Genomic DNA, 71,827 nt, shown 5'->3' with positions numbered 1-71,827 from the left:
AAAACAAAAAAAAGGTTTGGAGAAGAAAACATAAATCCGTCCCTCCTTCATCACAAGCGTGCAGGCACGTGTCCTCATAATTCCAGAGAGTGAGAGCAGTGGCACAAACTGGTGACACCATCAACCCTCGACTTGGGTGTCTTAAAGAGACACCACACCATTGTGACTGTTACATATTCCCCCCGGGTTAAACAAAGGCTGTCCCCAGCCGAACACAGCAAAGGTACAGTTCAGACTTAACCAGCCTCCATACATGGTCAGCAGGATAAGACGTTAAAACCAAAACAGGGAAATGTACAGTTCAAAATTGACAAACTGGCATACATGACAGTGTCCCACATGGTGAATGTCCATTTAAATAAATGTTAAAGAAAGAAAATAAACTTAGGATAGCCAGGACAATTACAGAACAAAATTCCCTCTTTTTCTTACATTGCGTTTCTTCCTTTTCCCCAAAAACTGTAACAGTAAGCATGAACATATTACCACAACATGAAAACATTGCCAACATGAATCGTAGAAAACTCAAACAACGGTCCTGTTACAACAGTAGACCACATGAAACACATCAAAAAGCAAACAAGGTCACTTTAGGTCAAATCTGTCAGTATGAAAAGGGTTGGTCCACCTATTGACTGACCAGTCAGCGGTGACTCTAGGAACTCGTCTTGGTCTGAGGTTATAAGAACCTCTAACAGCACACCCATCGTCAGCAGGAGCTGAACTGTTAACCTCTGTCTCCAGAGCAATGTCAGCAGTCTCTTGGAAAGAGTTCTGGTCCACAAAAAGCGGGACAGTGTCAGCATAGTCAAAGTCAGTCTCAGCAAAGGCGTTGCTAAAGACCGCGGGAGTGGTGTCAACAGCGTCACAGTCAATGCGGCCTGGGACTGAAAGAGCAGGAGGCAAGCTGCCGGGACACTGAGATCCAAATCTGCTGTAGCCTTTAGCTTTGCACGCTTGACAGATAAAGCTGAGGCCCAGGTGTAGAATGGTTGCAGGTTTGCAACATGAAAAACTCCAACTCTCTCCCCAGTGTCCACTGTGGTGAGACAGTAATTCACATCAGACATCCTCTTGGAGATGCGGTAGGGACCCGTGTAAAGGGGGGCCAACTTAGCAGAAAAGTTGGACGATGCATCTGATTTTGGGTGCGACTTTACTCTGACGAGGTCCCCAACTTCATAAGAGACTGTGCGACATCTCAGATCATAGTAGTGCTTTTGCCTTTTATGACTCTCTCCGAGCACCAAGCGAGCATGTTCATGAGCATCCCGAAGTAAAGCTCTCAGGTCATCTGAGTGGGACGTTTCAGGGTCGCTCAGTCCCTCCCCGGAAGGCTGAGTGACAAGGTCCAAGGGCGTGTCCAACTCTCGCCCATACAGCATCATGGACGGGCTCAGGCCTGTGCTCTCGTGAGGCGCAGTGCGCAGTGCAAAACAGATCTGGGGAAGATATTTGTCCCAAGAGGTGTGTTTATCCCCAACATAGGCTCGAATGGCCGTTTTCAAAGTGCGATTTACACGCTCAGTTGCATTCGTTTGAGGATGGTATGCAGTCGTTAGTCTGTGTTCAGTCCCAAGAGTCAACAAAACATGCTCAAAGAGTTCACTGACGAAAGGCATTCCCCTATCAGAAATAAGGTGGGAGGGAGAACCATGTCGGGCAAAAATGTCAGTAATGAACTTGTTCGCTGCAACTTGAGCAGTGGCTTCTCTCACAGCACTCACCTCGACCCATTTTGAGAAATAGTCCACAAAAACAAGGATATAAGCATTCCCTCTTTGTGTGCGGGGCAGTGGGCCAACATAGTCCACCCCTGCGTACTCCCATGGTCTTTGTGGCTGGATAGGGACCATAAGGCCTGCTGTTTTTCTTTGACTTGGCTTAGTGGCTTGACATGAACAACATGAGACCACATACTTTTTCACGTCAGAGTTCATGTGTGGCCAGAAGAATCTGAGACACAAGCGTGCCAGCGTTTTTGCAATGCCCAGATGTCCGGCTGTAGGATGATCGTGGTAATACTTGAGCAGATAACCACGGAGTGTAGTAGGAGCAAACAGTTTAAGCTGCTTGAGTGGGTGGAGACCACATTTCGTTTTTGGGTCGAGGAAATAGAGGAGACCATCATGTACAACATACTTTTCCAGATCTTGATTATCCTCCCCAGTTTGTTGGTCACTCTCCAGCTGATTGAGCAATGAGCCTGTGACTGGGTCCTCAAGCTGCAGTTGACGAATATGTGGGCGGTCTGAAACAATTACAGAAGGCAGAGCACGAAGGTCCATGCTCCCAATCACGGCATAGGGAGGGAGAAGATCAAGCTCTCACCTTGTCAGGATCAGGATGAATGCCAGCCGGCGTAACCCGATAACCAAGGAAGGTGAGTTCTTTTTCATTTGCTCAGCTTTAAAGAGAGGCCAGCGGACTGAAGCCTACCAAGGACCTCTTTTAAGTCAAGCAGGTGTTGCTCAAAGGTCGGTGATGCGACAACAATGTCATCTAGATACACCGCGCAGGACTTATAAATCAGGCCAGCTAGAACATTGTTCATAAGCCTCCGAAAAGTCGCAGGGGCGTTACACAGACCGAAAGGAAGGACTCTGAACTGAAACAGGCCACAGTGCGTGATAAAAGCAGTCTTTGGTTTAGCTTCTTCAGCAATGGGGACCTGCCAGTAACCTCGAGCGAGGTCTAGTGTTGTGAGAAACTTCCCCCTCGACAGAAAGTCCAGTGATTCATCCACCCGCGGGAGTGGGTAAGAATCCTTCACGGTCAGCTGATTCAGACCACGGAAGTCAACACAGAACCGTGGTTCGCGGGGGGGTTTGTTCACAATGACCACGGGGGCTGCCCATGGTCCTGATACAGGTTCGATGATGTTATCCTGTAGCATTTTTTCCACTTGCTCTTCTATGATTTGCTTTTTAGCTGGTGAGGTGCGGTATGGTGGCAAGTTAACAGGCTTTGCATCCCCAGTTACAATGACATGTTCTGCCAGAGAAGTGCGACCAAGGTGGCCATCAAACAGGTCACCAAAACTATTTAACAACTCCAACAGTTCTTCCCTCTCCTCAGAATCCAAGTTAGCTTCTCCAGCCTTATCATGGAGGGAGAGCTGCGGGGTGTTCTGCAGGGTCATAGTTCCACACTCAAGATCAGCTTCCACAAAGCCATTTTCACCGAGTTCATCAAGACATGGGGGGTTATCGTCCATAATTACAGTTCTTGTTGGGACATGTAATGTTAGTGAAATGCGAGTCATAAAGTCCATCCCAAGAACAAAGGGGGATGACAGGTCCTGCACTATCACCAACCACTGATAGACTCGCTTGCCCATAAATCCAATGGTTAACCAGGTTATTCCCAATGGACTGCAGTTAGTGCCATTGGCCAGTCTTATGGGCGGAGAATCCCACGGATTATTTAATGACTGATTTTGGTTTTTCTCAGACAACAGGTCTGCATTTACTGCTGAAAGAGATGCCCCTGTATCTAGTGTGGCATCCAGAGCTGCCCCATTAAAGTTCACTTTAACTCTGAGAGGGGTGTTCCACGATGCTTGCGAAGTTCCATCTTCAACGTGACTGAGCACTGGTGGCACACTTTGATCTGACAAAGGTGTTGAGGGCCGAGTTATTGGCTGGGGGGAGGGTTGCCCCTGTGAAACACTCTCTCCCCCCCCCCCCCCCCCCCCTGAAGTTTCCCTGCCTCCTGCCAGCTGCTCTCGTCTCCCTGACCCCGCCAGTTTCATCTGGATCCGCAGGCTGAGTTACTGGATGTTGGTCAGGAGACAGCATTTGAGGAAGCTCCGGAGCCATCCTGGGAGAGTGTCGAGCTCCCTGAAAATCAGTGGAACAGTTAGGGCACGTACGAGATGTAACACCAGGCATGGCACATTTGAAACAGCGGGGTCCTCCCTCAGCTCTGTTTTTCAGCTGAGCTCGGGAAGGCTGTGAAAGGCTGGTGCCAAGAACAGAATGCAGCTCGTGGGCACGCAGCACTAGATCAATTTCTGACCTTACAGACGTTCCATACAGTGCTACTCTGTACTTCTCCACTGCGTGTTTACAGATGAGCTCAATTTGCTCCAGTTCAGATGGTGGGTTCCTCAGTCTCCTAAATTCACTGAGCATATGGGCAACAAACGTTGGCAGAGGCTCTTCGGGGTGCTGGAAACGGTCCAGGATGCCTCTCAAAATCTGCTCCTGGTTGTCAGCAGGCAAGAAGACAGTTCTGAAAAGTTCACAAAACTTAGCCCATGTAGATACATGAGGAATGAGCACAACAAACCACTTTCTTGGTTCCTTAGCTAGGAAGTGTGGTAGCTCTCTGAGGATTTGGGCGTCTGTTAGGTCTAAGGAGGTTTTGTAAGCATTAACAGACTGTAGCCATTCTTCTGGGTGAAGACTGCCATCATTAGCGAACACATTGGGCTCCAATTTAGCTTGATGCAATGCCGCAGCAAGGACTCTGGTTGTATTAATTAGCTCCAGCGAATCTGACTGGGATTGGGACAAGGCCCTGGCGGGCTGCGTGGGGCCAGGTGCTGAGATAGATCGTTCCGTTTCCCTGGTTGGTAGGCCTGGCACATATGGAGTAGAGGAGGCCTGAGGAAAAGGGTGAGTCCACTGCTCCAAAATATTCCTCTGGAGGTCCAAAGAGTGATGAAGGCACTGCTGAAGCATATCAACCTCTGCTTGCAGACTTTGCACTTTATGCCCAAGGTCAGCAGTACTATGTCTGGCAGTAAGTCGGTTGGGGTGTAACATAAAGTCTATATCATCACACGTGTCAGTCAAGTCAGGATGAGTAGCCATAATACACACTTATCAAAAACCCAAATCTATATAAGGTAGCAGTTGTGCTGAAATCAACTTCAGTTCTGGTCACACAAAAATATACAAAACATGTGAATTCTGAAGTTTAGCTTCAAATGTTTTATCTGACTTTGAAACGTGGAGGTAGAAGGAGTAAACACCCCGGATCAAAAGCATTTAGGTGTAAAATACAGTAGATCCAAACTTATGAGTAACTGTGTATGAGTAACACCTTTTCAAGTCAAATGCACTTAAAACAGCATCTCAATAAGAACAGTTAAGTCAGTGAGAATCAATAGTAAATCAGTTTGAAATATAGACAGCGTTGTTTTTGTTTTGTTTATATATATATATATATATATATATATATAAACACCCAGCACGCCCATGCGGGCGGTTTATCCTTCAAGCTCGGGTCCTCTACCAGAGGCCTGGGAGCTTGAGGGTCCTGCGCAGTATCTTAGTTGTTCCCAGGACTGTGCTCTTCTGGACAGAGATCTCCGATGTTGTTCCCGGGATCTGCTGGAGCCACTCGCCTAGCTTGGGAGTCACCGCACCTAGTGCTCCGATTACCACGGGGACCACCGTTACCTTCACCCTCCACATCCTCTCGAGCTCTTCTCTGAGCCCTTGGTATTTCTCCAGCTTCTCGTGTTCCTTCTTCCTGATATTGCTGTCATTCGGAACCGCTACATCGATCACTACGGCCGTCTGCTTCTGTTTGTCTACCACCACTATGTCCGGTTGGTTAGCCACCACCATTTTGTCCGTCTGTATCTGGAAGTCCCACAGGATCTTAGCTCGGTCATTCTCCACCACCCTTGGGGGCATCTCCCATTTTGACCTCGGGACTTCCAGGTTATACTCGGCACAGATGTTCCTGTACACTATGCCGGCCACTTGGTTATGGCGTTCCATGTATGCCTTGCCTGCTAGCATCTTGCACCCTGCTGTTATGTGCTGGATTGTCTCTGGGGCATCTTTACACAGCCTGCACCTGGGGTCTTGCCTGGTGTGATAGACCCCAGCCTCTATGGATCTTGTACTCAGAGCTTGTTCTTGTGCTGCCATGATTAGTGCCTCTGTGCTGTCTTTCAGTCCAGCTTTGTCCAGCCACTGGTAGGATTTCTGGATATCAGCCACCTCCTCTATCTGCCGGTGGTACATACCGTGCAGGGGCCTGTCCTTCCATGATGGTTCCTCGTCTCCCTCCTCTTTCTTGGGTTTCTGCTGCCTGAGGTATTCACTGAGCACTCGGTCAGTTGGGGCCATCTTCCCAATGTATTCTTGGATGTTCCTTGTCTCATCCTGGACTGTGGTGCTGACACTCACCAGTCCCCGGCCCCCTTCCTTCCGCTTAGCGTACAGCCTCAGGGTGCTGGACTTGGGGTGAAACCCTCCATACATGGTAAGGAGCTTTCTTGTCTTTATGTCAGTGGCTTCTATCTCCTCCTTTGGCCAGCCTATTACCCCAGCAGGGTACCTGATCACGGGCAGGGCGTACGTGTTGATGGCCTGGATCTTGTTCTTACCATTCAGCTGACTCCTCAGGACTTGCCTGACCCTCTGCAGGTACTTGGTGGTTGCAGCCTTTCTAGCGGCCTCTTCATGGTTCCCATTTGCCTGCGGGATCCCCAGGTACTTGTAACTGTCCTCTATGTCTGCAATGTTGCCTTCTGGTAGTTCAATCCCCTCAGTTCTGACTACCTTCCCTCTCTTTGATACCATCCGACTACACTTCTCCAGTCCGAACGACATTCCAATGTCATTGCTGTATATCCTGGTAGTGTGAATCAGTGAATCGATGTCTCGTTCACTCTTGGCATACAGCTTGATGTCATCCATGAACAGGAGGTGGCTGACAACTGCTCCGTTCCGTAGTCGGTATCCGTAGCCAGTCTTGTTAATGATCTCACTGAGGGGGTTCAGGCCTATGCAGAACAGCAGAACAGCAGTGGGGACAGAGCATCTCCTTGGTAGATCCCGCACTTGATGGTGACTTGTGCTATGGGCTTGGAGTTGGCCTCTAGTGTTGTACGCCACATCCCCATATATATATATATATATATATATATATATATATATATATATATAAAAAACACCCAGCACGCCCCTGCGGGCGGTTTATCCTTCAAGCTCGGGTCCTCTACCAGAGGCCTGGGAGCTTGAGGGTCTTTCGCAGTATCTTAGCTGTTCCCAGGACTGCGCTCTTCTGGACAGAGATCTCCGATGTTGTTCCCGGGATCTGCTGGAGCCACTCGCCTAGCTTGGGAGTCACCGCACCTAGTGCTCCGATTACCACGGGGACCACCGTTACCTTCACCCTCCACATCCTCTCGAGCTCTTCTCTGAGCCCTTGGTATTTCTCCAGCTTCTCGTGTTCCTTCTTCCTGATATTGCTGTCATTTGGAACTGCTACATCGATCACTACGGCCGTCTTCTTCTGTTTGTCTACCACCACTATGTCCGGTTGGTTAGCCACCACCATTTTGTCCGTCTGTATCTGGAAGTCCCACAGGATCTTAGCTCGGTCATTCTCCACCACCCTTGGGGGCATCTCCCATTTTGACCTCGGGACTTCCAGGTTATACTCGGCACAGATGTTCCTGTACACTATGCCGGCCACTTGGTTATGGCGTTCCATGTATGCCTTGCCTGCTATATATATATATATATATATATATATATATATATATATATATACACTCACAACATCAGTACAGTGATTTTCCAGTCGACTCCAAACTTGTCCAGTCCTGACACGGCATAGAGGTTTGTCCCGTGGAAAAGTTCCCACTTGCAGAGACCGTGCGGATGAAGCAAAGTCTGCAGCGTGAGCTCGGCTGGTGAAGGGGAGAGAAAAACCCCGGTGCGCTTCACTCCGCATACATGCACTTCAGAAACTATGAAGAAGCGGCATCCGTCTCGTGTCCAAGTAGCGTGAATCCACGTTAATCCAAAAGTGTCGCAGTAAAGGCGTTCAGCAGATAACGATAATACATCCCGAAAACAGCGCTGCGGCGGCTTCGCTCGTTGCCGTGGAAACACACCTCCGTGATCCGGTGAATCTGTGATCTTCCCGACGTCCGCATCGAGGCCAGCCTGGTCTGTTTCCGCGAAGTATGGCAGACTACTACTAGATCTACTTTGCCGTGATGTACCTTTTAATGTATCAATCATCAGCTGCTCGAAGATACTGCATACTGAGGTCCAGGAGAAGATGTTCGGGCGCCATTTTGTAACGTTGGGTTGTGTTGCGTGGTTGAGAGGAGGCGGTAAAACACCTAGCAGGCTAGTCGGAAGAACACACACCCACGCTGGTATCGGTAATCCACGGTGGTTCTTTAATACGCCGTCTTCACTAACCACATAAAAGCCCGGCTGAACGGCTGCGGCTCAACAACATAACGCCCAGCGTCCATACAACCCAAGCGTTGCAAACAAAACAAAACAAAACAAAGGTTTGGAGAAGAGAACATAAATCCGTCCCTCGTTAAACACAAGCGTGCAGGCACGTGTCCTCATAATCCCAGAGAGAGAGAGCAGTGGCACAAACTGATGACACCATCAACCCTCGACTTGGGTGTCTTAAAGAGACACCACACCATTGTGACTGTTACAGTATCTTGGAATTTGTGTTCTGAGCGGGAGTTCATCCCTGGATGTGTGTAAATGTATGTGCATTCATGTGTGCTTGCGTGGAGATCTGAGGTTGGCTGGTAGGGTGGACCTCTGCGCATAATCACATGTGTGTGCAAACATTTCCACGTTTGGATTTCTTGGAATGTGGATAGGGTTAGGGGGTTAGGGTTAGGGGAAGGGGACTGAGCCTGCCACCTCTGTGAGGCAGGAAATGCACGGGCCATCCCTCCCGCAGGAAACCCACCCTGCTGGTTGTCACGATTACGGGAAAGCCTCTGCCTTTTTCCGTATCGGACGACGGTCCAATCAGCTGAGGCCATCCAGTCCTCAATCTTTGGACAATGTTTGCGTTTGTGTTGTTGTGTTGTATGTTTTGTATATTGTTGTAGTTCTTGTGATGTGGGTTCACCTTTGTTATCTAAATAATTATAACTCTTAAGTGAGCTTTTATGAGGCAAGATACAAATGAAGAAAATGAAAGGGAAAAAAAGGAAAAAGAACAAAGAAAAATTAAAACAAAAGCTTTATTTAATTAATTAAAAACGTTCAAAAAATAGTGTGCCGTACGCGCAACGTTTCGACCCCTCAAGGGTCTTCTTCAGGCGCTTGGCACACAAAAAAACTGCTGCGAAAATGTGGCTGTAATGCACAGTGCTGCAGCTGGTAAGAGATGTTCACTCGTCAATGCTTCAAATCCAAATGAACCCCTGGCTGACTCCACCTCCCTTTATACCCTTCTGTCTGTGAATGTTTTTTGTTTTGTCAATCCCTTTCCAATTCTCCTTTTGTAAAATTTGTATTAACCTTCTGTATGTGAACCTTTATAACCATTACCATTAAATATGAACTGTAAACATTGTACAATAAACTTTTTAATATTTAATATTTTTAACTGTATTTGTTTTTTGAAAAATGATGTCATGAAATAACTGTTTTTTAACTGTTTTACCATGCCATATTCCTTTTTTAACACTGATGTTTATGCCCTGTCCCATGAAACTGTTTTTTCAGAAAATATTATTTTGAATACACTGTTTTTAATGTTTTACATGATTCCACGGTTTATTAATCTAAATATAATTTTTTATCTCTGTGAAGGTTCTCAGTCATCCAGGTCATCGTAGTCAAAGGAGCTTGCAAAGAAAAGTGTCTGGACTTCTTTAAGTTACTTGAAGACGTTTCACCTCTCACCGAGAAGCTTCTTCAGTTCTAAGGTCAAATGGTGGAGAGTCCCAGATATAAACCTAGTGGGAGTTTCCCCCCACAGAGGGAATTTTTTTATCCAATAAAAAGAGGTTTCAATCAATTTTTGTAATGTAGAGAATATCCATGTCCAATTGTAATTTACTGTAAACATTAGGATGAGGGTTTTGTGTTATGGCCCCCAGGGTAAGATTAGAATTAGGATGGGGGAGGGGGTATGGTTAGGGTTAGGGGGTTTAGATGGGGGAGCTCAAGTTGGGAGGTTGGCCATGGAAGGTGGCCAAACTCCATGCACAGACCACACCTGTTCCCACCCCGGGCCCCCACGTCACTCATGGATTGCTCTCCAGGAGGGAAGTGTCCTCTCTTATCCCAAATAAAGGGGTTTGAAAGTTTGAAAGGCTTAGGGAACCCAGAGGTTAGGTTTAGGGCCGGAATGAAATCCCTGCATGGGGTTAAAAGAGGTTAAGGTTGGGGAAGGCTTCAGGGCCAGGAGTTTATAATGGGATGGCCATAAAAGGGTCTATACAAATAAAAAATGAAGAAACAAGGAGAAAATTAAAGAGAAGGGGAAAATTCCCTTAAATGGAGTTACAGCACCCTCTAGTGGGTTGTATTGGGGTTAAACTCTCACAAAATGGCATCTGAAGCCTCCCTCAAGCACAGGAGTACATAAAATCAGTCACTCAAATTGGTTTCATGGAGATGCTCCATTAAGATAAGATAAGATAAGATAAGATAACCTTTATTAGTCCCACACGTGGGAAATTTGTTTTGTCACAGCAGGAAGTGGACAGTGCAAAAGTTATGACGCAAAAATTAGAATACAATAAGAATAAATACAGTACACAGCTGTACAGAATAGAATAAAATAATATACTATATACAGTAGAATAAAATAGAATAAAAATATACAATAAGATAAAAATAGAATACGAATGCTATATACAACTGAGTAAAAATACAACGATGCCAGAAAAGATTATTGCACATTATCGCACATAACATGATCATTCCAATGATCCAACATGTGCTCTGCAGTCTTGTCCGTCCAGCGAAGATTGTCCGATTCTGTGCTGAACTTATCAGCAGGTAGAGCAGGTATGTGCTCCTTTAAACCTGCAATAAAATTGTTTATGTGTAATAATGTGTCTTGTTCTGTTGTGGGAAGGGCAGAAGAAAAGTTAATCACTGGAATATAAATGTCAGCTTGGGGGAATTTTTCTTGTGCCGACCTCAGCGTTCTTCTCAGCTCCCTTATTGGTACATTTTTATTAGGGGTGCAACGATACACAAAATTCACGGTTCGGTTCGGTTCGATACTTTGGTGTCACGGTTCGATATTTTTTCGATACAAAAAAATGTTCATGCATTTTTAATTTGTCATTTATTAAAATTATAAATATATATTTTAACTCAAAAGTACAGTTTTTAAATTTAACCCTAACCCTTGTGCGTGTTTTTTATTTTGACAGCGAATGCGCACCTGCGGACCACTTATGTGCAGCCCTGGTTATTTAGCTCGTCATATCGCAGCCACAGAAATTCTTTTGTCCATGAAACCATAAAGCTGCACTTTCTTTTTGCCTTATAGTCTGATTTGTCATAACTTCTCCGTTTTGTGGTAAGCTTTTCTTTGGCTGTCACTTCTTCACCCTGACCTGTCTTATTTGGCTCAGCAGAACTGAAATGCTTTTACACACTCACTCACATAAGCTCAGCGATTCTCTGCGCGATCAACCTCTCACATGTTTAAGCTTGCTGCGGGAGATTTCACTTGTCATGTTTGCATAGTAAGCTAACGATTAATAAGACGATGTCAGAGGAATTGGTGCACAAATTATCATCACTCACAGATCAGTGCTGTCGCTCTCTATACACAGTTCGCACGATTGCAAAGTGAAAGCAAAAAAACGAGCGCAAATTCAAACGCGATTTCAATATGTCACATATTGACAGTGGCTCACCGATGCCAATGACATAATTACCCAGCTACATTTCTGAAAGAATGCAAAAGCATTGACATATATTTTTCCTACAATAGCCCGACGGGCAGGGAAGAGATAGATTTTGGTAGCCCGACTGAAAAAATCGCTAGCTCCGGGACGTCGGGCTAGCGATATTGCAAGCCCTGTATCTGATTGAGGAATCACTCATCTTTGGAAAAGAGAGTTTATTACAGAGAAATGTCTCTTTCCAAAATAAAAGCTATACTATCCGCTTCTTCTGGGCTATATTCTCAGCAGCATAAGGAGAATCACATGCTAACAGCTGTCTAAATGACTCGGCTAAAGTTAGTAGCATGCTTGTTGTTTTTGTCTTTGCACTAGGATGATGTCGGCGTAAATGTGCAGTCATATTCGTTGTGTTCCCACTAGTGCTTTCAGGTTAATCTCGTTGAAATGACCTTAACGCCACAACACGGCAAATCTCCGTTAACGAGCTACCGCCGATCGCTCCGTGCATGGGGCTAGACGGCCAACACGTTAACGAGCTAACTGCGCTAACACACTAGTTCACACCAATGTAATTAAGCATTGCATGGCACATCCAACATACTGTTTTACTTTAGTCCATGACTCGCTTACCTTCAGGGTCATACGTCACATGAAAACCAAAATAATTCCAAACGCCAGATCTGAATGAGGGTGGGGGAGGTGCCCTGCGCTCTTCCTCCTGACTATGCTGTCTGTGTTGAGCGCTCAGTGGATCTGCGCTGGACAGTGCAGCCTAGGCGGAGTAGTCGAACACAGATTCACTGAGCGCTCAACACAGACAGCATCGTCAGAAGGAAAATTGATAAAATAAATTACAAATGTTGTATTGTTCGATACATATGCGTACCGAACCGAAAGCACTGTATCGAACGGTTCAATATCGATACGAATATTGTTGCACCCCTAATTTTTATCCCTCTGACACCTGTTATTCAGGCCGAAGGAGAGAACCAGCTTCTCCACCGATGTGTCACTGTCTGCTTTATCCACGAGGATCTCTGCACGGCCCCATTCTGTCAATTTGGACTCCCTCCGCAACATAAGGAGGAATCAAGCCCACATTGGTGTCTCCAGTGATCACCGATGCTTCCTTTGTGTGCAGTTTCCACTCTCTGAGCTTTTTCTTTGTGCTTGGATGTCTCGTCGGGGTGCATACCTGTTGTCCAACTGAAGCTGTGTTGGTCTTCTTGGGGGTGGATTCCCCCTGTATGAGGTCCATCGCCTCCATGTTCTGTTGTAGCTGAATGGCGGGAGAAGATTTCCCCTCAGAAGAAACCCCATGAAGTGCTGTAGGGATTCTCCTCACCCTCTGGTCTCTCGCTGCCACTTGATTGGGCCCTGGTTCCTGTAGATGCACAGGAGTGGCAGGTCTCAGATCGCCGTCTCTTCCCTCCTCTGTCTTACTGGAGAGTGACAGTTCACCTCCAATCGGGTCAGACGTCGTAGCAGTCGTAGTTTTGGGTGCGGTGTTAGCTGTGGGTGGAGCCTGAACTTGTGCTGTGACAGAAACGATCCGGCCAGTAGTGGCCTGCAGTGCTGCGGGTTGTGTGTCCAAAGAAGCTGATTGCGATGCTTCAATCAGGGGTGCAATCATGTCCAAATGTCTCACCTCTCCATGTACTTGTGGCTGATGATCTGGTTCATTGATGGCGTTGCTCCGCTCCGTCGATCCAATAGTTGCCTGCACGTCTGCCAGCTTCGCCACAATGACAGCCTCAGTTTGCTCCAAAGATTCAGGCTGAAGACGGCGGCCCAGATTCCTTTTGGCCCAGGATGCCGCTATCTCAAACGGGCCTCTCCAGTCCTGTTCAGGAAACTCAAAAAGAGTCTGCCTCCTCCATGCGTTCATTATAATGATCCCGAAGGATTATGATGGTTGTATGAGCCCAGTTCTTAGCATTGCCCTCAATTAGAATCTGCACTTCACTATTGGGGATAGCTTAATCACAGTCATTAGATTGTGAGCTATCTTGTTCAGAGAGGGAGGAGGAACGTCCCCCGAAACATTTTTTAAATGGTGCACTGTCTTAATGAGTTTATGAATGATGCGAACCTTTGCTGAGAAGTCAGGATCATCTGACTGTATTTTCTTCTGTGGAGGTTCGGCCCGGTCTGTTCGCAGTGGCGTGTCCAGTGGGGTGGCCTGGGGGGACTTATTGTTAGTCTTTTCAGTTGTTTCTGCGGGGCTCCACGGCAGCAGGAGGGAGGCGGGGCTCCACGGAGAGTGCAGCGGGAGGGGGGCGGGGTTCCACGGAGAGTGCAGCGGAGAGCAGTCCTGATAGTGGTGGCTGACTTGGCATTGAAGAATGCTGACATGACAATAAATGCCGTGCCATATCCCCACGCCGTATGATTGTCATGTTACAGACAGGGCAGTGAAAGTGTCCTGTCGTCCTACACTGCAGCCTGCACCGGCATATCATTTTGTCTGTAAGAGAGAAAAAAACCCCACATATAATTTAAATGTAGTTGTACAGAATGCAATCAGTTTATCTAACAATCAGATTGTACATATTAAGAAAAGCATCCAAGCCATGCTCAATAATGAAAGCAAAATGGTGTGGATCACAAGAGCTGTCAAGAAATGTGGTGAAGAAGAAATAAAAATATATTTAATAAAACACACTTTTTTCTAGCTGATGAATGCCCTGAACTGTACAATGTGAAAAGCAACTTTTGAGTCAACAGAGAGACTGCAGAAGTGCTGAAAAGAAGTGCATATTTATAACTTTAACTATGAGGTATATTTAATTCAACATACCTTTGAAAGGCAAAGCATTTTTAATGTGTCCATTTATCTGCTCCTCAATCTTTGCCCTGACAGTAGGTCTGAAAGTGGGGCACAGAGGGCAGTGAAAGAGTCTTCTGCAACACGTGGTGCATTCCTGCAATTCTGGCCTGGAGGCAGAATTCCAAATTGATATGTGCATCTAAAACAGAGAGAAACAGATAAACACCATATACACATTTAAGTTCAGGTTTTAGCAGAAATAACACGTTACAGTTAGCATGTAAGAGATTTGGGGAGAAAATTATTTTAAAAAAACAAACATAATTTACAAGGCACTTTAATTTGTGACATACGTATCTATTGACATATAACAGACAATTTAACAAAGGCTAACTCAAATCTGAGTAATAAAAAAGCAGAATAGAATGGAGAGTATTCCATCCATCCTTCCGCTTATCCTTTTCAGGGTCGCGGGGGCGCTGGAGCCTATCCCAGCTGTCATAGGGCGAGAGGCGGGGTGCACCCTGGACAGGTCGCCAGTCTGTCGCAGGGCTAACACACAGGGACAGACAACCATTTGCACATTCACACCTAGTTACAATTTGGATTATCCAATTAACCTATCCCCACAAGCTGCATGTCTTTGGACGGTGGGAGGAAGCCGGAGTACCCGGGGGGAACCCACGCAAACACGGGGAGAACATGCAAACTCCACACAGAAAGACCCTGGCCTGATGGTGGAATTGAACTCAGGACCTTCTTGCTGTGCAGCAACAGTGCTAACCACCGTGCCACCGTGCTGCCTGAATAGAGAGTATTAGTATTTATAAATATATAAATCGCTTTGTGACAAACTTTTCAATGTTGATGCAGGTGGAATGAAAGACAAAGTGTGATATGCACTGAATGGAACGATGTGCATTGATGTTACTGACAGCGAAAAGTAGTGGATTTGTTCGATAACAAGCAAAAAACAAATACGTTTGAAACTGACCACTAAATGCTAACCAGAGGTGTCAAAAGTCCACACATTCCTTACTAAAGTTCAGATACCTCTGTTTAAAAATACTCGACTAAAAGTAGAAGTATTCACTCAACTTTTTACTGAAGTGGAAGTAAGAAGTACAGTATTTTGTGTATTTTTTGTCTTGTAAGCCCTTAATCCTGTCACGGTTCTGGGTCCGTTGGACCCAGTATTTTGAGTTTATTATGTTTTGGTGTAATTTTGCATCAGGGATTGTTTTCTTGTTCTCTTGTTGTGTTAATGATGATGATGATTATGATGTTTATTATTAGAGTTTCATGTTTGTGTTTAGGATTTGTTCTTCGGTTGGGTCTGCTTAGTATATGTCTAGTTCCATGTGTCATTTTCTGTCTGTCTCTCAAATATCAAGTCTGTGTCTTAGTGTGATGGTTGCTTGTTCCTGTTTTATTGTGAAGGTCTGCGTCTTATGTTAGTGTGGGCAGCTTGGCTCCCCCGTCTCATTAACCCTGATCTCTCCCAGCTGTGTCTCCCTCCTGTTGCCCATTCGCTGATTACCACCCTGTGTATATTAGCCCTGTGTTTTCCTGTGCTCAGTGTCGCGTCGTACCCTCAGATTATGCCTGTGTGTTCCTGGTCTCCGGTTTCAGTGGTCACTTCACTTTTGGTTTTCATGTCAGCAATAAAGCTGAAGTTTTGAGTTTCACGTTTGTGTCTGAGTCCTGCGTTTGGATCCTCCTCTCCGCCTGCCCGCACACAGAGCCCTGACAAATCCAGCGCTCTCACTTTAACCAGGGCCAGTAAACAGACACATGTGTTTCTCTGCCAGGAAGGACGATTAAAAAAAACCCACACACACAATTTAAAAATGACTGTTGTTGTAACGCAAACAGAGTGCCAGATTGCCAGAATTATGAAATTACGGCAAATGTACATATGAAAGACTCTGTCCCAACCTTTACGATCCACTCCACTGTGTCCATGCAGGGTACGTATTTCCGGCTACTGTGGCAGTCGAAATATGGCGCTCCACAGTGGCTGTGTCCCAATTCAGGGTCTGCACGCTTGAAGTATGCATTTTAAGTGCGATTACATAGCTTAAATGGCACCCTAAAAATAAATTGGCTTAGGTCATTTTTAAGAAGTCAAAATAGCCTTTGGTTTCACATTCCAAGCAAAATATTCTCAGATATATGTGGAATTAATCTTTTACTTAGATGTGATTTTGACATAAAACTCCCCATACAGCTCTCTTCCTTTCACCAGCAAGTTGTATTATACTGGAAATTAATATACAAACATAACTATAGCCACACAACACTCCCCTATGGAACTGTCGCTACATAAACGTTGGAAACAAATCAATCTTTATAAAAAAAATGGTACGATAAGGGCATCTGGTCAGTGATGCATTTGTTAAATGATAGAGGTAAATTTTTATTAGAAGATTTCACCACCAATTATAATCTGCAAATAAATAACAACGAATTTCAAAAAATTACTAAGGCTATCCCTCAAAACATTCTATGTACAGCATATAATCTTTTACAAAACCCTGACTATAGATCCCCTGACCTCCCTGAACTCTTGGTAAATGGGCACAACATTACAGCTAACAGTCTAAAAAACTCCCAAATTAGGGAATTATTTACTAATATTTTTTCCCTTATAGATCCAATCCAAATTCCTTCTCACATCTGTTCTCCGGTGATCAAAAGAAAGAGATCGAAAAAATTACCTAAAACTTCCCATTCCACCCAAAGCTAAGGAGGTCCACTACAAAATCCTTTCTGGTATTTACCCTTTCAAAGAATTTCTCAGACGTCGCTTTGCTATTGATAATAATTCTTGCTCTTTTTGTGATGGGGATATTGAATCAACAGAATATTTGTTTTATAATTGTATATTCTGTAAAGCCCTGTGGAATGATGTGCACTACTGGCTCTTTCCAAAGATTACAAACTTACTTGAATTTTCTAAAAACGATATTATCTTTGGTTCTCTAAGAAAAGAAAAGAAGCTTGAAAATGTTCTAAATGTAATAATTATTATGGGCAAATTCTTCATTCACAAATGTCGTTTTCTGAAAACAAAGCCGTCCTTTTTTACTTTTCACAAAGAACTCTGCCTCTTCCTCTCATCTGTTAAATTTATGGACAAAAAACAAACTCTGGTTTTGAATCATATGATTATTGAACTAGATCTGCTAGAAAACCCCTAAGGTATAACGTCTTTTTTTTTGTTTTGTTTGTTTGTTTGCTTTGATTCTGTGTGGGGTTTGTTTTTATTTATTTATTTGTTTTTGTTTGTACTTCCTGTTCATTATCTATCTTCTATATGTTGGAATTCAGCCTGTTCTGATACTATTTCATGTTGGGAAAATAGAATTTTTGTAGAGATTGCCATAATTGTTGTGCATTTCTGTGCAAATGCAAATTTAAAAAAAAAAAGATCGACTTTGACAGCGAAAAAAGAAAGAAAACAAAACAATTCGATTACGTCACCGTCACGCGACGACGGCTGTCCCAATTCGAAGTGTACTCCAAATGCGCCATCGATTTCCCCAAATATCTTTTTTTCCCAAAACCTTTATTTAAACATCAGTACAATACAAAATGGAATTAAACAGTACCACAATAATGGTGTTGTGCTTACAAAAGAATTGTATACCATAGACAAACAGACACAGGAACAGTATTCAGAACCAACAATATAAATATGCTAGGGGGAAAGTAACTGATCAAGCCAAAGAATAAAGTGATTGAAAGAGCTTGATTTTTTCACAAACACCAATAGTTTTTATAGCTTTTGGGTTAGTGGAGTTCTTAATTGAGTTAAGATACTGTACAAGTTCAAAGGAGAATACATAAAAAGAGGGATGTCTTCCTAAACATTTGGACTTGTGAATATGAAATTTAGCCATTAAAATTAACAAGTTAATCATATATCTGTTATCAAAGTTGAATTGTCTTTGGTTTTTGTGCAGACCAAATAAAACATATTTCCAAAACAGTACAAATCCTTTAAATACATTTTCTGAGATAAAAACACATAAACTCTGCCAAAAATCTTGTACAAGGTTACGAAACCAAAAAAGATGTGTAGTAGATTCCTTGGAAGTTTTACAAAAGCTACAGCTTGTATCAATGTCTAATTTGAATTTGCTTTGAAGATAATCTTTAGAAGGATAAATTCTGTGCATTAATTTATAAGAAATATCTTTAATTTTGTTGGTAATTAAAAACTGATTAGGGAGTCTCTGTCACGGCTGCACAGCAGTCGTGTGGTGAATTGAGAAAAGGATCCAAGATGCAGGCACTGACTGGGGTGCGAGTGAATGTTTATTTGCAGAGGTGATAAGGTGACAAAAACAGGAGGAGCAGAGCGGGGAGTAAACCAACCTAAACTGGGGGAAACTAAAGAACTCAACTTAAACCAAACACGCACGGGAGGAGGAACAAAATACACAAAGAAAGATGGCAGAGAGATGCAGACTGAACACCGGGTTAGAATGATGCAGACGGACATGGCATTAAACAGACGATGCGACAGAGAGCACAGGAAAACACAGGGCTTAAATACACGGGGAGTAATCAGGGAATGGGCCACAGGAGGGAGACACAGCTGGGAGCAATTAGGCTAAAGAGACAGGGGAGAGGTAAAACTGAACACACTGACATGAGACATGAACTTTCAGAATAAAACAGGAAACTAACAGACACAGAGAACCAGACAGGACACTGAACTTGACAGGCAGACTCATGAGCAGACACAATAACACCATGGACAGACAGAGGGAACACAGAGAAGTGGGAGCAGGCAGGCAAAGAACAGAAACCTAACAAATGGCAAAATCACAACAGAATACACACTCGGAATGAACAAAAGCATAAGGAAACACAAAACACTGAGTCCTCAGACTCAGGACCATGACAGTCTCCAAACTTCGTTCCACATAACACCATCTGACAGCCGGTTCCAGAAAAAAATAACATATGGTAGCGTGGTTATGGTACTCTGAAATAAAGATCTGATCGATTTATTGTTGTTTTTAGATTGCTTAGAAAAGCAAATCTTGCCAACAAAAGTTTGTATGGGAGATGCCAACGGCCTGTGGAATGAAGTGATATTAGGTTGATTCTTAAACAGCATACAAACCCCTGATGGTATTGATCCAAATACTTTTGTATAATCATGACGATTTATAGCTAAATTGAAATGTAAACAAAATTCTTCATAGGAGAAAAGCGTACCATTCGAATCATATAATTGGTTGACTAAAACAATGTTATTCCTAAACCAATTATCTAAGAAGAGAGATTTTCTTTTAAATAAAACATCCTTGTTATTCCAGATATAATAACTGTGTGGACTAAAGTAGTGCTTGTAAATAGGAGTCCAAGCTAAAAAAGCTTGACGATGAAAAGCAGAGGTTTCTAAAGGGATTTTATCAATATCAAAATTACAAGTAAGGAAAAATTCAGTGCCACCTAACTGATTTCCCCAAATATCAAGCGTGGTCCGGTGCACGCTTCGTGGTCCCATATATCCCAAAATTCATAGCGCGGCGGTGCGTGTGGCTCATTTTGCCGCAAAATACGGCAGAAGGCAGAAGGGAGCGGCCGAAGAGTGAACTGTCAAAAGTAAGTACTGAATATGATGTCACTTATTTATGTGCGAATGTTGAATAATGAAGAACATTAAAACATTGCTGTTGGCCACATGTCGGCAAAGTTATGTGACATTAGTGACGTTTGTACTAACTTGGTTTTAAAGCCTTTACTTCAAAATATCCACCGTTCAATAGTTGACTTTAATCTTACAGAGAATCTTACAGAGAATCTGATGATTTATGGATAATTAAAGTCAGTCATATATCCACAAACACAACAAGCTGAAAGTCAGTGATGCTGCTCGGTTTGCAGTCCTGAACATCACGGTACAAGCAGGATTCACTGCACTGTTAATGTGAGCTGTGTTATATTGCTGCCTCTGTTCGGTGGTGTCGAGCCAAACGCACTTTAACGTGTTTGAACGAGCTGACGGTTCACTCGTTAAGCTGAAAGAAAGATGCTTTAATCACAGCAGTCAAAATCAAATTCAAATTCAAATTTTATTTGTCACGTACACAGTCATACACAGTACGATATGTAGTGAAATGCTTGGACAACTGCTCGTGACCTAAAGAAAACAAAAAAGGAAAAGGCTATGAATAAGATAGGAAATAAATATGAAAAATTAAAAAGGGTAAATTTAACTAGGAAGGAATAGAATATAAATTAAGGTTAAAAATGAAATAACTGTACAACACAAATTAGAATGAAGGGTAAATTTAACTGGGAAGAATAAGATAAAGATAAATATATAAATTAAAGTTGAAAATAAAATAACTGTACAACAAAATACACAATACACAATATAGAACTATATTAAGAATGTATGAAGAAATCTAAATCTAAATAAATATATACACAATAACAGCAGCTGTACAAGTATTAACCGGAAATGAAGAATATAGTGACCAGTGTTGTGCAAAACCAAAGTCCAGAAAGTCCAGTGTGTGTGTAAGAACTGTATGTGTGGGTCAGTACTGTGTGGTGGTGTGATTGAGAGACCGTATCGCCTGCGGGAAGAAGCTCCTCCTCAGTCTCTCTGTGTTGGTCTTCAGGGAGCGGAATCGCTTTCCTGACCTCAACAGAGAGAACAGTCTGTTGTTGGGATGGCTGAGGTCCTTCACGATCTTCCTGGCCTTAGTCCAGCACCGCCTGCTGTAGATTGAGTGCAGGTCAGGGAGCTTGGAGCGGATGGTGCGCTCAGCTGACCGCACAACCCTCTGTAGAGCTCGTCTGTCCTGCATGGTGCTGTTCCCGAACCAGGTTAAGATGTTTCCCGCCAGGATGCTCTCTATGGTGCACGAGTAAAAGTTCCTGAGCACCTTGGAGGGCAGTTGGAAGTCTCTCAAGCGTCTGAGGTGGTAGAGACGCTGTCGGGCCTTTTTCACCACGGTGTTGATGTGACAGGACCATGACAGGTCCTGCGTGATGTGAACTCCGAGGTATTTGAAGCTGTCCACTCTCTCCACTGGGCACTCGTTGATGACGGGGGTCTGGTAGTTCCTCTCCTGCTTAGTGCTGAAGTCCACTATCAGCTCCTTTGTCTTACTGACGTTTAGAAGGAGGTTGTTCCTCTGGCACCAGTTCTCCAGATTCCTAATCTCCTTCAGGTAGGCCGTCTCGTTGTTATCAGAGATCAGGCCCACCACGACGGTGTCGTCAGCAAACTTGATGATGGTGGTGGAGCTGGTAGTGGCCACACAGTCATATGTGTACAAAGAGTACAGCAGGGGGCTCAGAACACACCCCTGGGGGGCTCCAGTGCTGAGAGTGGTGGAGGCTGAGACATGTCCGCCCATCCTTACTGCCTGTGGTCTGCCAGTTAGGAAGTTGGAGATCCACTGACACATAGATGAGCTGAGTCCCAGATGCTCCAGCTTGGTGGTGAGTGTGGAGGGAATTATGGTGTTAAATGCAGAGCTGTAGTCTATGAAGAGCATTTTAACATAATTCCCCCTTCTAGTGTCCAAGTGAGTGAGTGATGTGTGGAGGAGATGAGAGATGGCATCGTCTGTGGAACGATTTGGACGGTAAGCGAACTGTAGTGGGTCCAGTGTGTCTGGTAGTGAAGAAATGATGAAGTCTCTGACCAGGCGTTCAAAGCACTTCATCACTACTGAGGTGAGGGCTACAGGGCGATAGTCATTGAGAGAAGCAGGGTGGGGTTTCTTCGGGACAGGAACAATGATGGACTCTTTGAAGCATGTGGGGATCACCGACTGAGATAAAGAGATGTTGAATATCTCAGTGAACACAGGAGCTAGCTGGTATGCGCAGTCTCTTAGGATACGACCTGGGATGCCGTCTGGTCCTGCTGCTTTCCTGGTGTTCACTCTCTTGAAGGCTCTCCTTACTTCATGCTCGGAGATGACGAGCACGTTTCCGGTGCTGGCAGTATCTTCCTGTCTGCAGCCGTTAGCGCCGCTAACACTAGCATTGTTGGAGACCTTAGCTGCAGCCTCGAAGCGAGCATAGAAAGTGTTCAGCTCGTCTGCCAGAGTCACGGCCGCGTTCGTCATACCGGTTGTTGGTGCTTTATAGTCCGTTATTGTCCTTAGTCCCCGCCACAGGCTCCTAGAGTCACTCTGTTGGAGTTGTGACTCTAGTTTCCTCCCGTAGCGCTGCTTCGCCTCTTTCACCGCCCTCCGCACGTTATATGACGCGGCTTTGTACGGGTCCATGTCCCCCGTCATGAGTCCCGTGTTGTAGGCAGCGGTGCGGGATCTCAGAGCGTCGCGGATGGTTTTATCCACCCACGGCTTCTGGTTGGGAAACGTTGTGATAGTCTTTGTCTCCACGGTATCATCCGCTAGTTTCCCGATGAATCCCACAACCGCTTCCGTAAACACGTTGACGTCATCGTCGGAGCTGTTTCTGAACATGCCCCAGTCTGCGTCATCGAGTGCGTCCTGTAACGCGGCCACCGATTGATCCGTCCAGCGCGCGACCTTCCTCTGAACCGGAACTTCCTGTTTCAGCCTTTGTTTGTATTTTGGGATGAGGAAGATGGCGGCGTGATCAGATTTGCCAAACGGGGGGCGGGATTGTGCCTTGTAGCCGTCCTTGACCGTAGTGTAGCAGTGGTCCAGTGTCCTTTCACCCCTGGTGGGGCAGGTGATGTGTTGATAAAAGTTCGGCGCTGCGCGTTTGAGGTTGGCGCTATTAAAGTCCCCCGTCACAATAAGCGCAGCGTCCCGGTGTTGTGTCTGGTGCTGTGTGAGTGCCTCATGCAGCTCGCATAAGGCGGTGACCGTGTCCGCTTGTGGTGGAATATAAACGGCACTTACAATGACCGATGTAAATTCCCGAGGTAGATAAAAAGGACGACACATGATGGACAGTAGTTCCAGATTTGGTGTGCAGGAGCGTGTGAGAGGAACAACGTTCGCACTGTTGCACCAGTTGTTGTTCACCATTAAACACACGCCGCCTCCCCTTGACTTCCCCGAGTCCCGTGTCCTGTCCATGCGGTGAACCGAGAAGAACTCGGCCGGCTGGATGGCGTGGTCCGGCACCGCTGGGTTCAGCCATGTCTCGGTGAAGCAGAGGAGATTGCAGTCCCGAATGTCTCTCTGGAACTTTATCCTGGCCCTGAGGTCGTCAAGCTTGTTCTCCAGTGACTGGACGTTGGCGAGCAGGATGCTAGGCAGAGGTGTGCGGTGTGCACGAGCTCTCAGCCTGTTCCTGACGCCGGCTCGCTTCCCTCTAGGCCGCCGCCGCTTCCCTTTGTTCTCCCTCGAGATCTCACTCGGCCAGCTCGGATCCGGAGTTAAAAACTTCGAATTGTGAGTACATTGTATACCAATAGAAACAAGAGTGTCACTGTCATACCTAATGTACCCAATGGTGATGATTTTGCCGATTTAGAAACGCTGAAAACTAACTTAAAAAACAAAGACAAAGAAAAAGTGGTCGGAGCAGTCGTGACGGCAGCCGACCTCACCGGCGCCATGTGTCCACTGCACCATCTGGAACTCTTCTTGTTTACACTCGTAATAACACAAACACTAAATCCTGCTTCTCTGTGCTGTTGTGTAGCAGTGTGTACACCTGAGACTGCCACCTGTCTGTCTGTCCTGCACTCTCTCTCTGTTTCTTTCTCTCTGATTGTGGAATAAAAGTATGAACATGTGTTTATAAGTTACACTTGTGTTTGAATCCTGCAGCTTATCACACGTTTGATTTCCATGTGTGACGACTGCAAGTGTCCAGAGTGAGGACAGACTGAGGGACCCACTGCTGCACATCATCTGTGAGGCTTTGCACCCCTGATGATCCACCAGGACAAACTCAGCAGTGTGTGAGGAAGAGGAGGAGGAAGAGCCAGCAGCAGCTGACAGATGGAGAGAATAGACAGACTGTTCCCTGTTTGTGAAGGACTGCTAGGAAAGTTTAACATAACTGTCTGTGCTGAATCAGTCTTATTAGGTAATGTTCAAATAATGTGATCATCCCAGTGTTTCCAGTGTGGGAGAAAGTACTCAGAGTACTCAGGGCCTTCAAGTTACACACTATGAAAGGCAGCAACAAGTTTAATGTTCAGAAACCTAAAGTCTGTATCAGCAGCAGAATGGAGCTAAAATAAATGTTGGTTTCAGTTCTATGAAGCTTTGAGTATTTTGGATCAGTAGCTGCTGTGTTTGTTGCATCATATTGCTGTAACTGTTTATATGCTTTATATATTCTGAGCTAAGTTGATCTATAGTGTTACAGTGTTGGGGTGTAACGGAATACATGTACCGCCGTTACGTATTTAAAATACAAAATATGAGTAACTGTATTCCGTTACAGTTACCGTTTAAAAAGGTGGTATTCAGAATACAGTTACTTTGTTGAAATAAATGGATTACACTGCGGTACTTTCCTGTTTCATATTGTCGCGGGTCAGGACTGTTTGGGTTTTGTTTGACAGCTACGTTCTGATGTTCCAGGCGGCAGGGTTACGGTTGCCATGGTTACAGGGCGACGCTCTCTCTCTCTCTGCGACTGTGTGTTTCCTGGGTGAGAGAGCGCCTTTTGTTGTTGTTGTTGTTGTTGTGCTAAGCTAACAGGCAGAATACTACAAGCATAGCTCTAAAGAATGTAGCATCATGGGCAGTGTAGTCCGTGCTGCAGGGAGAATGGACTGCCATACACGTTATGGGTCTGTGAGCGAGAGGAGGGAGAGAGAAAAAGGGGAGTGGAAAGGTAGGAGTTGTCATCGAGGAAAAACGGGAGCTGGAAGCATGTAAATATAATAATAACCACTTCAGCCAAGAAGAGAGCCTGACGAGCCCAGCTGTAAGTAAGCTATTAAGACTCGACTGTACGCTGTGTTCGTGTTTTCCTCCGAAAACAATAAGTTCCGTTGGAGCCTTTCAACGCCTCTCTCTGTCTCTCGCAAGAAAAGTTGACCCACACAACAAAGTAAAGCTATTTTTCAGCTACGAGCCGACAGGGACCCCGCCGTATTAGTCAGAGGTCCCTTTACTACAGTTCGGAGTCGCGGACCTTCAGTAACAGTAATAAATCACAGCAATAGTACATTCACGTTGTTGTAAAAAGCATGATAATATATTAAGTAATCCAAAGTATTCAGAATACGTTACTTACTGATATCTATTCTGTGCGACTTACAGCAGTTATGACATGGTCTGATTTTCTCACCCAATAAAGGAATATTTAATATATCAGTCTACTCTTCATTCTATCAGACACAGTTATCACAGCTCGTACATTTTCCTTTTTACACATGTATGTAAGCATTGAGCCAAATGTAATAATGTCAACGTATTAAAAGAACAATATATTTGTCTCTTATGCATAATACATCTGTATATACACTGTCAAAGATACTTGTCTTTGACTGAAGATTTAAGGTGATAACTATATATGAATAACTGCAACTTGAATCTTTGGCTCACTGCTGTAATATATATATATATATATATATATATATATATATATATATATATATATATATATATATATATATACTATAATATTGGCCATATTATATTTACATTACCACAGTGAGATGACTTTAGTCTCATGAGCAACATTAACTAATTGTCATTTACTAGCTAATCTTAAATGACTGTTCAGCACAGACATGAAGCCCAACAATCATGTTTTACAGTCCTGTGGTCTCAGCCTCAGATACTCAGCTAATCAAAGTGATGTCATGACAAAAATGAATGACCAACAAAACATTTTTCTCCTTCATTTCTGTCAAACAAAGCTGAATGTAACGTGTGTCGCGGTTAGTATCATGGTTGCTAGGCAACCTGAACAGCGCGACGAAGCGTATACCGTCCCATTTCACAAGCCTCTCACTTCCGCACTTCTCGTACTTATAGTACGCACCGTACGTAGTACGCGTAGTGCGCGTACTTCAAGCGTGCAGACCCTGAATTGGGACACAGCCAGCCAGTGGCTGCAGCCAGACCCTTCTCCTTGATTATGGTCGCCACGCAGATACTTCCGGTTCACAGCAAAATGCACCCATAGTGCATTGCGTTTGACCGTCATCACAACAGGAAGTGTGGAATATGGCAATAACAGCTTCATAAATCATTGTGTACAGTCTGGCCAATGGAAGACACCAGATAACAACACAACCGCATTAGAAAGATACCGACCACACGACCAAGGCTTTCCCCCGAGTTTTAACCCCGTGGACCGTCCATCTATGATGGAACGGGCGATGGAGCAGCTCAACGTACAGCTCAGTCGATTGACCCGGTCTCTTCGCCGGGCCAGGACCGTGGAACTCCCGGAAGGTAGCGATGCAGTATGACCGAGCATTCATTTATTAGATAATGGACAAAAGTGATCTCCCCATCAGTTATTACGTGTGTGTGTTGATCGGTGCAGGCACCAATGCTGCTTGGAAAACGTAGTTTCCCTTTGTAAAGATTCAAAATGACACAAAATTCAGGTTTTTATTTCAGTTTTATTTATAACGCGCAATTTCAAAACAACAGTTCTCTCAACGCGCTTTATGTCGTGTGGCCAAGATTTTACACTGAATCCGCAGCAATCAGATGAAACAGGAGGAGACTTCCAGCAAACGCAGGTGTAGGGAGGGCAGCCAGCTGCTGTGGCCTTTTGAGAGCCAAGGGAAGGAGAGGACAGAGCGCCCACAAACAGCAAATGGGACCAAACACAAAGTAGAAGCATCAGGTAAAGTACAGTCAGGTTAATGACATGCAAAGGACAGAGGTAATTACATCAGGACTGAAAAGAGGCACCTGGAAAAAAAATACTCGGGGCATAAAGTGCCTCGAATTGAGAGTTGTTGTGGTTTGGCGCCATATAAGTAAAACTGAAATGAAAAAAATAAAATAAACAAAACCCCAGATGAACAGCTGTTTCTCACGTGAGTGAGAGGGTGAATGCAGGCATCAACTACTGTCTCTCCAAGGTAACAGGTGCTTTGTGCCACTCAGAGCTGTGCTGTTCATGATTGGTTTGGCAGGCGACTAGGTAAAATACATGTAGTGAAACAAATGATTTTGAGGGGAAATAAACAACAATTTGCTGATGACCTCGCTCTGAACTTTATTTAAGTAAACCTTTTTTGTTGTTCATGATGGAATATCACTCACCTTTCCTAGCTTTAACGTGAGCAATGACAGCTGACGCCGAGCCTGTCGAGGCTAAACGGTTCCACGAGGATGAAAACGATGTCGGTCATGTGCTAATGGTTTCAGTCACCTAATTCCAGCCCAGCTCAACTCCTCTGGGACATGTTGGACTGTGTTAGACACAAGTGAATGTTTTTGGAAGGATTGTTTTATCCCTCCAGTGGTGTTCCCCTGGTATGTTACACGTCATATTAAAACGAAAGCTTTTCAAGTAAATGTTGTACTAAATGAGAAAACAAATAAACGGTCTCAGTACAGTAATGTCACATAAAAAGGTATACATGCAATTAAACTAAGACATCAAATAAAGTTCCTTTTACCCATTTTCCAGTAGGAAACAATTGATTTTTGTAATCAAGTCATTCAAATTCCTTGATGAATCGTTGCTAATAAATTGTAATGTCTTTGTCAGGTGTTAGCTTTCACTGATATTTTCTGCATTATTTTCACCACAGACAATGAGACAGCGGTGTACACACTCATGCCAATGGTCATGGCAGACCAGCACAGGTACACGTGGAGCAGACTGTACTCATCACTAATTCATTCACTTTTATTTATGTGCTCGTTTTGGCTCACTGTGCATTAGATGGAAACGTATATTATGGTATGTCTGCTTACTTTAGGCAGTAGTATACTTGCCACTGCACATCTAATCTACGGCTGCAGAAGGATTGACATGTTTTTACATGTTCACTCCTCCCTCAGATCAGTGTCAGAGTTGCTGCTCAACTCCAAGTTTGATGTGAATTATGCTTTTGGACGAGTGAAGAGGAGTCTGCTACACATCGCAGCCAAGTAAGAGAGACTTTACAGCTGTAATCACAAATGTAACTGTGACATTCAATTCGTAGTTACTTACTTTGCTGAATATTTTCAAAGAGTTCTTTAAAGTAGTCCTTTTTAAACGATTTCTGTTTCAAAATAAACTCTAAACTGTGGAATAAGTTGTGCTGTAAGTCCTGTTAATGTGATGCTAGCAGAAACCTGTCCAGCTTGCTGTCACTGGTTCAGTCTCTGGTAAGCATTTAGTGGAATCAAAAAGTAACACCAAGGCCATAAGTAGTTCCCACTTTACGTCTGCACATTTCCTAGTAATGGTGCTTGCTCAGTGAAATACAGTGCAGTGAAAAAGTATTTTCCCCTCTTAATTTATAATTTATAAAGTCCAAACAACTTTGTCCCGCTTCTTAAATCATGAGTCGTTCTGACAGAGTGAAAAAGATCTAAAAAAGTAACGTACCACAATCACAAGTTTGTCAAACAGATGACAAACAGTCTCTCATTCAGTGTACATGCAGAGAGTTGCCTAGTCTGTTGTTCTGCACTAAATACGCTGTTTTCTGTGTACAGCTGTGGCTCATTGGAGTGTCTGGTGCTGCTGCTAAAGAGAGGAGCCAATCCAAACTATCAGGACATCTCAGGCTGCACCCCTCTGCATCTTGCTGCCAGGAATGGGTGTGTTGCTGTATTTAATCTGTTTATATGTTCATTTCTGATATGTTGTCTTGTTATATTTACTACAATACACCTTTGTTCATGTCAGGGTGTCTCAATACTGGACTTTTAGCTCATGTGTTACAGGACACTTTGTTTCTCATCATGCTGTTCGTTTAGGTGGAGCTTCATGAGAGATTTCGAATTGCAATCTTCTCAGTGCTACCAACCATCAACCTACTGTTTTCTATTATAGATAAGCTGACTACCTAATGTTAAAATAAATCATGACGTTTCTTTTTGTGTTTTACAAAGTTCAGGTGTTGTCAAGTGACGTCTTCAGTCTGAATCAACTTTTTGGGATTGGTGCTGTAAGGACTGTTTATGAAATGCTGAGTGGAACTGAAGAAACTGGATGAATCACTTTCTTTTTCTTTTTCATAAGCCTTTATCTTTATGCATATTTACTTCTAGTCGATGGACCTTAAGATGGCAAAATCTGAGTCATGGGGTTTAAATCTGTAAAACAGAAAGGCTGATGAAAGACCAATGACAACCACAAATCTGTGGTCAAGTCATGTATTAAAGCGTTTCAAGCATAAATCAGCGATTTATCAATATTTCATACCAGAATCTATTTGTGCTTTAGAAACAGTCCCTCTGATCATCCATGTGAGCAAATGTTAACCTGGCTGCCTTCTCAATTTAAACGCAAGTCTTTAAAATAAATCCTACTACTACTAATATTGTTACTAACATTGCTATTATTGTTGTTAACATTTGTAACAATATAAATTTTTATTTTTACCTTTTAGTCTAATTACACTTTTATAAAACAAGCCACAAAAGATTCAACATTATAATAAAACAAAAAATGAATGTAAAGAAACCAAAACACTACATGGAACAGTGCAGGCTAACCTTGTTTAACCGTAGCTTGATTATTCTCTCACTGACAAACCTGCAGAATAAAAGAAGCCAGAAGTGCACAGGAGGAAGATGGTCGATCACAACAGTTGGGGCCACGTCAACCCGACATGTAGTCACATTTCTCAGGTGTTGCAGTTCGGGTTACGTCGAAGCTCATGATGTAGGGTTTCCTGTTACAATGTTACAATGTAGATTACTGGCAGAAATCTAAATGAAGCCTTAGAGGTGCAGGGTTCACTCTTACAACTTTTTCTGCTTCGCCTGGAGCAAAATGTGTTTCCTTATATAAAGAAATGGAGGGACATGTTCTTATATAGTGCTTTTCTACTCTATCAGAACACTTTATACAACTTGCCTATTCCATCCATTCATGTCAATACTTTTTTTTCTATGCAAGTGCTTTCTAATCTATTCCTACTCCAATGGATGCATCTGAGAGCAACTCGGGGTTAGTATCTTGCCCAAGGATACATTGCATGTAGACTGGAGCAGGGATTGAACCACCAACCCTCCAATTATTAGATGACCTGCTAGATCTCCTGAGCTACAGCCACCCCTAATGTGCAGATTGTACAAGGCTCTTGGCCCCAAAAGATTCTGATTTATTAACATATGCATGTTAATGTGCAAATAAATTTTTTGCACGGGGTAAGAACATTTCCTTGTAAATATTAGTAAATGAGGCCCAGTGACACTAAACCATTTCCTGTACTGTTCCCTCAGACAGAAGAAGTGTATGGGGAAACTGTTGGAATATAATGCTGACGTCAATATCTGTAACAATGAAGGCCTGACTGCTGTGAGTTGACTTGAATCCTCTTGGTAAATCATAAATGATTGATGTTTAATGAACTCCTGTAGTTGAGATAGTGACACTGTAACCTCTAATGTAGATCCACTGGTTAGCAGTAAATGGGCGAACAGAGCTCCTGCATGATCTGGTCCAGCATGTGTCCAATGTGGATGTTGAAGACGCCATGGGCCAGACAGCGCTACATGTAGCCTGTCAAAACGGACACAAAACAGTAAGCAAATTAGAAGCAACCTTTTTAATTACATATCGTTAGCTTCATAGCATAATTGCCTAAGTCATTTGACTAAGTCAATGACTTAGGCACTTATGCTATGAAGCTAACGATATATAAACTGCTTGTTAGTGCACAGGGATCAAAACAGCACATGTCAGCTTTAGCAGCCTCTTAGTAATCACATTACTTGCTCCAGGTGTGTGCATGATTGTCTGCATCTTCGTTCATTTGTTCAGTATATTGTCTTTGGTTCAACAAGATCTTGAATAATCAGGCCCCATCTTACCTTAAAGTCCTCACAGTGCCTTATCACTCCAGTAGACCACAGACTGCTCGTTTACTTGTGGTTCCTGGGAAAACTTCCGCAGCAACCCAGCTGGGCGGGTTCACCGTCAGAACCGGGAGTCTGTGGAACGGATGCTGTGGGCGGGGGGGAGCACTAGCCAGGACCGGCAGAACTAATCTAGCGAGTGTCAGCGCATCGTTCATCGCCCATTTCTCTGATTTGTGAAACTATTGGGTTAACATGGAGAGTGACTCCTCGTGTTTCTGGAGTAACATGTTGGGAGAAGTGTCTGCGCGATCTGCTGGGTCCATACGTGTGGTCAGAGTATTCTGTTATGGACAACTCAGGTGGACCCAGGTAGGAGATCACACAACTGTAAATATTTTACAAGCCATATTCAAAAGCTAATCTATCGATTTCTCATCTGGTCTCATCTTATTCATTCCATGGCAGACACGTCTGACCTGTTGCTCAACACGCAATAGCGTAGAATACTAAATACCTAGACATTTATTTGATAAACATTTTTTCTCATTGAAATTCAAACCTGAAATCTTCCATCAGACTGAAAATTACATCTGCAGCCATAAAGGAAGTATCTAGAAACCATTTGGCAACGTAAATCCCCAGTGCACTGCAAACCAGTTCTGTTGTGTTACTGATTGCTGAGCTCCTGTTTTCTCGTTCTAATAATAAATATTTCCAGTATGTGATATGAGCATGTATCACATCTGTTCAGACGGTGCTTTGTCTTCTGGAAAGTGGAGCTGACATTAACCGACCAAACGTCTCTGGAGCAACGCCTCTTTACTTTGCTTGCAGGTAATGTCATCAGTCATAATAACAATAATAGTAGTGATACTGAGTGTGCTCGTAGCTCTTTTACACTTCATCTTGAGTCTTCGGGATTACAAATGCACCAGCAGATTAGCTTTGCGTTTGAATCCAGCTGTATTGAAACTCATCCTGCATTATTCTTTAGCCACGGCCAGAGAGACACAGCCCAGATCCTTCTCTCTCGAGGTGCCAAGTACATCGCTGACAACAATGGAATCACTCCACTGGATGTCTGTGTGCAGGTGAGTGTTTCATTTTTGAGTATTTTTTTTCTCTTCCTATTTTGTCGTCGTTTGGTTTGTGTTACTCTGCTTTGAGTTTTTTCTGCCGCCCTCAGGGAGGATATGGAGAAACCTGTGAGATTCTCATCCAGCACCATAGCAGGCTGTTCTTGACCCTCATCCAGATGACGCAGAATAATGACATTAAAGAGAACATGGTATCAGAATTTGTATCTGATGTCACACAGAAATCTATTTTATACTTTAGATTAGTTACGAGTGTTTGTGTTTGTGTAGCTCAGACAGGTTCTGGAACATGTCTCTCAGCAGAGTGATAGTCATTACCACAGGATCTTGACCAGTCTTGCAGAAGTGGCTACCACCAATGGACACAAGCTTCTCAGGTAAAATTACATATATTTGAGTATGTTTCACCAAAATCTGGACAGTTTATCCCATTAAACACAGTGTGTCAATGTGTCGCTGTAATTTAAAACTTAAACTTCCTCATGTTAGGTCTTAGAAAAAATGAATTTATTATTAACTACAACATTATTATTAATAAACTGGAATCTATGCTTCTAACTGAAACTGGTAACAGACAGAGACATGGGCCCATCCTCCTGTAGGCCCACCACCCGCAGGAGGCGCCATACAGGTTGGGTGCAATGTGTGTCGGGCGGCAGCCCTTGCAAACCGATCCCCCAAATCGATTGGGACATGGAATGTCACCTCCCTGGTAGGGAAGGATCCTGAGTTAGTGTGCGAGGTTGAAAGGTACCAGCGGGAACTTGTGTTTTCTGACAGTGGGGTAAGGCATGTCGGCTACTTGGTCCTGCTCAACTTCTCTTAATCTCACTTACTAATCCCCACTTTGCTGGTACACACGTACGCGTTCAGGCCTTTAATAAGTGTGACAACTGTTTTCCACTGGGAAAAATGTCCAAAGTAAAAAGACAAACTGAGAAGAACACAGCAGCTGAGAGTTGTGCTAATGCTGGCTTAGTGGTTGATGCAAGCGCTGCCCTGAACCTTCGGTCATTATCATGCTGAAAGAAAAACCTTTTAAGAAGCTTGCTGTATTTGACGTGTGTTCCTTCTTTCTTTAAGTGACCAGTTTCACTCTCTGTGTTGTGGAGAAGGACCTCTATAGCAGAATATACCTTGCTGTAGGGATAGAATTCTTGGACTTAAATGTGTTTATCATTAAGAGAATGTATACTTATGTATACTCAGCCATTAACTTGGTCAGAAGAAGATATCACTGTTGGGATCTTGGTCACCTTCCTGACTCATGCTTGCTGGAGTATTTGATTCACTATAGTCTATAAGGATTCTTTTCATGTAGTGGGAACAGACACGGTTTTATAAATGGGTTTAACCTTTTGCTCTCATCTATGGCTAGATTTTCCAGACTTGGTTCAAATAGTCAGATTAGCACAAGTGTGTTCACATCAACTCCCATACATGTCTCAAGGATAGTTAAGCCACTGAGTATAAACATAGCAATAATTAAAAGCAATTGTCTGTTAAGGGCAGCACGGTGGCACGGTGGTTAGCACTGTTGCCGCACAGCAAGAAGGTCCAGAGTTCAATTCGGTGTCTTTCTGTGTGGAGTTTGCATGTTCTCCCCGTGCTTGCGTGGGTTCCCTCCGGGTACTCCAGCTTCCTCCCACCGTCCAAAGATATGCCGTTAGTGGGGTGTGAATGTGAGTGCAAATGATTGTCTGTGTCTGTGTGTTAGCCCTGCGACCTGTCCATGGTGTACCCCTCCTCCTGCCTTATGACAGCTGGGTTAGGCTCCAGCACCCCCGCGACCCTGAAAAGGATAAGCGGAAGCAAATGGATGGATGTCTAGCCTTTTTGGATATTTTCACACCTATTTTTGGGCAATTTCTTCTCCCATTATTCTTTTCAGAACCTCTCAAACTCTGTCAGCTTGTATGGGGAGCATCAGTGCACAGCCATTTTCAGATCCTTCTAGAATTTTCAGGCAGGTTCAAGTCTGAGCTCTGGCTGGGGCCCAGAGGGCACACACGGAGTGGTCTCGATGCCACCCTTTGTTATCGTGGCTGTCTTAGGGTTGTTCTCCTGTTGAAAGATGAATTTTTTGCTCTAGTCCAAGGTCCAAGGTGGTTCCAAACAGGATGCACCTGAGCTCAATTTTGAGTGTCATGAAAAAGGCTGTTCAGTAACTCAGAGTTATTTAAAGGTGTATAGATATAAAGCAAGAAAAGACCCAGCACAAGGAGACCAACAAACACTGCATCTTATCCAGGTTCATGCATTTGTTACAAGCTACTACAATAGTTAATCAGTGCTAAGGTGTGTTTATTTCCTGTCTTTTTTTCTTAGCCTGTCTAGCAGTTATGAAGCGCAGATGAAGAGTCTGCTGAGAATTGTTCGTATTTTCTGCCATGTGTTCCGCCTGGGGCCTTCATCACCAAACACTGGCAATGACATGGGCTACAATGGAAACAAGACGCCACGCAGCCAAGTTTTTAAGGTAACACATCTGGTAGCGTACAAAGACTTTTGTATTTCTTGTTGAAGAGAACAAAAGGAAAGTACAACTGGAAAGTTTTGTTCTTTTGAAAGGTAAAAGTTGGCAGTTAGTGCTAGAGTAGAATAGAATGCCAGGTGATTGCTGGGTCTTCTTTCTCTGAAACTAACTGAAAGTCTTCTTGGATGTGCGTTTGGATCACTGTCTTGCTGAAAGGTCCAGCCTCATTGAATCTCTTCATCCTGGTAAATGGCAGCAAATTTTGGTACATTTTCCCCATTTATTCTTCCTTCAGTTAGATAAAGCATGAGGGTGCCATATCCTGCCAAACAGCCCCACACCATGATGTTCCCACCTCCAAACCTCACTGTTGCTATGGTGTTTTGGGGTGATATGCAGTGCCTTTTGACCTCCAAACATGGGTCATCCAGAGAGTTCAATTTTGGTCTCATCTGACCAGACTATATTCTCCCAGTATGTCACAGGCTTGTCTAAATGTTGTTCAGCAAACCTTAAATGTGCTTTGAAACAACTGTACCTGCTGATTTCCCGTCTTTCTGTAGCTCCCCACAAGTTGTTATTGACTCTTGGACAACTCTTCTCACTCTTCTTTTCACTCCTCTGTCTGAAATCTTGCAGGGGGTACCTGGTCATGGCCTGTTTATTGTGAAATGACGTTTGTTCCACTTAAAGATTATGGCCTCAGCAGTGCTCACTGGAACCGTCAATAGTTTATTATAAAATCTACTATAACCGATGCCATCAGTATGTTCTGTAACAATAAGGTTGCAAAGGTCTTGAGAGATCTCGCTGGTTTAACCCATCATGAGATGCTTCTTGTATGACAACCTGATAATGAGACAACTTTTTATAGGCCATCAGTCGGACTGAACCAGCTGATTATACCTAATTAGAGTAAAATCTACAGAGTCATCTTAATGTCGTTTCAGTCTCCGTCTCTTTCCTTTAACATGTAGTAGAGTTATAACGTTCATGGATTATGCACAGGTGGATAAATGTAATTTGGATCATTTCAGCTTTCTGTTAATTTGGTCTGAGCTAGCTGAAGTCTTGAATTAAGCTTTATAGAACCCGCAGGTAGGGGTGGGCGGTAGAAACGGTATACGGTAGAAACGATAGAAATTTAGAGATTTTGACTATACCGCTCTACCGCGATAGCGCATGTTGATGGTGTCATCAAGCTGCGCCTGTTTTGGTCAAAGGCATGGCAGCAGCTGCAAGCGAGGTCATCTGCAAATGATGCCATAATAGCAAAGAGACAAAGCACTTTTGGAATATGGGGAAAGCTAAAAACTGCGCTTCCTCCACTTCCGTACCATTGATTCATTAATGCTGAATCCTCTGGCAGCTGCTGTATTCCCATGTTGTTGCAGTATATTAATGACTAACCTCGTATTGTGGATGGAATATCTCAGTTGTTCTCCTGACTGAAGTTTGGTCCGTTTACAGCATCCTGCCATGCGATTGCATTTGTCCCTAACCATCGGGAACCCTCATGTTAACTTTTATCGAGTGGAAAAAAGTTAGCATTCATCCTCCAACTTCACTGTGCTAAGGTTATTGTTGGGTTTATCTAAGTACAAACCCTGCTGGAACAATTTAGACAACCAATTGCAGCAGCAAAACAAGACACAAGACAGAGCTCTTTGTGTGTTCTCGCGCGAGGGAGGCCAACTGAGGTTAAGCGCTGTTCCTTTCACTTGAACCCTGTCAAACTCTCAGCCGGACTTCCCATAGCGCTCCTTTTATTGTGGTTACATGAGTATGCGTAGTTTCATCAATACGTGACATCTTAAACAGGCATTTGTGTGAACATGTCACGATCCTGGGTCTTAGGACCCAGTGTTTTGAGTTTTAGTTCATTTTGATGTTTATAGTATGTTTAGCTCATTAGGCCTCCTATGTTGATTTGCTTATTAGTTCCCCCTTGTGTTTCAACCCATGTTAAGTCTCCCCTGCCCTTCATGTCTCTCTGTGCCCCCTCTGTTCTGTTTATGGTGTGTCTTTGCATGTTTGAGTTTCTTGTTTTCTGTCACCCTGCATTGTGCATTATGATCTCATGGTTGGTCTTTTGTTACTCCCTCTAGTCTAGTCTCTTGTGTTCAAAGCTGAGTATTTCCCTCTGTGTATTTTGGTTCTTAGACCTCTGCCTTATGGTTTGTCTCGGTTTCTTAGTTGCTGTCTCCACTGTGTCTAGTTCGCGTCTCTGTGTGATACTTCCTGTTTTACTTTGAAGGTCCATGCCTCATGTGAGTGTTTCTAGTTTTGCGTCTCTGTCTCGTCCAGTCCTGATTTCTCCCAGCTGTGCCCTCCTTCTGTGTCTCATTCCCTCGTTATCCCTCTGTGTATTTAAGCCCTGTGCTTCTCTTTGTCAGTGTCGTAGTCTCCATCATAGCTGTGTGATTTTTCCCTGTGGCTCCTTGTGCTTTAGTTTTCCCAGTTTAGTTTATTTTGTATTGTTTTTCGTGTCCCACTCCACGCCAGCAATAAAGCTGTGTTTTTTGAGTTTACCTTTTGTCTCTGTGAGTTTGCGTTTGGGTCCTACTTTTGCCTGCACACAGCCGTACTGTGACAGAACAGAGTATAGCCTGTCGTTGTGTGTGGGTCAAAATATGACCCTGTGAAACCTGCTCAGCCAGGCCTAACGATATTACACTATGCTGTCTGCAAAGGAATACACTCCATATATCACAAGACAAGATGCAACCTTCCCATGAACTTAAGATGTATATGAGGTATGCCAGAACACCAGAAAGGAGTGAACGTCCTCCCCTCACCCTGTACATGGCTTAACTTTAATAGTTCACCATATACAAGCACAGGCGAGCCCCTAAATGGCAAGAAGTAAACATCCTCACTAAATAAGGACACAGAACCTTTACATAGGATGTGCCTGCAGTTAAACACTATAACTAATTACCTCCCCCACACCCTAGATGTGTAGGGGAGGAACAGAATAATATCTAAACATGCAGTTTAAGGCAAGGTTTACAAATTTAAGTACAATAATGGCAGCTATTATCAAAATCAACCTAACAGTTATGCTAACATAGCTGTGTTGCTAGCAGTCAAGTAGCACATCATTATATACCAGCTAGCCCAACTTCAGTAACCCTACAAACGTCACTGCTGTTTAGTTTTCTGTCTTCATTTATGTTGGAAGTGATAGCAGAGCTGTACGTTTGAATTTTTTCAGAAATCTCTCAGTCAGAACATGCTATATCATGTTTAGGTGGAAACTAGCGAGCTAACTTCCTGCTAACTTCTAACTCCGTTAAATTTAAGTTTAACATCCAGGCATTCATGAAAACATAATTTATTAATTGTTACACCTGGTAAAGCAGCAATGCTGATTGTTTTATTAAAGATGAAAGAATTTAGACAGTTTTTAACTCTCAGTGATGCTGCAGTGTTCGGTTGACTTTGGGACCTGAAACAGACAGAGTTTAGGACCCAGATTCCTCCGCGAGGCTCCTGACTACGGTAGCCTTAACGCTCTGACAATCCATCAAGTGCTGCGGCTTCATAGCTTACCAAAGTCGTACTAAAACACTCAGATTTCTGAGCGCCGTGTACCACATAAAATTGGTTCGAGGTCAGTATGCACAACCAGAATTCATACATAAGGCGAACTGTCGATTTTTGAGAAAATTAAAGGATTTTAAGTGCACCTTATAGTGTGTAAAATACGTTATACAGAGGAAAAGAATATATCACGATATATATCGTTACCGCACATGCTTCAAATTATACCGCAATATGGATTTTAGGCCATATCGCCCAGCCCTACTTGCAGACATCCTCTGTTTCCCTCCTCAAGCCTCTTGTCCCTTGTCTGTCACCCTGCAGCCTCTGGAGCTACTATGGCACTCCCTGGATGAGTGGCTGGTGCTCATCTCTACAGAGCTGGAAAGGAATAGGAAGAACCCATCTTCCTCCTCCAGCAGCGATATAGCCTCTCTGCTTCTGAAACAGCGTGAGTCAGAACATGATGGGTCCACGCCAAAGCTTCCCTCCTTGCTGGATCATCAGATTGTCATCGAATCAGAGGCGTATGCTGACGGGGAGGACGTCATCTCCATGACAGCCAGTCGACTCAGTGCTGTTATCCAGGCTTTCTACATGTGTTGCTCCTGTCAGATGCCCCAAGGGTATGAGCTCTGCATCCCTCTGTCAGATCCAATGGTAGTAAACATCAGATGGCATCATTTCAATTCAATTAAATTCAATTTTATTTATATAGCGCCAAATCACAACATAAGTCGCCTCAAGGTGCTTCATAGATACAGAGAAAAACCCAACAATCATATGACCCCCTATGAGCAAGCACTTTGGCAACAGTGGGAAGGAAAAACTGCCTTTTAACAGGAAGAAACCTCCGGCAGAACCAGGCTCAGGGAGGGGCGGGGCCATCTGCTGACATAGAGACTGTTAAATATCAGTTTTAATCAAATAGACCTGCAGCTATACAATCCAGAGTGTTCAGTTTTCTTCTTATCATTCATCATTAGTTATTACTGTGGTAGTTCTGTTACAATACTACTGCTACATCCAACTACTGCTAATGCTGCTAATGTGTAATGATCAAATGTTTTCAAATGGGAAAGAGAACTGAGCTTGAAACTGTCGGGAAGTGACTGGAAATCTCCAAACAGCTCTAAAAGATGAAGATACTTTAATCAGGAAACAATCTAATCAGTTTCGTTATTACTTCACATGTAAAAAGTAAACCCCTGGAGACCATACGGATACCAAATTCCAATCATATTAATGGTTGTATATAAATCTGCAATCATTCTGGGATAAAGTTCTCTTAATTTTCAAGGACATATTTGGTTGTGATATCCCTGCAAAACCTAGAATGATGTTTTTTACCCAACCTAAAGATATACATCGCTTCAGAATTTTACTATTGTAAGTAACAAAGCCGTAATGAGGATAAATGTGATCCTCCGAGGACAGATCACGGCTGTATAGATCAGAAGAAATACACTCCATGGAAAAACTGACTGATTCTTTAAGGACTGAAGCAGGCACCCATAGCAAACTATGAACCAAATATCTATCTGTAAGTCAAAACACAGGTCAAAACTTTAGATTGTGAGGAAACCCTTCAGCCATCAGGCTGTGGTTCCTCTGTGAAACCAGCTCCCAGATTGAATTCAGAAGACATAGCTCCCCCAAACCTTCCTTTTTAAAACGAAATGAAATATTTCACATTCATGTCAGGTCAGACTGACTGATCTGAGGCAGATTCCACTGGAAGCAGCCATGCTTCATCCCATTTGCTCCCACACTATTAGTGGACATTTATGGATTAGATCTATAAAGATGCTTAATTAACAAGGAAATGTGGACTGTTATTGACATGAAGTGAGCTGTTGCCCATTTCAGTTTGCTCTGTCTTTTCTCTGGTTTCTGTTTCTCGTACCTTCTGACCTCTCTCTGTTTCCACACCCAGAATGACATCACCCCGCTTCATTGAGTTTGTCTGCAACAATGATGATGTGCTCAAGTGTTTCGTTATCAGGTGAGTCAACATGGCTCTTTAACATAAACATTAGAAAGTATGAATTGATCCAGAAACGTATTTTCTCTGAATTGATTTCCACTCTCATTTCCTTGTTCTCTCATTTTTCCCCTTATATTTCCGTCTGGACCTCCTCCTTAGAAATCCAAAGATCATCTTTAACCACTTCCACTTTCTCCTTGAATGTCCAGAGCTGATGTCACGCTTCATGCATATCATTAAAGGCCAGGTAAGACATAATCGAATAAATATATGACTACCTATTATGTACAAGAGAGAAAGAGAGCTGCCTGGAAAGATAAAGGCAGCCATCATTAGCCCCACTTCTGCCTACAGAGGCAGTGGTGCAGCTCAGTGTCTGTAAACAGCTTAAATAATTTTGATGAGCTAATAAAACCGCCCTTTATTTCTGCTGAATAGTTTCTCTTCCTTCCTATAGTGTGTCCTATAGTGTCCCTAAGAATAAGTACAGCAGTACTAGTATTCAAAAGATTTGTCTTTGGAACATTCATCCGACTTCCCACGGTGCAAACCTGCAGACCTGGGGCCCGTTCTTCGTACGTCGCTTACTACATCCAAGATCAAATGACACATCCAAGATCAAATCATCGCGCTAACCGTGAGCTCGCTAATCCGGTTCCCCGAACACACCTGCTGTTGACGATTAGTACAGCTGGACGCAGTAATGTGACATCACTGGGTGTCATAAAAGGGGCTACGCATCGATAGTAGAAACATTGATCGGCAACCCTCTGATTGGTCGGCGAAAATGTCGAAGGAGCGCGCTCGGCTCGGTATTTTTCGGCAGCAGAGCAAGAACTCCTGAGTGAGGGATTTCAGGAGTTTCAGAGTTTAATCAGAACGCAAGGGAACACTGCAAAGGCTGCAAAAGCAAGGAGAGAGGGCTGGCAGAAAGTTGCTGACAAATTAAACTCGTAAGTAATTTAATAATAATAATAATAATATATTGGATTTATATAGCGCTTTTCAAGGCACCCAAAGCGCTTTACAATGCCACTATTCATTCACTCTCACATTCACACACTGGTGGAGGCAGCTACGGTTGTAGCCACAGCTGCCCTGGGGCAGACTGACAGAAGCGAGGCTGCCATATTGCGCCATCGGCCCCTCTGGCCAACACCAGTAGGCGGTAGGGTAGATTTATTATATTACACTATATTATCCAATATTATATTACATTATATTATATTGTTATATTATATCCTCTTTCACATTAGAGCCACAACAGGACCCACTAGAACATGGGAACAAGTAAAAGTGAAATATAAGAATATTCTACAGAATGGTAATATTTATCACTTATATTGCTTTTCGTCTCTTGGAAAGAGAGCCTGAAATAATCTGTTTGTTTGTTTATAACAGCAACCAAGAAAAGGGCAGAGCAAAAAAAGACAGGTGGTGGTCCTGCACCCCCTCGTCAACAAGTTGGTTAAGTAAATAATACCCTCACGGGAAAATCGATATCTCTCAATGAGCACACTGTCGCGCTGAGCTAAAGGATCCTGTCTGTCCCGCAATATACGCTGAATTCTGAGGACTCTCCTTATCAATCTTGCACCTTCCGCAATGGGTTGCTCGCGTAAACGGACAGGACATGGCTGCGACAGACTTCCCAAATCCACCTTCGCTTTTATAGCCGTGGTCTCTCATCTTGATTACACGAAGTAATTTACAATTACTACTCTGAAATATGAATTACATCTGTAATAATCACATACATGTAATAGAATGTTAATAGTACATTTCCCTTTTTTAGGAAATGACCTGTATGTATCTGTGTGACATCAATAAAAGGATCAAGTGCTGCATTATCTTCAGTTACATTGATGTTATTTATTTATCGCTGTTGCTTTCGTATAAATGAAGCGGACATACCTGCGTGGCCGCGATCTAATCCTGTTTACATAAAGTAAACCTGCTCCCGAGCAGGTTTACGCTTACGGCTCTGTTGCTATGACAGCAAGTCCCGGATGAGCTTCGGGGAACCGACTGATCCAGGATCACGCGAAATCGTCAACAATCTAATCCGGCTAACCTACTTAGCGAGGTACGAAGAACGGGCCCCTGCATCTCTTCTTCTATATCAGCTCTGATTTTCATTTTCTCCATGGCAAAGCCCCGGAGTTCTCGGTCAGGTGGTAACACTTCCTGACATTTTTTAGTTCATTATCACCAGTATTTTGTGATTCTCACCCCACTGACGACCCTACCACCCATTCTTGATCCCACATTTATTAATTAATCTATAAGTTATCCATCCACCTTCTTCTGCTTATCTGAGGCTGGGTATTAGGGGCAGCAGCAGAGGCATTCATGCCTCTACAACATACAAACAAGACAGCCCTACAACATCCAGAGCCTTCAGGGATTCAGGGCAATCCTCCCACAGGGGCTCTGCCACCAACAAGTTGTTTAACTGCCTCAGTGACCTCGCCCCCTGTGATAGACGAGTCATCCTTCTCATCCACAGACTCTGCTTCCTCTACAGGAATGTGTCAGTGGGATTAAGGAGATCCTCAAAGTATTCCTTCTACTGCCCGATAATATCCTCAGTTGAAGTCAGCAGCGCTCCACCCACACTACACTCATTGCAGTCAGAGCACCACCTTTACCTCCTCAGTCGCTTAAAGGTTTGCCACAAACTCATTAAGGAAGTTCAAAAAACTTTTTCCATGGCCTCTCTGAACTCTTCCCACACCCGGGTTTTGCTTCAGCCACCATCTGGTTCGGGGTTACCACCATCACAGGCACCAACCACCTTGCAGCTGCAGCTCAGTGCAACAGCTTCAGCAATGGAGGTGCTGAGGATGGGCCGTTTGGACTCAGTGTCCCCAGTCTCCCTCAGAATGCTAACGAAGCTCTGTGAACGAGCTCGTGGGCCTCTTCCATGTGTTCCCAGCACACCCTCACTATACGTTTAGGTGTCCCAGGTCTGTCCAGCGCCCTCCCCCGCTACTGACCCACCTCACCACAAGGTGGCGATCAGTTGACAGCTCAGCCCCTCTCTGCACCTGAGTGTCTCAAACATACAGCCGCAGATCTGTTGATACGATTACAACCTCGATTGCAACCTTGGGTGTCCTGGTGCCACATGCACTTATGGACACCCCTGTGTTCTAACATGGTGTTTGTTATAGACAAACTGTCGTTTGAGAACACCGCTCGGGTTCAGATCTAGCAGACCATTCCTCCCACTCACCCCCTCTTCAGTTCTCTGTTGCTAATATGAGCGTTTAAGTCTCCCAGTAAGATACGGATTCCCCAGGTGCAGCACCCTCAAGCACCCTAACGAGGGGGTTCAAGAAGACCGGGTACTCTGAACTGTTTGGTCTATAAGCACAGACAACAGTCAGGACCCGTTCCCCGACCCAAAGGCACAGGGAACAAACCCACTTGTCCACTGGGCAAAACCCTAACATACAGGCAGCAAGCCGAGGGGATACTACAGATACCCACCCTTGCCCATCACCTCTCACCAAAGGCAACTCTGGGGATCAGTCCACCAGGGTCTCCACCCTTGGCTGCTGCACACATTGCAGCCTACCCCTACTGCACCCCCTGCGGGTGGTGGACCTACAGGTGGATGGGCCCATGCCCTTTTTCAGGCTATGCCCAGCGAAGCCCCATGGGCTAAGGCCTGGCCACCAGTTGCCCGTCCTCAGGCACCCTCCCCATGCCCTGCTCCTGGAAGGCTCCCTGGTAACCCTATCCTGGGCAGGACGAACTGTTCCCTACGTTTTTCTCTCATAGAGGTCTTTTGAATCACTCACTCCAGTGTACAAAGCAAAGTCCATAAAGACATGGATGAGCAGGTTTGTTTGTTTGTAAGAACTTGACTGGTCGCACAGAGTCCTAACCTCAACCCCATAGAACAGCTTTGTGATTAGTTACAGCAGAGGTTGTGAGCCAGGCCTACTCTCTGAGTCTCCTGACTTCATTAGCGTACCATCATTAGGCTTAGAAGACACTGTCAAAACTTGTTGACAACAGATCCTTTAAGGTGCTTGAAAAAGAAGAAGAAAATGATCTTTGTAGCCAGCCTGCTTGTTATTCTGATATAAATGAAACAATAAAAGTTGAATGACAGATAACTCGTGGTTAAAGTCAGTGCTAAGCAAACTGCTTTCTGCACAGAAGCCGTTTCAAAGTTGGATCAGTGTGATATTATTTAGAAAAACACTGACAATTTTGTTTTCTTTAGCCAAATAACTTTATTTTACCATGCTGCTTATTTTGAAGAGTCCGTCTTCACATTTGACTTTTTGTACCTGACTTTTTTTGTATCAGACTGCTATTCGTACGCAAACCTGCAGCCAATTTAGAACTACCACTCAACCTAAAGTGGACTTCTGTGATCTGTGGGAGGAAGCTGGAGAACCTTGAGAGAACACACTCAGACCAAGGGCAGGATGTACAAACGCCAACAGAAAGGTCCCGCCCGGCCGATGGATTTAAACCTTATTTATCTTGTAGTCCTGTGAGACTTTGAGTGACCCCATGTCATTTCATGATCAAGTGTTCCTTTCACGGCGAGAACACTTGTCTTAAGAAAAGTTTATTCAGCTTCATTAATTTTTAATGGCTGTTCTGAGTTATATTAATTATCCTATCTTTAGTATTTATATTTGAGCTGCAGCATGAAAGTCCATGGATCATAGCTCACCTGGGAGTAGGTCCTTGTTTTAATTACAGGCTTCCTTATTCCTCTCTCAGTGCACTCTATCTTTCACTCCTCGGTGCTTGGAGAATAAAGGCATATATTATGGAAATGGCCTTGGCTCTGAATTACAGATGAGCGTTTCAGCACAAAACACTTCCTGAGGAATCAACTCGGATTGAAAAATTCCCCAACCTTAAAATTGAAAACACAGCCAAGTGATAATTAGTTTGAGAAAGTGCTGTGCAGTGTGAAATAAAGTCTTGTCTTCCCGTCAGCCCTTTAAGGATCGGTGTGAGTGGTTCTACGAGCATCTGTTGGCCGGCCAGCCGGATTCTGACATGGTTCATCGTCCAGTCAATGAGAATGATGTGCTGCTCATCCACAGAGGTACAGACACACTTAAGCTGCTCGTGTCCAGTCGCTGATGTCATTTGCAGGGTTATGCATACGGAATGAGATTGTGAATGTGGCCATGTGAGGGTTGTTGGCAAGTTGAAGGTGTTGTATGGTGTAAAACCTAAAGTAACATGATAAAAGGTAACAAAGTATCTAATAAACTCTGTCTACTAGTGTCGTAACACAGAAACAAACGTGGAAACATACAGCAGGTCTGCCCAAAGCAGTTGGGCCATTGAAGGTTCAAAATACCATTGGTCGAACAAACTGGTCCAAAATGTGCACCAGCTGAATGGGAAATGACAAGAAGACCCTAATAAATAACATTCAACCGTCATAAAACCGAAGATCTGTATGAAAACGTTTGTTCGACAAAATATAAATTGTATTTCCCCATATCACCATCAGATTCCATATTTAGGAGTAGCTGTGAGATGGTGTCAAAGTCCACCAATGAAAAACTCAAACAAGGCATTGCTGTTCGTTTCCATGGCGAGGAGGGTATGGTGAGTTGTCTGCAGTTCAGCTGTTAACAGTATAAACAGTAGTATTGTAGTTTGTATTAAAGACGCAGAGTACTGTGCGTGTGTGTGTCTGTGTGTGTGTCTGTGTGTGTGTGTGTGTGTGTGTGTTTCAGGGCCAAGGTGTAGTTCGGGAGTGGTTTGACATTCTATCCAATGAGATCATCAACCCAGACTACGCTCTGTTCACTCAGTCAGCTGATGGTACGTGGCATTTTTCCTTTAAATCACAAGAGTTCAGGTGTACAGAGTGATCCACAGAATGAGCTCATGCCATGTTTGTGTGACCACTGCTTGCTATTAAGATCATTTTGTACTGACGTGCTTGACAAGATGAGGCACAGTTTAGTCGCACTTAGGAACTAGCATGGCTCCCCAATACTTGCTCAATGGCGACTGCCTCTGTAGAATCATAATTTACAAATTTGTAAGAGGAAAATGCACGACTGCTTCCCAAGTTAATCTACAAAATGCATTAAGTCATGAAAGTCATGCTGTGCAAGAGCACTGTGTTAGAGAGAGAGAGGAGAGAATAAATGCCAGAGAGATGAGATTAGATAAGAAGAACTTTATTTATCCCGAGGGAAATTCTTTTGTCATACACATGCTCAATGCAGCAAGAGAGACAGAGGAGCAGAGGAATAAGATATACAATATATACAATAAGAATACTAGTATACAGTAATATACAGTAGGATAGTGCAAAATATAAGATCAAATAACTGTAACAAAGTAACAATATAACTGTATCCTGAAAAATAAATAGCTTAGCTATCAGTGCAGGTGATTCTAAAAGTGACATAGTGTTGTGCAAATGAATAAATACATGAAACAACTGTTGGTGATATTGCACGGTCTGAATGGGAACAGAATAGCTTTGTTATTAATCCTCAGGAGTTGTACAGTTTTATTGCCACCGGCACAAAGGATTTCCTGTGGCGGTCAGTTCTGCATTTCGGGGCAATGAGTCTTCTGCTGCGTGTGCTCCGATGGTCCATCATGGAGGCGTGCATGTGGTGGGAGGGGTTGTCCATGATACAAAGAAGCTTTTTTAGCATTCTCCTCTCAGACACCTCCTCCAGGTTCTCCAGTCTGACACCCAGCCCGTTTAACCAGCTTGTTCAGCCTGTTGGCATCGGCTGTCTTCACCGCCCTGCCCCAGCACACAGCTGCAAAGAACACAGCGCTCTCCACCACAGAGTGATAAACATGGTCAGCATTTTCCTACAAACATTGAAGGACCTGAGCCGCCTCAGCAGGAAAAGCCGACTGCCCTTTTTTAAAGACAGCATTGGTGTTCTTGGTCCAGTCCAGTTTACAGTGTTTACCGCAGGTACCGGTAGTCCTCCACGATCTCCACATCAGCCCCTCTGATAGTGACAGGGGTAGGAGGAGGAGCCTGCTTCCTAAAGTCCATGATCAGTTCCTTTGTCTTTGTGATGTTAAGTTGTAGATGGTTAAGCTCACACCACTCAACAAAGCTGTCCACCACACTCCTGCACTCCTCCTCTTGTCCATCTGATACAGCCCACAATGGCTGAGTCATCAGAGAGTTTCTGCAGATGACATGACTGTGACTTGTACCTGAAGTCAGACGTGTAGAGGGTGAAGAGGGAGGGTGATAGGCGGCGCCCCCGTGCTGCCCGGGATGTTATCTGAGTGGCAGCCCTTCAGCCGAACATGCTGTGGTCGACTTGTTAAATAGTCCGTGATCCAACCTACCAGTGGGGCGTCCACCTGCATTTCCGTGAGCTTATTCCCCAGCAGTGATGGTCTGATTGTGTTAAAAGCACTGGAGAAGTCAAAGAACATGACCCTCCCAGTGCTCCCAACAATGTCCAGGTGAGAATAAGCCTGGTCCAGCAGGTAGATGATGGCATCCTCCACACGATACGGGTTGATAAGCAAACTGCAGGGGGTCCAGCCAGGGCTCCACCAGCAGACGCAAGTGTCTCAGGATGAGTCTCTCTAAGACGCTGAAACAAACAAAGTGTACTTACCGTACACACACACACACCTGTTTATCACAAATTGTGTCTATGATCCACAGGTACAACGTTTCAACCCAACAGCAACTCATCAGTGAACCCAGACCATCTGAACTACTTTCGATTCGCAGGTCAGATTCTGGGTCTCGCTCTGTACCACCGGCAGCTGGTCAACATCTACTTCACACGCTCATTCTACAAACACATACTCGGTAAGAAACTTTGGTTGCTAATACCTGATGTTACCTACCTTTAAGTAATAAAGTTTGAGTTTTGCACCAAACACCAGACTGATGAGAAAGTCCCTTCAATGTTTCTCCAGGATCTGTGGAAAAATTAGACTGTAAGTGATAATATCCAGAAACACTTTAATATGTCCCACGCCTTTAATTTAATGTATTGACAAAAATATTAGCTCATCTGCCTTAACATGCATATGAACCTGAGTGGCATCCCATTTGTAATCCATAGGATTTCACATACAGTCGGTTCACTCTTTGCAGTTATAACAGCTTCAACTCTTGGGAAGGCTTTCCATGAGGTCTATGGGAATTTTTGATCCAGAAGCATATTTGTAAGGTCACACACAGATGTTAGATGAGCAGGCCTGGCTCGCAGTCTCCAACGTATCCCAAAGGTGTTCTGTCAGGTCGAGGTCAGGACTCTGTGGATTGGCCTGTGTAGACCAGTCAAGTTATTCCACACCAAACTCGCTTATCCTTACATATATACCTGTGCATCCTTTGATAGGAAGAATGTGTTGAGGCGATCTGTCTTCCTGGGCAGAGATATGTTAGAAGAAGCTGAGATTGCCTTGCCGCCCTGGGTTTGGTCAACCGGAGCTCACCCATCTCTTGGATATCCAGCTTGTGACCCAGCACCCCTGGGTCAGAAGCTTGCTCTTAAAATGGGTTGAACAGAAGTGCCTCATTTCTCTCATGCCAACTGGGACTGCTGGTAGAAGCTTCTTTGCTGGTGGAAGGCTCTTGCCACCACACAGGTTGTGTTTTCCCCTTTAAATATCTTAGGCTGCTGGCCATGGGACTACTAGCTTGGCAACTAGGTATTCAGACCTCATACAAGTTGGTGTCTACTGGGGGTGCAACTTCTGCCCCATTTGGTGATCTGCACTGCTCTGCAGGGAACGTGGAGTCCTCCTCCTCCATGTTCCCTAGGTTGATGAGGTTGGAGTTGGCATCACTCTCTGTGTCCTTACCACCCAGCTCAGCCATGTTTTGATCCAGGAGGACCTCAAATGTTAGGAGAGTGGGGGGGATCTTTCTCAATCATGTCTGCCCAGCTCGTGGTGGCTCGTAGATGATGCGTATCACCTGCAGCAGTAGCAGCTGGCAAGCAGGCACCCTGTCAGTTAGTCCCTGCTACTCTCAACCTCCATTCCAAGACCTTCTGTGGCATCTCAGCACAGTGGGGGCAGCCTCGAGGGTCCGCCAGAGAAGCCTGGCCATGTTTAGTGCCATTACAAATGTACACAGGTGAGTGTCCCTGCTCTTAATCGGGGCACCACATAATGGACGGGTGGGATGACGCCTCTTTGGCCTTCAGTCTGACCAGCGTGGGTAGGAGCCGTAGTCATGGTAACAGAAAGGGGTGAAACTAAGCCACACCAGGGTTACTTGTTTGTAGCAAGCACTAGCAGCTGGGGTTAAGGCCGAGCTAGTTGCTGTGAGAATGAACATGACACGTTAGCTGAGTTCTACTAGCCAGCGCAGAAGAGACATAAGATTTGCACATACGTGGTACGGATCGGGTTTCCGGTACGGATCGGGTAGTGACAAATCTAATGCTAGCCAAACCCTAGAATTGGCTAACCATCTAATGTGGTGTGACACTAGCATGGTTTGTGGCCTACTAACAAGCTGATGCTAGCTAGACACTAAAAAGGCTTGCCATAATGCGTTAGCCCGAGTTACACAAACGTTGGGTACGCTGCTAACTAAAACCAGGAAACTGCTGGAACAGCTTTCTTCGATGTGATTGCTGTTCTACAGAATGTAACTATGAGTTCATTTCTTTTGAGGACATATTAAGCACAGTCCAGCTAACACGTCTGGTTGGCCATGCTAGAATGATGGGGCGGAGCCCTGACCACATCTCAACAGATCTGTCATGGACACACGATGTCACTGGAGCTGATCATGCCAAGGTCATTCCCATAGTGAAACATCGAGCAAAAGAACCAGTGCAAGGCCATGGGCAGACAAGGCACACTGATTCGTGTGGGGAGTGATGCCTGTAGGCTCCGATCCAACAAATAAGGTACTGTTTTAATGCTGGTTCTGATGCAAAGGTGTCAGGATACACAGTGAATCACTTTTTGTTGCACATGGGGCTGCATGGCTGCAGACCAGTCAGGGTTGTTCCTGCTGAGCCGTGTCTACCGCTAAAAATGCTAATAATGGCCACATGAGCATCATAACTGGAGCAATGGAAGAAAGTGGCTTAATCCGATGAATCATGTTTTCTTTTACGTCGCCCACCTGAGGGAACATCTGGTGTCAGAATGCACTATGGGAAAACAGCAAGCCAGCAGAGGCAGTGTGATGCCTCAGGCGATGTACCATCTACACAACCACTGGTGCAGACCATGCACTCCCTGATTGTCGGGCCCTCTTTCAGCAGGATGAGGAGCACAATGAGGATGAGGTGTTGACATGGCGTCCAAATTCCCCATATTTTATAGTGTAATATGACTTTTTTTTAAATGTCTGATTATATCACCTCCTTGGCTCCAGTGTTTTTGTTTCTAGTGCTACGTTGTGTGGTGACGTCTTGTCTTGTGCGTTTCACAGGTATCCCTGTGAATTACCAGGACGTGTCTTCTATCGATCCAGAGTATGCTAAGAATCTGCAGTGGATCTTGGACAATGACATCAGCGATCTGGGCCTGGAGCTCACCTTCTCAGTAGAGACTGATGTGTTCGGAGCGATGGAGGAAGTGCCACTAAAACCCGGAGGGACCAGCATCCTGGTCACCCAGGACAACAAGGTCAGTCATCACAAATACAGTCTGACGTGTCCCAGTGTCAGTGGAATGCAGGAACTTATTTGGTTGGTGAAGGGATGAAGCGTAACACTGTATGTCAGCTATTTGTGCCTCAGTGTTCCCTGTTGCTGTTGCTTAAAGCAGAGTGCTAAAAATGACATGTATGTATAAACTCTGTCTTTTCCATTTCTGTCAGTCGGCATCTCTTCAGGCTTGGTGTCTTTGTGTGCCTCTTCTGTTAGGCTGAGTATGTGCAGCTAGTGACAGAGCTGAGGATGACTCGAGCCATCCAGCCTCAGATAAATGCATTCCTGCAGGGATTCCACACCTTCATCCCCGCCTCGCTCATTCAGCTCTTTGACGAATATGAACTGGTTAGTCCTCCTCCTCAAGTTACTCTTCTTGTTAGTTTTATCCTTGTTCTTTCCTTACTGGCACCACATTCAGACCTCAACACCATGAGGTTTTAGGCTGCTTGGTTTAACAGCATGAAATCCACCATCCAGCTGGGGCCTTCCTGTGTGGAGGTGCTGTGTTGCTTCCAGGTACACTTTTTTTTCTTTGGGTTTGGTAAAATGGCCATAGTCACACATACTCACACTGCAGTGTGTGAGTATCAGGGCTGCCACAAGCGATTGTTTTGATAGACGACTAATCAGATGATCATCCATTGGACGTAAAACTACAGCTTCTTGCACCAGCAGCATCTGCTCTTATATAACTATCATTAGCTTACAGCTTTAAGTGTTTAAGGTGCTAACTAACAATAAAGACAAGATGATAGTTTATTAAATTTTAATGAAATTTGCAGATTGTTTCGGTGAAGTTTAATAAACTCCTTGCTATCTAAAATATAACAGGACACCGGAGTAAATTCTGAGCATCTCACACTTCTGATGATCAGCTGTCTGCTTGACGTTTATTCAGCTGTGTAAAAACTTTAATCTCAGCCAAACTGATTTACTCAGGAACAAATAAAATACTAAAAAAAGCCAAACAATAACATTTTAAGTTATCTAAGTGACTCATATATCATGTTTAACCTGAGCAGCGAAAGACGGCGGTGGGTTTGAAAACGATTTGCCGGGAGTCCGGTGTTCTCACGGCTCTAGTGAGCGTTAAACCCCGGCTCGCTATCGAGCTAGTGGGTAACAGACGTCTCCGAAAACGTCGGAGCGCTTTTGAAAATATGTGGTGTCCTGATAAACTGAGCAGATATTTGAGGTTTACACAGCTACATTCTCGCCTGAAAATATGTTAAACGTTTATTTTGTGACCCAGAAAGAATAATAAGAGTAACATTAAAACTAACTAGCTGCCGCCATTGTTGGAAACTGAGCTGGGCCGCGCTATGAATTCTGGGATAGGTTGGGCCACGAAGTATACACCCGATCCATCCTTCAAATCTGGGGAAATGAAGGCCTAATGAAGACTATTAAATCAGTCGTCGACGATTTTGATAGTCAACGTAATCGTGACTAGTGACTAATCGTGGCAGCCCTAGTGAGCATGTGTGAGTGTATTGCTCAACCAACCATTGAACTGTGGGAGGAGCTCTGTGCTCTCCTGTTGTGTTCGTCTCAGTTAGTATCTTTTCTTTTCTCTCTGTGTGCACGTCGCTGCATCGCTGCGTGTACGTGCACACATACAGGAGCTCCTACTATCAGGGATGCCCGAGATTGATGTGCAGGACTGGTGTAGGAACACTGAGTACACCAGTGGATACGACACTCAGGAGCCAGTCATCCAGGTGGGCCCCTCTGCTACCACACAAGAACCAAATCCTTGAACACAAGACCTGAGTCAACCAGAGACACCTTCACATTTTCGTTGAGTACTTTGTAAAGAATTGCAAAAGAACTCAATAATGCAAAACTATAAAAAATAACTTTTGAAATTCCTGAAAAACACTGAGTCTGTGCCTGTGACTGCACTTTAAACCGAGTGTTTCCTAATTTTCACCAGAGAATCTCTTCACCTGCTCTGATTTCCTCTCACATTAAAATTTTACTCTACAATACGTGAAGCTGACATGGAGTTTACACGTCGCATGTATTTGTCACGCTCTGCTTAATTTTGAACACAGCACTGATTATAGGGAAACGTTTACTTCATGGCTCCGTAGGAAAAGACAGAGTGAAGTTCGTCATTGTCAGTAATATGAGGATGTCCTTTAGCTGCCAGCTAATTAGCTTTCCTCCCCCCTAGTGGTTCTGGGACGTGGTGACGGGCCTGACCCAGGAGGAGAGGGTTCTCTTGCTTCAGTTTGTCACGGGAAGGTTTGTCAGCTCAATTCCTTCTACAGTTTTTTTAAATATAGAAACGTGTAAATGCCTTTTAAAGGGAATGGTGCTAATATAATCCTCGTCCAGTTCCAGGGTTCCTCATGGAGGATTTGCCTACCTGATGGGTGGGAGCGGTTTACAGAAATTCACTATTGCTGCAGTCCCGTACACCTCCAACCTGCTGCCTACCTCGAGTACCTGGTAATTAGAAACAGATCTCTTTTTTCCGTCCTGCTATCATTTGCTAATCCCCCCTTCATTTTCCAATAGAGAGAAATTACATATAAATATAATAAATACTGGGAAAAGTACATAAAATCATTTCTTTCTTAGAAAGTTTCAAACCAAGCATACAGGTCATTAATATAGCTGCAGTTGTTTTGGTAAAGAATGAGCTGTTCCCCTGCTGTGTTGGTCATGGCGCCTTTACCCCCTCCACAGTATCAACATGCTGAAACTTCCAGAATACCCAAGCAAGGAGGTCCTGAGGGACCGCCTGCTGGTGGCTTTGCACTGTGGGAGCTATGGCTATACCATGGCCTGAGCAGTGTCTGCAGGTTTGACCGTCTCCAGCCTCCACCTCCTTCCTCCTCCACAGACGACCCTTTTGCAGTCAGCTGCTTCTTCTGCTGGATGAACAGGGAAAATCCTTAAACAGGTCCAGATCTCCCTTCACGCCTGTGCCAGGATTTCATTTTTCAGCTTTCATTGGAGACACAGCAGAGACTGACAGGAGTGCAGAGGGAGAACCTGCAGCATGTGGTCGCCTCCTCATCCCACTGAGCTAAACCAGCACCCAGCATTTCATTTTTAGGTGATTTATGCAAATCATGTATTTCAATGGACTGTTTTTCATGCAGATATTTATTTAGGATTAAAACATTATTTAGAAGATACGTTTTGTACTGAAAACACATACCGACACACATTGTGTTGAGATTATATATCAAAGTGCATCATAAACATTATCACAATATATGGAATCACGTTTTGTTTTTGTGCCGTCTCAGGCCTTCATCGTTCGTTTACTCTTTGGGCCAGTATTGTGTAACTGTTTGATACCTGGGCCAATAACAGTGAACGGTTTTTGATACCTTTGGTTTTATAATTACATGACCAAAAATAGTCGTAATCATTTGCCATTTATTTCTTAGATGACTCAACAAGCCAACACAGCAACCAACTGCACAAAGTATCAAAAGCCCAACCTGAGCAACGAAACAAAGTTTGAAACATGGAACAAGTCTGTAAACATGTAGACTCCATGTCCTCTTACAGGCGGCGCCTCCTTTGACAGATTTGTCCTACGTTGTCATGGCGCTGCTATAACTGTATTCAATAAGATTTTGTCATTTAAACCTTCTTTTAGGCTCCTCCCTGAAAGCTGAAACCAAAGTCAGCTGGATGGGTGATGAAACGTTTCCCCCGCTGAAAGCACTGATGATGATGATGATGATGAAGAGAGTCCACGTTTTGAAAGCAGGACTCTTTTTCAGTTTTTGTTATTGTTGATACAACACTGCGTTCAAAGAGATGGGCATTGTGCCATTAATGTATCAGCTTGCTGTATTTTTCCTCTTTGTAAAGGGAGCATATAAATAATGTAGAGATCGTTTAATCTGTCATATTTTTTCAAATGTGTTTTTATACAGACACTGGTGTTGCTGGTGTGTATTGATATTTTTGCTGATGTTTGTCTTTGAGATTTTATCTAATAACACTCGGACATGTTGCCATTAAGCAGCAGAGGCAAACGTTTGTACTTGGGGTTTTTTTAAAAAGGGGCGGGGTTACCAGCAGGTTGTTTGCCTGGACAGGTGTAAATGGCCACGACATGAGCTCTGCACTCCGGTCATCAGTTTAGACCAACAGGTAACTACTGTTTAAGCACTGCTTCCAGCCAAGAGTGATGCCTTATATGCCACATAGCTGCAGAAAAGGCTAACATTGTTATCTTTTTACAAAAAAAACCAGCTGGTTTTTGGACAAAGTTTGTGTTCTCCATTCTTTAAGCACCGGCACCGTTTCAAAAGTACCGATTTGGCACCGGTATCGGATAAAACCTAAACGATACCCATCCCTAGTGTTCATGTTAGCAGCTCTGCGCCGTCACATTAGTGCCACCTACTGAAGCTCAAGAGGTAGGAAATATCAACCATTAGCATTTTTTTAAATAGGTGACTGATTTTATTTTTTAAAGCCAAGAACCAATAGAAGCTGGTTTTTAATCATAAATCAAGAATTTAGGCAGTACTGTAAAATATACATCATGCTGAGAATAAGTACAAATATTTCTGCAGGATTGAAGCGTCCAAACATCAGCGTCCTCCATCAGTGGAAGAAGTTTGAACAAGAAAGAAAACTCTTAGTTGGGCAGGTATACTTGTTTCTGTCCTTTCTACTGAAGCGTTGTCTAATATTCACACAATCACTTCTCTGCACTGTGTGTGATGTGAAGATTTCATGCATTTTTGAGTGAGGCTGTAACATGACGAGTGAAGTGCTGGGAATACTTTCCAAATAATATTCTAGGAAAATACTTTGGGCATGCAGTTTTGAAAGGAGAGGGAAAACAGCATATTAAAGTACATGCAGTTTTTGGTGCAGCTTTCACACTACCCAGATCCCAGTGCGAACATCTGCAGGATGTGCTACAACCAGACCCATCCACAAAGGCACCAACATCCCTGTTACCAGAACCCAGAGGTACCTTATCCAGGCGAGAGGCTGAAACATCGTGACAGCTGATGGCAGAAAAAATATTAAGATCATTGAAATAAAGCTACTGCTTAATGCAACAAGAGCTCGAGCTCTCTAACGAGAAGGCAAGTTTGCAGTTTATTGATGAAGACATACTATCACTAATGATTAGTCCTGTTGGTCTGTTGTGTCTCAGGCCAGCTGTTTACAGCCAGTGTCTTTATAAATTAAAATAACCTTTATGCATGTGGTTGTTTTATTCAGTTTTATTCACACAGGACCAAACAGTCGCCTCAAGAAACAATACTTTAAGTTAAGACCCAACAATCAAAGGTTTGTCTGGTCATCTGAGACGTTTACCTGTTGGATGAGTTCAACAGCAAGTTTCTACTGTGCTCAAATAAACTTCAGGGTTTTAAAACTAACTGCTGTAAAATGTAGAGCTTGAACAGTCACTGTTGTGAAGCACAAAGTAAACTGCTAAAATCATTGGTTTTTATTAGTTTTTATTCTTTTATTTAACCAAATGGAATCAGGTTGTTTTTTAAGTCTTATTTTTGTCCTTAGGCTGAAGAAGCTGTTCAGGTGTTCATAAAGCCAGACTTGCTATTCTTCTGCAACACGACACAAGCTCGCACAGGAAACGTCTGAATTCAGACGTCCAATGAAAAACAATTTCAGTTTGATTCATTTTTATTTATATTGAGCTGAATCCAGACAAAAACATGTTTAACCAACGAGCAGCTTCTGTCATCATTCATGTCTCTGCTGCCAACATTTTTTTAAAGTTACTCAAAGTCAATGGATCATTCACTGTGAACGTTTTTTTAATAAAAGGCAACGTCCTCACAAAACAATCCAATGAAAATCCGGCTTTTAAACGATGATAAACCTTTAACGCTGTCCAGGTTTGGTTTAGTAACGGTGCAGTGATGGGACGCATGAAGGCTGAACTCAGGTCCGCCGATGCAGAGAGATGATTAAATGCTCATTCGTGGCAACATGTACGACTTAAATAAACCCTGGAAAGAGGTGCTGTAGGAGGAGAACGACTCCCACCACCAGGACACCACAGAAGAACAACACCAGCCAAACAGGGAAGTATCCTGGAGAGAACACAGGAAATGATGAACAGGCTCTGAGATTATGAGACATGTTCAATAAATGATGATGCAAGACTTACTTCTTCTGGCAACACGGTGTAGTTGGCAGCGACTGTCCACAGCTACGCTCAGCAGGGCTGTTTCATTGTTCCCCTTGATGTTCTTGCCTTTCATGGAGTGAGGCAGGAAGGCCAGGTCTGTCACCACGATGCCGTGTGATTCATGCACATAATACAGCCTCTGCATACAAACACCACGTTATAAGTTAAAAACATGGCTGCTTGTTGGATTTATGCATCTGTAAGTGCAGCGTGTCACCTGTAGGGAGAACGCGATGTAGATTGCTACTGATCCTGTCACAGTTCCAAGGCCAAGAAATGTTCCAGAGTCACTACGAGGAAGAAAGCAAACAGCTTCAAGTCCGACTTGCCTTTCCAAACTCAATATGCTACGCAAACGTGCTTTCAGAGAAACACTAATCACTTTTGATAAAAGATGTGCACAGCTAATGGTTGCTGACTGAAGACCTTGACTTTAGCATTGTTGTGGGCGCCATCTTAGTTCAGAGGTCCAGTTTAGTGATGAAAATTAGTAAAGGGGACGTCTAAAAGACAGCTAAGGCTAAAGCAGTACAGAGATGGAGCAGTGCCTCCACACTATCCAATGTAAACATCTATAGGACGTGTTGTCTGTGAAGGTTCTCGGTCATCCAGGTCATCGTAGTCTAAGGAGCTTGTAAGAAAAGTGTCTGGACTTCCTTAAGTTGCTTGAGAGGTGAAACGTCTTCAAGCAACTTAAAGAAGTCCAGACACTTTTCTTACCAAGCTCTTTAGACTATAGGGCGTGTTAGAACAAGAGTCACCATCACATAAACCACAGGACTTAAAGAACAGTGCCAACATCCTTGCTGCCTGAACCCAGAGGTACCTTGTCCATCCCCCAACTAGAGGGTTACAGTTAGTAAATCTGTATAATATTAAGATCCCAAAAGGTTGATTCTGGATGTTTTCAGTGGGAGAAACATCACTGTCAGAGGCCATAAGAAGATCATTTGTAACCTTCACTAAAGCTGTTTCTGTGCTGTGATGAGCTCTGAAACCTGACTGAAACTCTTCAAATAAACCTCTGCAGATGATCTGTTAGCTGTTTGACAACTACTCTTTCAAGGATGTTTGATATAAAGGAAGGTTGGAGATTGGCCTATAATTAGCTAAGACTGCTGGGTCTAGAGATGCTTTTTGAGTAAAGGCTTAATTATTGCCATCCTAAATGTACATGCATACATAATTAATAAAGAGTGATAAAGATCGAAGAGTGAGCTAATGGCAGGATGTCTTTGAGCAGCCTTGTAGGAACGATGTAAAATGAACACGGAGGGTGAAGATTAAAAGTGATTCTGCAGGTAAACTCGGAAAATCAGCCAGAGACAGAGTCTAAATAATAAATATCAGTGAAAGTAGCTGTATACAGTAAGAAGTCTATGGGATTGTTATGAGTCATGTTTTGTGTAATGGTTACAACTTTATTGATGAAGTCATTACTATTCAAGGTTAAAAAGGAGCAGTCATCAGAGCCTCTTTGTCGCCATGGATACAGTGCTGGAAAAACCTGGAGCTATTCTCATTTTCACACACTCTCCAGGCTAAATGAAAATGCTCTAAATTAGTGAGAAGACATTTCCTCTCCAGCTTACTGATTAGTTACTTGTGTATTTGTGAGTTAGAGCCAGGACGTCTGAGACTTGTTCAGAGGAGCGACAGTATTCAGAGCCGCACGCTGTGAGGACGTGACAACATTAAAGCAGATAATCAGCCTCTGTAGGAGCAGAGCTTAGGTCGCACTAAATCAGATTAAAAAGTCTGAAATCAGAAACGAGGGCCTCGTTAGACATCGTAGTCATACCACATCTCAACAAACACAACAGCCAGTCTGCATGTCAGCATTTATGAAGCTGTTACCTGACAGCCAGACTGGAGATGACCTCCGTGCCGCAGGGAGCCGTCAGCATGGCCAATAAGCTCCTGCCGTCCCACTTGGTGAGGTAGCACGGGGGAGGTTTTCTGTCTCGTTTATGGGGGATCTGCACGGTGTAAAGTCTCAGGGCATCTTTCTGGTCTTCAACCTTTCCAAACCTGAAACAGGCGAACAGACAACCATGCAGTCATTGTTACTGACAGACGTCTGTACAGTGCACCTGAGAAACTCTCATCACTTCACTTGTTCCACATTTTTTCATCTCTTAGTCTTATGGATGGATTCCATTTATTTTACACATTCACATTCTGCAGACTAAACTCCACAAAATGGAAAAGTTTGCTTGAAGCTTTGCAAGTTGATTAAAAAATGAAAGACTAAGATGCACACTGGTACATAAGTACAGCCTGCTCAGTACTTTGCTGAAGCACCTCTGGCAGCTGTTAAATGCTACAAGCTTGACACGAACAGTGCAGCTCCGTCAGCTTAGATGGGGAGCAACAGTGCACAGCCATTTTCAGATCTCAATGCAATGTAACAAGTAGTGTAACAAATTACTTTCTGTAGTGAGTAAATAAGTAACATGCTGCATCACTTTTCTTGAGTAATGCATCTGACAGGTGATGAAAACAGGACGCAGGAGCTCCGTCACAAACACTCAGTACTTGTGGAAGTGTCCCATTTTATATTTTTCAAATTTAAACAAATTTCCAGTCAACTTTGTTTCACTGCATCATTGTGAGATATTGTGTTAATGCGTTTTGGAATAAGGCTGTAACAACACGTGGAACAAGTGAAGCATGAATGCTTTCTGGGTGCACCGTACTGTATGAAACACTAAGATGCTCTTTGATTGAAGAACAAGCTAGATTAGGTTTTACCTGCAAGCCAAATATCGATAGGTCTTCTCATCTATTTGAGACATGGTTTCATGCCATTTAAGACTCATAGACAACTGGTTGCCACTCCATACACTGCAGGCAAAGTCCCGACCAACAGTCACCAGATGCTATATGACAACAGACAGAAGGTTACTGATGAACCATCTACACTAACTGGCTACTAAGTTACACCGTGCCGGTACGAGCCTGAACCCCTTTTTGCATCCACAGCTGCCTTAATTCTTCATGGCACAGATTCAACAAGGTGCTTGAAACATCTATATTGTCATCATAGCACACAGATGCTGTATATCTGTCAGCTGCACATCCATGAGGGAAAAACTCCAAAAGGTGATGAAGAGATGGGACTGACATTTGTAGAAATCTAGTGACTAGAAGGGTGCCTGTGACTGGAAAGTCGGTGGTTTGTGATCGCTGGCTTTTCCAGTCTGCTTATTAAAGTATCGCTGAGCAAGACACTGAACGCCAAGTTGCTCCCGATGCACTCAGAGTGTTACTGTGTGTGTGTATTAGACAAAAAGCACTCAGATGTAGAAAGTTACTTTCGAATTTGATGATTTTTCAGTGTTCAGTTGTCCAATTTTGGAAACAGCAATTGTAGAAATGTAGTCCAGTCTGCTGCTGTAGACGTCTACTCGAACGTTCAACCATTCTCCTCTGACAGTGAGCTGCCGGTCATGACATATTTTCTCTTTTTCAGATCACTCTAATGACAGATAGGTGAGCAGGAAAATCCAAGTAAATCAGCAATTTCTTCTCTTTTCAAGTCCTGACATCAACAACCACGCCACGCCCAAAATCACATTTCTTAGCAGGTCATCTTAACCAAAGACCTAAATTTGCTGAGCAGCTACCTGAACGCTACAAAGGTTAATTATCTTATTAATAATTTTACTTCTTTGCTTTTATTTAAAGAAAAAAAAAAAGCAATCTGGTAAAGCCAGAACATCTTACTATTCATCACTGATTGAAGAAAATAAGAACAACCCCAGGTTTCTCTTCAGCTCTGTAGCCAGGCTGACAAACAGTCAGAGCTCTGTTGAGCCAACCATCCCTTTAACGTTAACTAGTAATGACTTCATGAACTTCTTCACAAATAAAGTTTTTATCATTAGAGAAAAAATGACCAGTAATCATCCCACAGATGTAATATTATCTACAGCTACTCTTAGTACCATTGATGTTAAGTTAGACTCTTTTTCTCCAATTGATCTTTCTGAGTTAACTTCAATAACTTCACCAGTGTGTGAATGTGAGAGTGAATGAATAGTGGCATTGTAAAGCGCTTTGGGTGCCTTGAAAAGCGCTATATAAATCCAATCCATTATTATTATTATAATAATTACTTCCTCCAAACCATCAACGTGTCTTTTAGACCCCATTCCTACAAAACTGCTCAAAGAAGTCCTGCCATTAATTAATGCTTCGATCTTAAATATGATCAACCTATCTCTAATGATCGGCTATGTACCACAGGCCTTCAAGCTGGCTGTAGTTAAACCTTTACTCAAAAAGCATCTCTAGACCCAGCAGTCTTAGCTAATTATAGGCCAATCTCCAACCTTCCTTTATATCAAACATCCTTGGCCTCCAGTAACGCTGTGAGGAACCTTGGAGTCATTTTTGACCAGGACATGTCCTTCAATGCACATATTAAACACATATGTAAGACGGCTTTCTTCCATTTGTGCAACATCTCTAAAGTTAGAAATATCCTGTCTCAGAGTGATGCTGAAAAACTAGTTCATGCATTTATTACTTCCAGGCTGGACGACTGTAATTCATTATTATCAGGAAGTCCTAAAAACTCCCTGAAAAGCCTTCAGCTAATCCAAAATGCTGCAGCAAGAGTCCTGACAGGGACTAGAAAGAGAGAGCAGATTTCTCCTGTTTTGGCTTCCTGTTAAATCTAGAATTCAAAGTCCTGCTCCTCACATACAAGGTCTTAAATAATCAGGCCCCATCGTATCTTAATGACCTTGTAGTACCATATCACCCTATTAGAGCACTTGGCTCTCGCTCTGCAGGCCTACTTGTTGTTCCTAGAGTATTTAAAAGTAGAATGGGAGGCAGAGCCTTCAGTTTTCAGGCCCCTCTTCTGTGGAACCAGCTTCCAGTTTGGATTCAGGAGACAGACACTATCTCTACTTTCAAGATTAGGCTTCAAACTTTCCTTTTTACTAAAGCATATAGTTAGAGCTGGACCAGGTGACCCTGAATCCTCCCTTAGTTATGCTGCAATAGACGTAGGCTGCTGGGGATTCCCATGATGCACTGGGTGTTTCTTCTTCACTCACCTTTAGACTCACTCTGTGGTTATCCATCACTCTGGATTCAATTATTAGTCATTATTAATCAATGGCTCTCTTTTTCCTGTTAAAAAGGAGTTTTTCTTCTCAACTGTTGCCAAAATGCTTGTTCATAGGGGGGGGTCATATGACTGTTGGGGTTTTCTTTGTATTGTAGGGTACTTTACATACCTTACAGTGATTTGATATAACTTGTTGTGATTTGGTGCTATATAAATAAAACTAAACTGGCTTGCTCCCATGTGATTGGCTGATAAGACATTTGCATTAATGAGCAGATGAACAGGTTCACCTCATCAAGTAGCTAGTGGTGCAAGTTGTGTTGTTAAATATTGACACTGACCTTGTTCCCAGGACTTATATCCAAGTCTTCGATCTCTCCTTCATGTGCTTTGAAGTCAAACTTTTTCTTCAGGGAAGGAAACTGAAACAGGACATACCAGGTGAAGACAACGTTTTATTCTTCCACTGCAGGACAAATACACCAGCGTCTTATAACATCTCACTCCACTAAATACTGAGCTCAAAAACAATAAATACATTATTATGGTTTATAGTGAAATCACGTTCTTTCCACTTGCAGATTATCACCCCAGTGCTCATGTTTACCTTCAGTAACCACTGTTGCCGACAACAACAAGACGTGCACTGAATGATTGCTTTCTAATGACTGAGATTTCAGCTGGTTTCATGCCTTTCTTCGTGTTTTCAATGCTCCCCTGTGTCATTTCTCATTATTTAACATAATATTAACATTATAGAGAGCTATGCTTGATTTCTTTGCATGCATGGATTGGATGGGCTGTTACCAACATCTGTAGTAACACCTTTAGAAATATATGTACTTAGAAAATTGCAGATGTGATTAATACTTATTTACTGAAACATTCCAGTTATAGTTACATTATGAATATGGACATAGTGTCATTTGAGGTTATCCACATTCAAACTGGATGAAGGTTTTAGGAGTTTCAGCTCCTTAACATGTGCCACCCTCTTTTTAGAGGGACCAAAAGTAATTGGACAACTGACGAAGGCCATTTCATGGGCAGGTGTGGGCAGTTCCTTCGTTCTGTCATTATCAAGCAGATAAAAGACCTGGAGTTGATTTGAGGAGTCGTGCTTGCATTTGGAAGATTTTGCTGTGAGCAGACATGTGGTCAAAGGAGCTCTCTGTGCAGGTGAAACAAGCCACCCTTAAACTGCGGAAAGAGAAAACACTCACACTGTTAGGAGCGGCAAAATCTACAGTTTGGTGCATCCTGAGAAAGAAAGCAAGCACTGGAGAACTCAGCAACTCAAAAAGACCTGGACGTCCACGACAACAGTGGTGGATGATCGCAGAATCATTTCCATGGTGATGAGAAACCCCTTCACAACCAAGCAACATTCTCCAGGAGGTAGGCGTATCCAAGTCTACCATAGAAGACTACATGAAAGTAAATACAGAGAGCTTACTGCAAGGTGCAGGCCGCTCATAAGTCTCAAGAACAAAAAATCTAGACTGGAGCTTGCAAAAAAAGAAAAGAAAGCGAAACAAAAGAGAGCACACCTAAACAGCCAGCAGAGTTCTGGAAAAGCATTCTTTGGACAGATGAAACCAACATCCACCTCTACCAGAACGATGGCAAGAAAGAAAAGCACGGAGAAGGTGTGGAACAGCTCATGACCCAAAGCCATCACATCTGTAAGCACAGTGGAGACTGATGGCTTGGGGGTGCTGCCAGTGGTGCTGGGACACTGGTGTTTATAGATGTGACACAGACAGAAGCAGCCAAACTAATTCTGACATGTTCAGAGACAAACTGTCTGCTCAAATGCAGCCAACGCCAGTCAAATTGATTGGGGGGCATTTCATAATACAGATGGACAATGACTCAAAAACACACAGCCAAACAAACCCAGGAGTTTATTAAAGCAAAGAAGGGGAATATTCTCAAATGGCCAAATCAGTCAGCTGATCTTAACCCAATTAAGCATTTAACTATCGAAGACTTTGGACAGAAAGACCCACAAACACACAGCAAAGCTGCTGCAGTAAAGACCTGGCAGAGCATTAGAAAGGAGGAAACCTGCTCATGTCCCTGAGTTCAAGACTCCAGGCTGTCATTCCCAGCAAAGGGTTCTCAACCAAGTACTAGAGATCCAGGGCTCGCAAAGTTTCTAAATCCCTGCTAGCCCTTCGGCCAGTCACTCTTCAGTTTTTGGTAGCCCAAAGTAAATTTAAGTAGCCCGAATAAAAAAAGATTATTTTTATTGTATAATATTGTAAAGGAAACAAAACATCAATCAAAAAAATGTTAAAACAAAAATTACAACAACTGTATATAAATTACAATCACCAACTCAAATACTTGGTTCTAACTGAACAGAAATTTCTGTGAACTTGTAAGAACTGTGTGGGACATGAATCAGCCTGTGTCAGATCCTGATCTGACATTTCCACTCAAGTCACGGATGAGAAAATGCCACTCGACGTTGAGGGCATAGCATCTCCTTCATCAGCTTTCTCTTCCTGTGCATTGCCCTCCATTTCACTGCTCTTCTTGTCGGGGTTTTATGATCCAGGTGTCTTGAACCTTTTCAAGAAAACATCCAGAAACGAATCGACTTGTCAGGGCAAAAAGATTCAACTGTTTCCCCATTAATAGGGAGTGGCATGCAGTCATTCAGTGTTTCAGGGTGTAGAGAGGTACGATGTTTGTCTTCACTCGGTTCATGCAAGAAAATCCTCTCACAGATGGCTGTCGATGGACTAAGTGTCAGCATTAATTTCACCAGCAACAAGATATGAGAGAGATGTTCTGGATTCTCAGAGAGGAGATCTCTGTACAAGCAATCTACTTTGCTACCCCGGCGTTCTGCAAGCCACACTTTTAGATCCATCCATTCTTGTGGAATTTTCTCTTTCTCATCTAGCAAACAGGCAAAATGTGTGACAGGATAATCCACCTCTTCATCCCCATAATTCGCCAGCTCTTCTCTGGGGTAGGGAAGAGTGGAAGGGTCAAAAACCTTGAAACTAGAGAGAGGCTTTTCCACGCAGATTTTTAAATCTGTTGTCCATGTACTTGACTGTGTTGTCAATAATCTTCTGGATCTCTGCACCAAAGGTGCCTCTGCCTGTGCCCTCACCTCTGCTAGCAGAGGCTGACTTTTTGTTACCGAGTTCCACAGTAGCAAATGCTACCATCCTGGTTCGCTGTGAACTTTGTGTCCAAGCTTTTCTGATATTCTCCTGGTTTTGTTTTTAGGCTGAGTAAGCGTGATGTTGTGCTCTCAACTAACTGATTGGTTCGTGTGATGTTTAGGTTATCATGCTGAAAATCAGTAGAGCACTTGGATAAGATGGTACTGGAGTCCAACATGAAACGCAGGAAGCGAACAAATTTCTCAGTCTTCATCTCCTGCACCACCCCCTTAGCCTCGGCTGCATCCTCGGCTTTGACATCACTTCCTTCTGCCATGTTCTCCATATGAACAACAGTGGGAGTAATTTTTTTCCACAGCCTTCAGTCATCTCCGCCGGCTTGGAGCCACCGTGTGCTCTTCAGGCCACTGAAAGGTGCCAGCTTCTCATTTAGCAGCTCACTTATCTCTGTCAGCTCTCTTCGCTTCTTTGGGGAATAGTAGTACATCTTAAAGATGGTTTTCAGTGTATCTTCAAATTTCACCAGGTACTCACAGCCTTTCACGCTATCCAGCACAGCTAGCTCTAGTTTGTGTGCCACACAGTGGATTGTTATGATGTGGGGTATCCTCTGTTTCAGTCTCCCAGCTACTCCTGTTTTCTCCATCATCACTGCAGCGCCATCAACAGTTGCACACACTACTTTCTCCTTCCACGTATCTTCTCTGATACCCATGGTGTTCGCTGCTTCATCAAAAGCCTCTAAAATACCTGCAGCATTTGCACTCTTGACTGGCTGAAGTTTGATCATGTATGTGGCTACGTCACCATTATCCCTCACATACCTGACATGAACCAGCTCCTGTTCTATTATACCAGTGTCTGTACTGCCATCTGCAAGAATGGATAAGAACCTGCTTTCTTGAATTTCCTTTTCAATCCGGTGTCTTGAAGTTTGTGCTGCTGCTCCAATAAACTCTGCAAGCATGGTCACTGAGGCAAGTGGAACCAAGATCGAGGCCATTTGCTTTCTGAAGTTTGCAAAGACGGCTAAATTTTGCCAGTGGTAGTTCACTCTTTGCAACATGGTACGCAGTTCTGGTACAGCTTCTTCAGGACTTCTTGTTGTGCTTGGTTTATTTTTAGTATGTTTTTTGCAACTGGTGTTTGTTCTGGGAAAGATGCTGCAGACTGGGCAATAATGCGGGGCGATCGTGGCTCAAGAGTTAGGAGTTCGCCTTGTAATTGGAAGGTTGCCGGTTCGAGCCCCGGCTTAGACAGTCTCGGTCGTTGTGTCCTTGGGCAAGACACTTCACCTGTTGCCTACTGGTGGTGGTCAGAGGGCCCGGTGGCGCCAGTGTCCGGCAGCCTCGCCTCTGTCAGTGCGCCCCAGGGTGGCTGTGGCTACAATGTAGCTGCCATCACCAGTGTGTGAATGTGTGTGTGAATGGGTGGGTGACTGGATATGTAAAGCGCTTTGGGGTCCTTAGGGACTAGTAAAGCGCTATATAAATACAGGCCATTTACCATTTACCAATGCATTTCTTGTGATGCACAGATGTCTCACGGGTTCTGATGGGGTCTTTCCTAAAATTACTGGTCCCAGTAACAAAGGCGCTTGTCGACTCAAAAACTCACGACACACCCTGCAGAACATGATGTTATTTCGCTCGTCATATCCCAGCCACAGAAATTCTTTTGTCCATGAAACCAAAAAGATGCGCTTTCTTTTTGCCTCGTAGTCTGATTTGTCAGAACTTTTCGGCGTTGTGGTCGGCTTTTCACTCACCAGTCAGTACTGCCGCTCTTTATACAGTTTGTGCGATCACAAAATGAAAGTGAAAGCAACAAACAAGCGCAAAGTCAAACGCGATTTCAATACGTCACATTTTGACAGAGGCTCATCGATGCTAATGACACAATTACCCAGCTACATTTGCAAAAGCACCTTCCTATGATAGCCCGACAGGCAGGGCTGAGATAGATTTTAGTAACCCGACTGGAAAAAGCCCCGGGATGTCGGACTAGCGATTTTGCAAGCCCTGAAATCAATACTTTAGTTATTAGTTTATTTATTACTTTTGAGCCGCTGAAGTGACAGGATTGTGTTTTTGAAAGAAATGCTTCAGTTTATGCAATCTTTTTGTTCCACACACTGCATGAAGGCTGAAAGTGTTCTTCATTGTGGTAATGTTCAGAACCAACATTAGAAGAAAACACCGTCTCTGTCTATGCGGAGCTAACTGTATATGTTTAACAGCTGTGGCTGAAATGATTGAGTCTTACCTCCCAGACTCTGATGTGCCCATCGGTGCCTCCAGTTAGCAGCAGGCTCTGGTCAGGACTGAACCTGACGACTTTCTGAAGCGGATCCTGAGGGTTCAGGTCTGACTGCACTTCAGCTGAAGCGGTCACAGAGATGTGAATCGTCTCGTCCTTCATATCTGACATGTTTCCAGATGGTGTAACTCCATCCTGTCCACACTTGTCTCCTTTCCCAGCTCGTAGCCTGGCGTTACCCTGCTGCTTGCTTTTCCCTGCAGCACAGAGGACACTTTTTATTTGAACAGGAGGTGTTCAGTCTTTGTCTCAGACCATAAAACCCTTTTCTTCATGCTCAGTGCTGTAGCTGCTGTTTGGGAAATATAACATTAAATTGAATCAGACACAATAAAGAGGTGTCATTTTAGCATATTTAGCTTGTAGCAGTGTGCCTCACCATCTTTATTAGCATCTTTGGCTTCTTTCTGCGTGCACTGTTTAAACTGCATCAGACAGCAGGTCCCATCCTGTCCTGCAGCAATCACACCTTTACCTACAGCCATGTTCATGGTAGCACGTGTGTCAGTATCATGGGAGTGAAGGAGACTGGCACTGTGCTGGTATTCCCCAACGAGCTGCAGATCCAGGAAGTGCTGTAAAACACAAACATCAGTCTGCTACTGTTGTACTATGGATACAAACTCAGTGTGCATCATGTATCAGGATACTCTCACCAAACACACTCAAAACACTATTTTTGTTAGTTTGTTTCCAGAGAGTCAAGAAATACAAGAAGAAAAGCACAAGTGAACAGAAGAACTCATGTGTGCATGTAAACCGCCGTAGCATGCTGTCTGTGATCATCCTGGTATACGTTATTAGATCACATAAATGAGCCTTATCAGGACAATGACACAGCAACACTACAGCGACTGTACAACACCCATCTTCAGTACTAACCACAGCGTTCTTTATGCCCGTCTTGGAGGCCCCCCCTCCTCCTGCTATGATCACCAGCCCTGTGTCAGGGTCCACTTTCACAGAGTACAAGGGGAAGGGGGCTCTGTACAAATCTGGAACCTTCTTCTTCCCCATTGTTCCTCACAAAGCTGCCAAGACACACCTGTGGAAAACAGAGTAAGTTCATCTGTGACGTCGTCTGTCCTCCCTCTGCTGGAGCTACAGAGGTTACACTGAGCGATGCCGATGGCGTCCCTGAACTTTATTAAACAGTGCAACCATTAACCATCTTAGTCACGTCTAGTCCAGCAACTTCCATTTCCAATCAAACAAAATGATACAGCATAAAATAATGACCTTCACTCTGGCTGCTTGGAAGGCTTTGTGACGTTAAGAGCACGCTGCTGGAAACAGGTGTTTTGCTGGTGTTGACATGAAATCATATTAACAATAATTCAGGGTCCAACCTTACAACCCTCAGGTTAGTGGCTCAGAGTTTAATGGCCCATGTACGTTTTTTCTGGCTTGTGAAAAAGAAAGCTTTTATTTTAAAATGTTTAAATATTAATGCAATATTTTATATTATTCCACTTTCAAGTTGAAACATGTTCAGAAAGCCGTGAAACCCCATGCCCCCCTTTAGACTCGCCCGTCTGCTGCAGGTATCGGATATAAAACCGGAGCTGTGAGCTGCATCATTTCACTGTGTTAAACAAACAGCAGCGACCACGTTTGCCCGTCTTCACTCCTGAGTTTAAGGCTGGCTTTTCCCAGTAAAGGCTTTAATGACGATTTCAGGAACAGTGCTGCAGACTCTATATCTCTCCCTTTGTCTCACATACGCTGCGTCCATTGTTACTTTCAGTCCACAGTATAACAGAGCTCCAGACCGCTACGCCGAGCATTTTAGTGGGTAAAAAGATTTAGTGTTGCTTTTGTTTTGTTGCCTCACCAGCACACCTGTTTGCACTTTTATTTGCACCAGAGTTGAAGGTCAGAAGTGAAACCGACTATACGTGATGATCATCAACTGTTCCCTTAATGTTTTTTGAGCAGGTTATATTTCTAGCAAAAGACTAACCATTATCAGTTTAAGCTCCTCCAATGTGCTCTTTCTTCTGGCTTCTTTTATTATAACTATTTTCAAGTCATCCAATATAGTGCAAAAAATACAGGTTTAAACAGGAGCTTGCTAACCTCTGGAAAGTCCTCATAAAGTGTTGTTGTGTGTGTTGCTGTTCAGCTGCTGGTGAGGGCAGCAGCTGTGTGCCTTCCTGTGTGCAGCTGTGCGACGCTTTGTTACCCTGAGGAGGCAAAAACAGCATTTAGATATTAATACAACAGTATGAGTAGAGTGAGGGGTTTTATAACACTAGAGCCAACAGGCTGAAAAACATCAAAGCAGACTGATGGACAAATCATTACAGGTCAAGTTGAGTGTGAAGCAGAAGCATGTGCACACACAAGTTTTGCATGAATGCTCATGCTGAATAACTGGGTGCTGGTTAGAATCTGCATGATGCTTCAGCTTCCTCTAACCCCAACCCTGGATTATTTTATTATGTAAATACAGCTATGATTAGCACTGTTTCCCACATGAGACATTGAGGTTTGTTCTTATCACAAACACTATGCATTAGCCTAATATACACGCTGTAGCCCTGCTCTAAAACATGTCATAAATCCCAAACAATCAAGCACAATGTTATGTAGCATTATTTTCCTCCTGTAGCGATGCTGAAGGATCTTAACTCTCGCTTCCCTGACAGTGTTAAAGCCGTGACTGGGTGTGTGTGTGTGTGTGTGTGTGTGTGTGTGTGTGTGTGTGTGTGTGTGTGTGTGTGTGTTTAAGGCTCTATGGTGTAAATTACACTTAATATATGTAGTGTTTCACATCCACTTTAAACGGCCATGAATTGTACGCAGATGAAATGCTTAAAGCTAATTAACTTAAGTACTATATAAAAGCCACTATTCATTGGAATGAAACCTGCGTGGCTGATGTCCTCTTCCTTCATGTATTACTAGTTTCTGGGTTAATGTAGTAATCGTGTTTCTTGAAGCAGCTGATGATGTGCTGGCGTGTCGGACTGAGAAAGCTACTGAGTCCCACATATAAGCTTGAAAAGAAGGTCAATTGGATTTTTGAACACGTTTCGTCCCTTCTCCAAGACGTTTGTTCAGTTTTAAGGGAAATGAAGGAGAGATCAAACGGAAGAGGCGAAATGTCGTCACAAAAGAAAAACCCTGAAAATAAGTGCAGTTACCTTCCTTTCAAGCTCTCAGGCTACTGTAACCTGGACGGCTGAGAAGCTACACAGCCGGCCTGTCACAGGACTCTGTGCTTTAAAGAGCAGCTGAGCAGCGACTGAATGAAAAACCATGAGGTGAAAGGAAACGGTGGCAGCGACGGAACCAGAACCATGTTAATGGTGTATTTAAACCGCTACGGTTTGCTAATGTATAGCATTCGGCTGTATTTGCTACAGTTAGCGCTTTAGCTCTGCCGGCTAGCCGGTCAGTGATTTAAATGTTGGACACCTACCTGTGCTGATAGTCCTCGCTATCCTCGGCTCGTATTTTACCATCGAGGTACGAGCTCAATCTAATGATTTCATTTTGAACTGTCGCGGAAAGAACTAAACGATATCCACTGACACTTCCACGCACATACACGTCAGCAGCTAACCAGGCGTTAAGATTTCTTCTTCTTTCTCTTAAAAGAAGGAATGGCGGTGGGCAAACAGCGAACGGTGCATCATCGCCACCGTCTGGTGTCGTGTGTTGACTTGATTCCAAGAAGTAGGTTCAACAAACGGAGTTTAAAAATAAATTCCAAGTTGAACAACTCCGAGCTTCCTGCTCCACAACAGCTGATCAGAGTGAATTCAGTGTGGTTCAATGGAATGACGCACTGAAGCGCTCAGGTTCACTCTGCTGAGTGCCATAGTAGGGAAAGAAAGGCATCATCAATAGAGCCCCGAAACTACGATTCAACATAGCAACGGGTAAATAAAGACCAGTGCTGACCATGACAGGAGCATCTTGTCATCATACACTGAATAAAATTTGATATAAAATGTATCATTTTATTATAATGTCCATGCTCATCATTTAGATTAAGCTGAATCCTAATTTTACATTTCGTTTTAAATCTAATTATTCAAACGTGACCTCAGTAGATTAAATGTAGGAGGCAGAAC

General features: G+C 43.7%; 2 protein-coding genes across 3 annotated transcripts; one reads left to right on the top strand and one right to left on the bottom strand.

The window, feature by feature from the left end:
* The first annotated feature begins 26,470 nt into the window (after window positions 1–26,470).
* On the top strand, window positions 26,471–55,450 carry hace1 (HECT domain and ankyrin repeat containing E3 ubiquitin protein ligase 1). Of its 2 annotated transcripts, none has more exons than XM_080896889.1 (24): window positions 26,471–26,749; window positions 28,072–28,126; window positions 28,325–28,414; window positions 28,970–29,074; window positions 30,707–30,782; window positions 30,877–31,008; window positions 32,037–32,119; window positions 32,280–32,376; window positions 32,472–32,573; window positions 32,683–32,759; window positions 34,711–34,861; window positions 38,729–39,030; window positions 40,341–40,409; window positions 40,551–40,638; window positions 45,366–45,477; window positions 45,895–45,992; window positions 46,124–46,211; window positions 48,058–48,207; window positions 50,806–51,002; window positions 51,242–51,373; window positions 52,651–52,749; window positions 53,208–53,278; window positions 53,372–53,485; window positions 53,726–55,450. In XM_080896889.1, exons 1-24 carry the CDS (start codon window positions 26,659–26,661, stop codon window positions 53,826–53,828), a joined length of 2,682 nt encoding a protein of 893 aa, XP_080753015.1. In that variant the 5' UTR covers window positions 26,471–26,658; the 3' UTR covers window positions 53,829–55,450. The 2 variants fall into 2 exon arrangements, with proteins under 2 accessions (XP_080753015.1, XP_080753014.1); XM_080896888.1 differs by having other exon boundaries at window positions 26,472–26,749; window positions 32,653–32,759.
* Window positions 55,451–55,582: 132 nt separating this feature from the next.
* preb (prolactin regulatory element binding) lies at window positions 55,583–71,560 on the bottom strand. Its single transcript, XM_080896890.1, has 11 exons — window positions 71,170–71,560; window positions 69,822–69,928; window positions 68,625–68,787; window positions 68,122–68,317; window positions 67,689–67,939; window positions 62,616–62,696; window positions 59,943–60,070; window positions 59,046–59,219; window positions 57,406–57,478; window positions 57,168–57,327; window positions 55,583–57,090 (listed from the first exon to the last, which is right to left on the bottom strand). The coding sequence occupies exons 3-11, from the start codon at window positions 68,757–68,759 to the stop codon at window positions 56,996–56,998; spliced, it is 1,293 nt and encodes a 430-aa protein (XP_080753016.1). The 5' UTR covers window positions 68,760–68,787; window positions 69,822–69,928; window positions 71,170–71,560; the 3' UTR covers window positions 55,583–56,995.
* Window positions 71,561–71,827: the final 267 nt, after the last annotated feature.

The sequence above is a fragment of the Rhamphochromis sp. 'chilingali' genome (genome assembly GCF_963969265.1).
Source record: "Rhamphochromis sp. 'chilingali' genome assembly, chromosome: 11".
In the NCBI taxonomy this organism is placed as follows: Eukaryota; Metazoa; Chordata; class Actinopteri; order Cichliformes; family Cichlidae; genus Rhamphochromis; species Rhamphochromis sp. 'chilingali'.
The sequence above is the reverse complement of the archived record's forward strand: the minus strand, read 5'-3'. Positions and strand labels throughout refer to the sequence as shown.

Bases quoted from the DNA above. Each gene is read 5' to 3' on its own strand.
- hace1 (XM_080896888.1), top strand. From the start codon at position 26,659: ATGATGGAACGGGCGATGGAGCAGCTCAACGTACAGCTCAGTCGATTG. The intron at 40,410-40,550 runs GTGAGTCAACAT...CCTCCTCCTTAG, and splicing joins CTCAAGTGTTTCGTTATCAG to AAATCCAAAGATCATCTTTA. The intron at 52,750-53,207 runs GTGGGCCCCTCT...CCTCCCCCCTAG, and splicing joins CTCAGGAGCCAGTCATCCAG to TGGTTCTGGGACGTGGTGAC.
- preb (XM_080896890.1), bottom strand. From the start codon at position 68,759: ATGGGGAAGAAGAAGGTTCCAGATTTGTACAGAGCCCCCTTCCCCTTG. The intron at 62,697-67,688 runs GTAAGACTCAAT...GTCCTGTTTCAG, and splicing joins GGCACATCAGAGTCTGGGAG to TTTCCTTCCCTGAAGAAAAA. The intron at 57,328-57,405 runs GTGACACGCTGC...GTTTGTATGCAG, and splicing joins ACATCGCGTTCTCCCTACAG to AGGCTGTATTATGTGCATGA.